The 72,089-nt window shown below is 39.4% G+C and overlaps 2 protein-coding genes across 2 annotated transcripts in view; one reads left to right on the top strand and one right to left on the bottom strand.

The window, feature by feature from the left end:
• Positions 1-5,014, top strand: part of SLC40A1 (solute carrier family 40 member 1) — a 17,026-nt gene extending 12,012 nt beyond the window's left edge. The window contains exons 7-9 of the mRNA XM_068407835.1: positions 1-554; positions 1,708-2,004; positions 3,420-5,014. The exon at positions 1-554 is cut by the window's left edge and continues 112 nt beyond it. Of these exons, the coding sequence (XP_068263936.1) occupies positions 1-554; positions 1,708-2,004; positions 3,420-3,589 (1,021 nt within the window). The 3' untranslated portion in view covers positions 3,590-5,014. The remainder of the gene's footprint in view (positions 555-1,707; positions 2,005-3,419) is intronic.
• A 33,914-nt stretch (positions 5,015-38,928) lies between these two features.
• On the bottom strand, positions 38,929-57,577 carry WDR75 (WD repeat domain 75). The gene is made up of 21 exons (XM_068407634.1): positions 57,478-57,577; positions 57,192-57,321; positions 56,240-56,305; positions 55,458-55,551; positions 54,214-54,338; positions 53,810-53,880; positions 53,113-53,229; positions 52,454-52,542; positions 51,434-51,592; positions 51,030-51,089; positions 50,824-50,939; positions 50,190-50,362; positions 49,225-49,388; positions 46,861-47,044; positions 44,786-44,880; positions 44,265-44,360; positions 43,508-43,677; positions 42,869-42,928; positions 41,607-41,750; positions 41,435-41,526; positions 38,929-39,311 (listed from the first exon to the last, which is right to left on the bottom strand). The coding sequence occupies exons 1-21, from the start codon at positions 57,561-57,563 to the stop codon at positions 39,104-39,106; spliced, it is 2,499 nt and encodes an 832-aa protein (XP_068263735.1). The 5' UTR covers positions 57,564-57,577; the 3' UTR covers positions 38,929-39,103.
• Positions 57,578-72,089: the final 14,512 nt, after the last annotated feature.

Below are 72,089 nucleotides of genomic sequence, written 5' to 3'. Positions count from 1 at the left end.
TTTCATCACGTTTCGTGATGGATGGGTTGCGTACTACAACCAGCCAGTGTTTCTTGCAGGCATGGGTCTTGCATTTCTGTATATGACTGTTCTGGGTTTTGACTGTATTACTACAGGCTATGCATACACTCAGGGTTTGAGTGGCTCTGTGCTAAGCCTCCTGATGGGTGCCTCGGCGGTCACTGGAATCATGGGAACAGTAGCTTTCACCTGGCTTCGTCGCAAATGCGGCCTGGTTCGCACGGGCCTTATTTCTGGGATTGCTCAATTTGCTTGTCTGGTCTTATGTGCCATCTCTGTATTCATGCCTGGAAGTCCTCTGGATTTGACTGTTTCCCCATTTGCTGACATCAGTGCCAGGCTGTTTGAAAGTGAACCATTACCTACTATAGCATCTCCAGAAGATAAGCCTGAAATGGTTTTTGCAACTGGAATGCCCAACTTATTAAACGGGTCTATTACTCCTGCTAACAGCGACCCAGAGATGAGTCCTGAGCCTGTGCCTTTGATCTCTGTTAGTCTCCTGTTTGCAGGAGTCATTGCTGCTAGAGTTGGTAAGTATTACGGCTCTATTAAAATCTGATCTACTGACTGCTTTTAATCCTAAAAATTACAGTGCCTGTCAACTAAATAAAAATTTGAGTTTAGAACTGTAGGCTACAGTTGAAGTGTTATATCACATTTCTAAGGCTAATTCATTACACTTTACATAAAATTGAAATGATCTTGCAATAGTACTGCCAGTGCAGAGGCTGCAGTGCTAATTTCTTGTGATTCCTATATCACTAATAGGAGAAAAGTTACCACATTTGGGGATGAATGTAACTTGTTTGGTTTTTTTTTTTTTGGAACGCTCATCTCTAAATCTTCCTTCAAAACTAAATAAAACCATTTGTTAATAGGAAACAGAACTAAACACATCTGCTATGAAAACCTTCACACTTAGCAGTTTACTGAATTAACCTGTTCGTTAAATAAATTGTCTAATCTTTAAACTTGTGACCAGCAAAAGTTTAGAACAGAAACTTTGATTTGGATGACAGCTTAATTTTTTGAGCAGTTGCTGGTTAGTGTAGTATTAGTATCTGTCAACAGAAGAGGCAGTCAAACACTTAAATGTAATGAACAGTAACTCTCATCTGTAGAATTTTTGTACTCTTAATTTTTGCAGCTTTTGCTGAATTTTGGAGGAATAAAATACTTGATTCACATGTATTAAGCTTGTTTGCAAGATAAACTTTTAAAACTGAATCATTAATGGGCTAAAACAGTATAGAAGCCAGTGTCAACCGAGACACTGGATGGATTCCGCATAGCTTAAAACATGTTTGATACTTTTGCAAACATCTTACACAAAACTTCGTAGTTCTAGCTAGCATGAATACGCTGTAAATAGGCATAAACCAGCTATTTAAATAAGGAACAGATGAGCAAAACATTGTTAACTAGATAGACATGTTGAAGCAAGATGTGACAGGCAAGTTAATATGTCAAGCTGTATGTATTATTTCAGGAAATAGTAGGAAAGGGAGAGTAAATTGCTCTTGACTGTCAGTGTGAAATCCGCTCTAGTCTGACAAGAGGCTAGCTTGTCCCATGCATTTTTGGCAGAAGTGAGTGTTTGGAAGTATGAATTGAATTGTGCCAGTAACGAAAGCTTACCATGAGAAGCCCAGTTGTATGGATAACTGTTTTTTCTCTCCGTAGGCCTTTGGTCCTTTGATTTGACTGTCACACAGTTGCTCCAAGAAAACGTGGTAGAATCTGAAAGAGGCATCATAAACGGTGTCCAAAACTCCATGAATTATCTTCTTGATTTGCTGCACTTCATCATGGTCATCTTGGCCCCAAATCCTGAAGCTTTTGGCTTATTGGTGCTTATTTCTGTGTCTTTTGTTGCAATGGGCCACATAATGTACTTCAGATTTGCCCAAAAAAGCTTGGGAAAACAACTTTTTGTTTGCTGCACTCCTGATCCCAAAGCAGTCTCTGACAGTTCACCTGGTAATACATCTACTGTCTGAAAGGGTCCACTTCTATTACTAACTTGCTACACAAATATCATGGTTAAACACATATACTGGCTTTTGTGACCCTGTTTAAGGTGTTTCTCTAGAGTTGAATGCATAATTTAACTGTTTAGGGAAGCTGTCCCAAGAGAGCTAAAATTCATCTTACAGTGACCCTGTAAAAATGTTTCATGTTTGGCAGAGGACAGCCTTGTTGGATCTTTACAGCTGGTGTTTCAAAGGATCCCTACAAGACATACATCTAGTATTTGATCGCAAAAATAATGTTGAATTTCTGTTGCTGACCCCCACAGTGATACTGTTTAGTGGTTATACGTACTCGGTTTGTTCATGAATTCTGAACAATTCCTGTGCTCATTGAGCAAAACGAGGGGTTTTTTTTAGTTACTTCAGAATACCTTGATATACAGAACTTGGTTTTGTGGGGTTTTTCCTCTTGTTTTTGCCTATGAATGGTTCTGCTCCTCTGTCTTCTCAAATTGGTATAAACATCCTTCTTGGATTCCTGAAGTGGCCTCTTAAGTTCTGATGTTTTCCTGAAATACCTTTTTAGTATTCTATCTGTTTGGATTTAACTTTACAGAAACACCTTTGTAGGGTTTTTTTTGCATGTTTCCTTACAAATTAGATGAGTGCTAGGTACAAGATATTGTATTATGCTTTTGTTGCACTTCATAAAGGAAAACATAGTCTCATTTTAGCAGAAGCTATTGATGTAACATTATAAAGCATGGCTTTTTTAATTGCAAATGACAGGTCTGCTCAGGTTTGTAGCAGAAAGTACTAAGGTCAGGAGTACTGGTACAGAAAGATAAAGTTTAGGGCTAACAGTTTTTGCCTCAGAGTACAAGCAGCTTTAGTTTATTTTCAAATCCTCTTGTTTTCAGAAACCCTATTAAAGCCTGATGTATTGGCAAATTATTAGTATTCCAGGCAAATGAAGTCAAAAAGTGGATTACTTGCATTTATCTGTTTTACATATAGGTGAATTTTGTTCTTTTTTTGTTCTAAGACTGCTAAAACAATGAGATGTTGGACTGTGTGGCCCTCTAAAGCAACTTCAGAGCAATGAAGAATGATGTATCCCTCTGATTTTTCAAGAAGTTCTTGTGTTTTTTGTTTTTGTTTTGGTTTTTTTTACCCTGCACATGTACTAACACACTAGTTCCCTAGTCATTAACCATATCTGCACTTTTGTGGAAACTACGCACTTGGCTTTCTCAGCAGAGTTGAACTCAGTAGTGTTCTGAGTTTTCCAATGGTGTGACAGTATGACTTCTAAACTTAAATCTTTGTAAAAGGTTTGTTTGCAAAATAAGTAGTATGTAAAAACACACATCAGCGACTTGTGAAAAGTATCCTCTAACGTTTAAGGTTTTTTTATTTTAGGTACTGTCCTTCACACAGTCATCTATGTTGCCAGACTTCAACCCTGGAATGTAAGTGTGAACTCTGTTGACATTAAAGGCTTAACATTAATTGACACCAGGGCTGAATCTAGGCCATTCATCTTAGAATTCGTAATTATTACATTATATATCAAGCTAAATAGAATGTAAAAAAACCTCCAGTGGCTTTTGTCTCAGATACAATATTTTATAAGAGGAGTGAAAGTGAATGCATGGGAATCCAATGTACTTGTAGCCCTCGGTATTCAATAACTGGATGTAACGATTTTTCTCCTCTAATGGACCAAAACTAATCATTACTACTATGTTACTGAAAGTTTCTCAGGGATGTTTTCACTAGGTTTATAAGTGTTTATACTTTGACCAAGCTTTTGGGTTTTGTTTTGATACAATAAAGTAAAATATGTAAATTAGAGTAGTTATAAAATTTGTGACTCAATCCTGAGTGTAACTTCTCAAGGAAAAGGGAATTTTGCTATCAGCAGAATTTAGAAGTCAGAAGACAAATAAAACAAGCTTATCTAGATTTGTAGAATAAATATGCCCAAAGGATAGCTTATACAGTATGTGATAAGTACACCGGTAAATAAAATACCTCTGATTTGCCAAATATGTTTTCTCATGTGTATCTAATCTAAATTGGGACCAGATTTTAATGTTGATGAATATAAATAAAGGTAGCACAAATGTCAGTGAATGCCTCTATACTGCACTTTGAATGCCACTGTATATATTGGACTCACTGGCCATCAGGGAAACAAAGCTGAAAATGCAGCTTCGTGTGGGCTGTCTGTAGCCTACAGAACCCAGTGTGCCTAAAGCTTAATTCTGTAGCACTAAACACCAGACATCCCAGAGGGGATGTATTCCTGAAGTCTAGAGAGCTCCAAAAACATAACAGATAGAGCTGGGAGCATACCATGTTCCCATCTGTTCCCAAAGTCTTTCCTACCCTCACCCCCTACCCCCCACTTCCCCCCAAGAGCAAGGTAGTCTTATGTGTTGAGTAGCAATTTGTTCATAAATAGTTCCACTAGGTAGTGCAGTCTGGATCTCAAGACAAAAAAAGTAGTATTTGGAGGGGATTGGACCTTTGTATTTTGTACACATGATGTTGTTAGGATTCATATGTGCAGATACACAGCTGGAAGGCAAGATAATCCTAAAAGAGAAAGAAGGGTGAATGCTGACTTTAAGAGGAATAAAGAGGTCTAAATTGGAAATCTATGTATTGGTCTGAGTCAGATGTCTAAAAATGTATGCTGCTTGAGCACAACCCATTTGTGTATAAGTCTAAGATGTATGCAGACACCTGTACTGATTAGTGCTTTGAAGCAATGTGGAGCCTGAAGTCTTACTTAGCAGGACTTTCATTAAGTAAGCATTTTTGGCCTTGTATTTATTTATTTTTTGTTAAATGTGTCCAATTTGGATGAAAACTGCCCTTAAAATGTACGCACTAGAAATCAATCTTACCAGAATAGCATATTTTATTATACAACCTTATGCTGGACATAGTATTGATTTATGTATTACTATTGTTAAAGCTAATGAATAAATTTGCATAAAAATGTATTTGTCGTGTATTATTCAGTTTGTGGGTATCTCAGTGTGCTGTATTTAGCATGGATACTGTAGATGAAGGTTTTTCGTACTGATGGGATGGAAACAGCCATGAAGCACAAACAAACAGCATTGAGGAGGAAGCCAACAAGAAGTGTAGTAAAAGCCTTTCAGTGATCCTATAGCTCTGTCTTCAGTGAACTGATTTTTATTAACCATCCACAGTGGTAACTTAAGACACAATAGCTGAAGGTGAAGTTGTGGTCTTACAACCTCAGCCCAGGCCCAGCACTGGTGATATAGCACTTTTGTGTATTTGCTTGCTGAGCAACAGAAAGCAAATGATTTTACTTTCCCAGTCGTCTTTTTACCATACTGAATTTGAGATGATGGCCTTCTGTAGTAGCAACCTGCAGGTGAGAACACCTGGCATAAGAGTGGTCACAAAGAAATGCTGTAACTTTTAATATTCTGATTTTAGTCTTGAAGAGTACTTCAATTGAGTATTTTATAGAGGTCTGCTGCTTGTTAAATGTATTTAGGATATGCTTGCATGTTGAATTGATCTTTGGAGGGATGCTGTGCTCATTCACTAGGGTTTACCTGAACTGATTCCTCTTTGAACTAGAAGTTTTCCTAGAAAGATAGCTGGGGACAACCCACAAAGGTATGTTATTACCGTGTTATTCCCCTATGGGGATCAGAATTATTAGTAGTACTAATTAGTTATTCCTATGTAGGAATTAGAATGTGGTGAGTTAAAACTACAGGCTTTGTTGCATGTATCAGACTTGGTAGCATTAGGGTAAGGGATGTGCATCTTTAGTAGGAGCTACCAAAACGTCAGTGTAAAAGTCAGATTAGCAAATTTCATTTTTAGGAATGTTCATTCACCTCCTTCACTGCCACTTACAAACTAAGGGAAGTGTTACAATACTGGCTGGAAAATGTAATTACACTGATCCACCCCTGGGGTACAAAGAAAAAGAACTGTGAATGGTATTGTTAGTATACTTTACACAATGGATGAAGAACACTTCTGACTGAAGAAGGCTCTTTGCAGTTTACCGTTTGGTTTCACTGTTTTCCTTTACTTGGGTGTTCACATTTTGGAAAGTTTTGAGTTTTCTAAGACCTTGTGGAATTCAGTGCTCAGCAACCAAAGGTAGAATGATTGAAGATAGATACCTACCCCTCTGTTTACTTGCTTGTTGCACTACTTTGCTTACCAGGTAGTTGAGATATCAGCCCTGCCTGCAGAGGGCAACCTATATTGCGTATTACATATTTTATTATTTTGCTCTGGAATATTTAATGGCTTTTATTTTCAAAAGGGTTTTCTTAAACTGAGCACTGATGATAGGGGATTGAAAATTGAACCTTGTTAAAGGAAAAAGTGATAGAGTGAACTCAGTCCCTTCAATTTAAACTAGTTTCTGTTTGTTTAATGAGAACTGTCTCGTAGAAATTCCAAAAGAGTAAGCAGGTTCATATCTAGTAGTTTTAAAATACTACAGTTACATCTGTCTTTGCTTCTACAAAGTATATGGTGTATATGTCCCAGATTAGCAGAACAAGCTCATTTCCTTCCTAAGTTGGCTCAGTGTTCCCTCAGTGATCTCTGTCAAAGTTCCCATCTTTTCATGTCAGTGTTAACACGCCTTTCCCGCTGGATAGAGGCTTCTTTCACAGCCTCCTACGCAACTAATTTTGCAAAGCATATATTTAAACTCTTAATCTACACATTTGCAGGTAAAGCTTCATAAAGAAACCAAACATTTCGTAATAGAAATGAGCAGGCAATTCCAGACTTACTTAAAATAATAATTTCTACTGCTTTTTACTATTAAAAACTAGCAGATGTTACCGAGTCAATGCCAAGTCATAGGCTCTTGCTAACTTTGAAACAATACAAGATTACAAGCAAACCTGAAGTAATCCAGAGTAAACATTATTTCTGCTAGAGAAGAGTACGACTGATTGATCTGTCTTTTCTAAATCTAGCACTGTGGAGATGATAATGCTTTTTTATCTGCCTTACCCAGGACTATATTGTGCTGTACTCTGCATTCATATCTTTTTCAATTACTTAGTGCTACAGAAGCTAGTAATAAGTATTAGAGCAATAGTCCTTATTACCTGCCCTCTGTACTCGCATTCTTTTTCCTGCTTGTGGGTGCTGCTAACTGCATCACTGTAGGATTAGAAGTATTTTATTCCTGGAGTAAGACTATGCCTCTAGCTTCTGCTAAATAAGACAGACTATATTTTGCAACTCTGAAGGGCAAAAAAAAAATGAACAAGGATGTTTGCTTAAAGGCTTGCAGAGTGCATGGACAAAGTGCATGCTGTTCAATAATGCTTTTTCAAATACTTAAGCTTGTCCTTGTGCAGGTCAATATTTCTTTCTAGTTAAACTTTATTGCATTTGGTCACAAGAGAAGCACGCAACCACATGCTTTCCACTATTATTCTAGGTATAGAGTGATGGAGCAATCTGTTTTGACACATGCAGAGTTAAGAGTTGTTAATCCTTTGTAAATGCACAGGAAGTTACTTACGTTTAGAAAACCTGATTCTCCTCCTTTAGCAGATAAGGGAAAGAGAATGTATAGTAGACGCTGCTGTTAGAACTTCAGCAGGTATCTAAGCAGAACTCATTAAGACCAAAAAAAAACCCCAAATCAGCAAAATGCTTGTTAAAGCTGTACACATTGTCTCAGAAAACACACCCACTTTGTTCATGGTAAGCCATTGTCCAGTCAGGGGGAAGTCAATATACAGGATATCCGCATCCCAATGACACCAGTCTGAAAATAAGCTCTTCCTCGAGCAGCAGAACTAACAAAGCATGGTTTTCTCTAGTTACGTGTCCTCGGTCCCTACACACCCAGCTGCAGTAAGTGCAGCTCCTACCCCTGTCTTGTGTCATGCCAGCTCTTCCACGAGGTCTCCTCGCAGTGCTCCCCTCTCCTCTGTTTTATCAGCAGAGCAAAGCAGAGCACGTGCTCTGCCTGATCCTCAGGAGCGATGCGTGTGGAACAGGCCCCTGCGTGCTCAGGGACTGATTAGCCAGCGGACAGGACAAACGGCACACACGAGACGTGTGCTCATGCCAAAGGCTTTTCCCTCGGAGGAGGGAAACAGTTTCAGACTTTTCTACCCAGCTGCTGCTTCTCACAAAACTGTTAATATCTGAGAACTTTCATGACACTTAGATGGAATTAACCAAGTGGTTCAAAAACTGTTTGTTGGGAAGTGATGGAGGTGACAGAGAACAGCGTGACTGTGTAAGTCCTGTGTCCTTGGAGAACGTGGGTAAAAATGTGATGTGCGATACGGCTGTATGTCTATTGCCAATAGCACATCTTAACAAATTGATAAAGTGGTCCAGAAAAAAATAAGATTAAATCCAATGTAGACAAGTGCAAGGCACTACGTTTAGGCAGGGCCAGCTGACTGCTCACATACTGGATAGGGAACACCTATCTGTTTTTGTAGAAAAGAATTGCAAGGTTATAGCACAACAAAGGCCAAACATAAGTCAACCACATAACATAAAAAAAATAAATGGAAACAGGTCTGTAGCATGTATGATCCATGAATTGAATTGTACAGGCTGCATGTCTCTTTGGAATTGGGAAAAATGGAGTACTGCATCCCACTTTCCCTTCATGTCTGTCTTGAACAGCAATGCTAACTGGAGAGAAACCAGAGCGCAACAGTTGTAATCAGAGCTCTAGGAAACAAGAGTGAAAGAATTAGGGTCATTTAGAGACTGAAAAGTGATGTGCTAACAATACCTGAGTATGTAAAAGGGGATGGGAAAAATGTGTAATCCTTTTTGAGAAGAGAAGCATTAACAAAGTCAGATTACAGCATGCTTGAAACCCTGGCAGTTGTGGAGTTTCTAATCCTGAATATCTTCAAGGGCAGGTACCATTTTTCCACCTCTGTTTTTCTCCAGTTGCATGGAATGTATTTCTGCAGTTCTTCCAGTTCAGTATTTCCTCCAGAACCACTGCTGAGAGAGCAGACTAGTTCACACTGACTTTTCACACCAGCTAACCACCAGTTAATTGCCCTCCAGAGAGCTGTCCAATGGATAGCTTGTCCATCAATAAATATATCTTTTCTCTTCATTTAATGTCTTCATGTTTGCTTTCAGTTTATAAGCAATCTCTGAATTCGCTATTACAAGTGGTTCTGAAGGATTATTAAAGTGTTCAGGCATCTTTTGTAACAATGAAAGCTTTTTTCCTGAGTACTGTCGAAACACCACAATTACCACAGTCAAGGTTTCACAGAGCAATGATACAGCAGATCTTCAAAGGGGCACTGCTGAAGACAGAATGCTGAAATACATGGTTGAAAGAACAAAATGGTTAGTGTGAAAATCCTCTTTATGCTTAGAAAGTACAAGTAAAGCAGCTTCAGCACCTTTTCATCTATGTATCCTTTATAAGCAGGGCACCTGAAATGAAGAAAACACATGTTCCTCACATTAACAGTTTGAACCATTTCAGATTATTTTATCTTGAACTAAAGGACTCGATGTCTCTTGATTAATGTTCATATAATTTCAGCAGATAATCTTCTTTAATGAAACAAGGTCTCCTGAATTATTTAGCATGACAGTTAGGAATATTAGATTTTCCCTCAAGTTATTGTAGTACAAATATTCCTATTTTCATTAAGCAGACTTGCCAAAACTGTTTTCCAAAACACTCATGTGTAATATTCCTGTGCAGACCCTGCCTGCGTTGTATGTATACATATCCTATAGAGCCTGCTTCTTTGAGCTCTTTTAGCTGTCTGTGGCCTGCTGATTTAACTAAGAGCTGCAGACCTTAACTTGGAGAATTTGGACTGGGTGTTTTCTGGGGCTGCTCCTAGAAAGGCACATTTTGGTTCTAAGACTGCTGAAAAGGTAAATGCAATGTTTGAATTCCTTTATTTCTGGGAGCTTCCTTCCCCTGGCTGACCACATTAGACATAAGAACTGACAGGGAGTTATAAAAATATGTGGTCTGTCCAGCTGAGAAAGAGGGAGGAGGAGTTGTCCATGTTAGAAATATTTGTTCAGCTGCTACTGGAGTAAAGCCAGTCAAAGTTACTGTTTGCAGTATGAAGTGTGCTGCAGTACATTTATCTCGTAAAGATAAAAAAACAAGATAAAGAATCCATTCTTTGGGACAGTTTTTGCAAAAGTTTCAGAGGAACAAAAATTACTTACTTGAAACTTTAGGAGCTTTTTTTTTTTATTTGCTTGGCTGCAATATATTGTTCTGTGTCATCCTATACTGACCTTGGCATTGTTCAGCCGTGCCCGAAAGGAGCAAACTGTGACACAGCCAGGAACCAGAAAAAACCTAAACAGCCCGTCTGAGCTGCAGAGCTTCCTTGGTGGATGTCAGCACAGGCAATTTCATCCATGAACATTTTCTTTCAAGGCGTTTTGAATGAGCAGGCAGAGCTGCTTTGCAGAAATCCACTGGCAATTTCAGTAGCGTAATCTTAAGGTATTAGTGGACTGAGTGGATGGCATCAGGAGAAAACTCCCCTGCAACCCCTGCACACTGTGGGGCAGTTGGAATACAACCAGTTCCTGGAGAGAAACACACAAAATAGCACTAGAAAGAGTATATACCTATGGCAGGAATGTAAAACAAAATTAAATGTTTCTCCTGGGAGAAAAGTTTTTACAAGAAAGTCTCCTGAATGTCTTTCGAAAAGTTTCTTCCCCATCCGAAATACCAAGAAACTGTATATGTGTCGGGAAGCCTTTGTTTACTTATTTTTAAGACAGAATGTTTCTCTTATTAGATGTCATCTAAAAAAGCAACAGCCATTTTTGTCATGGACTTCAAGGACCTTTAACTTTACAGCCATTTTACTGCCTTTACTGTCCCAGGATAGCCTTTCCAGGGATTTTCAGTTGTCAGAGAAGTAGAGTTGTGCTTTGGCTCTTTTGTTTTCTACTGTCTTGCTTGCTCTAATCAGTGCCTGAAGCTGGCAGATAACCACTAGCCTCACTGCAAAATCCGCAATATCTAGAAAAGAATAAAATATGTCTCATCACGTTTAATTCCTTCCCCTGAATCTGTGACATTAGGCTCATACTTAGCCAAAAGAGGGAAAAGAAACTGTTCTCCCACTGTTTGTTTCCTCTATTTCTTTAATTTTGTGTGACTATGTGGGCACAAAGAGGAACAGATTTTCTGAACAGAGGAATTCAGTGAATAGAGGAATCAGACCTGAGGATGTTGAATCTTTGGATTCACAGCAAAAGCAGCCTGATTAGACCATAAAAGAATTTTTTTTTCCTCAAGATGAATGCTTAGATATGTCCTGCCTCCACAAATAATGAATTCTTATCCACTTCTGCTTTGCTAACTGAGACTAGATTTTCAGTAACAAAATGGTAACTTGACTTATTTACTTGAGTTATTAACATAGGTTACCAGTTCAAGTTCAGGGCTATAGAGGAATGTACGGTTTCATTTTATCTGCTTAGCTGTGGTAAAATCTAAATGTTGTCTTATCTAAATGGAACAGAGCAAACAGAAGAGCCCAAGGCTGATAGCTGGATGTTCAGCAGAAAGCTGAAAATCAACTTCAGGCTGATTTTGTACTTCTTTGCCCTGTTGCATCTGGTGTGTAGTTGGCATTCCCCACTCGGCCACAGAGGACATAGGTTAGATGAGTATCACAGCATGGAAACAGAAGCGCTAGATCTTATTAAGAACCTCAGTGCTTTTTGGCAATTGTAAGTCCTCTTAAATGTGATAAAGGAATTAAAGTACAGATCAGCGTTCTCCTTAACCCCAGCCACGTACCTCCACATCCACAGAGCTCTGAACCATGCAAGTTGCACCTGTGTGTTCAGGATAGGTGCTGATTTCTGGGTCGGTACATTTCCCATGCATCACCTATTTGCTGAAGATAATTTTGCATTCATTGACAAATTTGACACCAGAAAAAAAGGATCTAGAGAAGCTACCCAATCAGTGGCACTTCAGCAGGGTTATCAGTGGCTTTCATGGACTAAGCTTCAGGGCGTGGGCCTTACTTGTAGCCTAGTGCTGCACAAGCTGACCAAGGCAGCAGCAACTTTCATTTTTGTAGTTTATTGAATGTGTACAGCATTACTTGGGATCATACTTAAGCATTACTTGAGGTCATTCTGTGCAGACCTTCGTGCTCTGCTGTTACAAATTCCAAGAACCTTCACCTTTGGAAAGGACAACAAGCAAATATTGTACTGAATTAATGAAGATATATATTCAGAGAATGATTTCTTTATGGTCATTTTGGTCTTCTAATTCTATTAATTAAAAGACAGAATCATTAACAAAAAAATTGCAGTTCTAATCCTCCTTGTTAACACTTCAAAATAAAAGGCTATCAGTATGTTATCCTGCTTCTTATTAGGTAAATTAAAACCCAATTTAATCATTATATATCATTGCCTGCCAAACTGTTACTGAGTAAAAGCTTAAGCAATAAAGTAGGTAGGAATAGCTCACCTTGGTAGTATTAGCTGCAATTCTTACAATGCATTTTTATTCAGCTAACCTTGCTTACATCTACGAATAACACTGTTCAAAAAAAAAGGGAAAGACCAGTTTCGCAAGCCCATCCTGAGGAAGTGATACAAGGCATTATTAGATGTACTTGAGGATGAGTCAGCAATTCTTTTCTTACATCATGCTAAATAAATTATACCAGGAGTTTGGCTACGATCACAAAACAATAGGATGGGCAAAGTAAACCAATTCTGGGAGCCTTAAGTCAAACGTTGGTTAGAAATGGAAGAGCAGTTGGGACTGGGTTTCACAGAGCAGCAAAATATGGCTGACAGCAAGAGAGGCATGGGAGAAAGCCGTGTCTTGTAAAGGAGTATTTGTCCAGCGCCTGTAGAAGAGCGTATTGGAGAGCTCAGACTGGGATGATAAAAGTGTATAAAACGTTAAGGCAGCGGGAAGTATGGCAGCCCAGAAGGAGCGTGTGACAGAGGACACCCAGACACTTCAGGGTGAGATTCATTGCTTTCACATGATTACCTCGCTTCTAGTAATTATTTAAATCCCTGCACCCTTCAGACCTTTTATTTATTCAGTGGATGTTCTCATCTTTCCCTGCTCCCTTACGCTGAAGTGTCACTTGTCACACTACAGTAACCTGCCTCTTGATCTTACTCCTGCCTCTGCAGTCATCTGGAGTGAGACGGTTCTGTGCCATCCTGATGATACTGACTGAAGGTTAATTAATACAGGTAGTTTGTGTCTTGGGCTTGATGAATGCAGAGGACTGCCATTTCTGGACTCTGATAGTTTCAGTCATTTGCTGTTGAAACCTAAAAAAGAAGGGCCAAGAAGCAAAACGTGTTTATGGATTTCAGGAAAAAAGAGTAACCTATCGGGCAGAGACCAAGAGGAATTACCTAATTACAGCTGTGCTGAAGAGTTCAGTGCATTACTCATGAACTTGTGAGGAATACATAGCACAAAGGTAACTGTAATAATCATGTGTTGAAGGTTCATTCTGTACAGCAGAAATACATAGCACAAAGTACCCATAGCCCCCTGTGCAGTGTGGATACGGCAGATGGCCTGTGCCAGGCAGTTTTGCTAAAGCAGCAAATTAACTCAGCATGTCTCTTCAACAGACCTCAAGTGTCCAACCTACCACAATTTAAAGTTCCGTAAAGGAAACTCGGGAAATACCATCCTCTGCTTTCTGAGTAAACTGCCCTCTGCAGAGACCGGAGAGACAGGCTGCCCACGCTTCCTGCCTGGAGATTATTTTGCTTGTCAAAGATGGATTTTATTTGCAAGAAAAAATTACACGATTATATAAGTTACAGACAAAATGCAAGAGCTGCAACTCAAGTGGCTGTGTCACCGCAGACATTTGTCTTACCCTTCCTGTAATAAAAAGTGCATGAGAATGTTTCATGATGTGATACCCAAACTCTGTATGAAGGTTACAGGGTAGATGGTTAAAAGGCAATATACTTTCTGTCCTTTTAAAAACCACCAATGTGTTTTAAAGGGTCGGATATTACATGGATGGCAGTCAGCCACCCTTTCTGCTGATAAACCCAGGACTTCAGTCTAGGGCTCCATCACACCAGGGCAGAAGGAATAAGGGAGGAGGTAACGAGGCACCCAGAGAAACTCAGAGGGCAACTCTTGTCTCTCCTTTCGCCTATGGGATGCCAAAGGCTGGGAAACACAGTCATTACAAAGCCTATTAGAGAACATAATTAACTCCAGCTGGAGCTTTTGAACTGAACTTTTTAAAACCTCTCCCCTCCCTCGTTGTTAAGGGCATTAACAGTCACATTTTCCAAGACCTTTTCCTCTTATTAATTCGGTCATCTTTAAATTATCAAGAAAGGCTCTTCTCTCCCCTTGGGTCTAAGAAATAACTTACAGACCATGTACTAAGAACATCACAGTCTCACCAGAGAGGACTACAACTGAGAGATGAGTGACATCTACTACCCATCAATGCTATGTGTGTAAAAAGGCAAGTGAAGTTTCTTCTAAGGGGTCTCAAACTCCGAAAGCTCACAGAATGCTTTGAAAATATATTGGGGACTTTCTTCTTCTGTTAAAAGTTAATGTTGTGAAAGGGAGAGCTACTGTAGGAGAAAACATACTTGCTATTCTCTTTCTCTCAATGAGGTGCAAAAGTTAGGAGAAGGCTACTTCATCCTTTGTGATCAGCAGCTACTCAGCAGGCTTTCAACAACAGGGAACATTAATAGCTTGTATGTGCTTTGCCAAACGAAACACTATTTTCGGTATGAGCCTAAGGGCATGATTCAGCAGTTTCCTAGCCAGCAAGTAGTTCAAACCTATCCCAGAGTATTTTAAGACTTGCTATCATGTGTTCCTTAGTAACAGTTTTCCTCTCTTACTTTATCTGTGATTATATGGTAAAGCTATTAATGTATCACTCATTAATAAGTGTGGGAGCACAGTAGGTTATACAATATAGTGAGAGGACTCAGTCAAGTTGATACAGTGATCACTAAAGGTGTTCCCATTGAATGTAACTAGCTATGGCACTCTTTAAGATACTTTAATTTCTTGTGAGAAAATTGAGTTTGAACTGAAGAGACATGAAATCCATGAAATATAACCACACCAGGGTGGTTTGCATTGTACTGTACTACTTTTATGTCATTTTGCACACAGGCAGGTGGATTAGATCTTAAGGCTACTGATACAGAGGAAGGTATGTGTCTCCTGGGTTGGGGTTCTGGTTGCAGTTACTCATTTGACATTGACAACAAAAAACAACGGTCAGAGGTCAGTTGTATGGCTGGAAAAGTGAACTGACAGTGTACGTGTGAACATAAGCATAATGAAAAAGGTAGGATTCACCTCTCTTAAATGAGGGGGGGGTGTGCGATGCTGTCGTTTAATCTGCAGTCAGGCGTGTGCATTACTGTAACTGGTGTGTGTTGAGGGTTCATTCTGTGTAGCAGAGACACAGCAGCATGAGGAGCAAGCAATGTTCTTGCTGCCTTTGCCATAAAAATCTTGATTAGAACTAAAAAGGAAACAAAACTCACGTGACAGACACTTCAGCAGTTCACAAATCCCCTTTCTTTATTCTCACAGGAATGCTTTGCACAGATCCCCTCTCCCCACGGCCCTGCTGCCTTGCTGGGTAGCTGGCTAATAGCGTGTGCGGGGCACCTCCTTCAGCTTCCCGGGAAGAATCCTACTATGGTGCTTTACTGTGAGAAAGTATTTTTGCCTCCTTACTACACGAGCCCACTTGTCCCATAAACTCAGCTTTCACAGCCCCCTCTCAATTTTCAGGCAGAAAATAGGATGCAGCACACCTGATGCCCCTTGACCTTTTGTCTTCTGTGGGGCATGAAGATCAGTGGGATTGTAAAGGGCAACTTCCAGTATCCGTGAAATCAAACTTGGTCCTCCGGAGAAAAATTTCATGGCATTTACTTTGCAGGGAGAGGCAGGGAATGAGAGGTGGAAGGAATCCAACCTGATAGCACAGTGCTCACTGAGAAAGCAAAGAATAATCAGCACAGGTCTCAGTGGAATTTAGCAATTCCTGTTGTTCATATGGGAGTTAGGCACCTAAATGCCTTGCAGATTCAGTCCATGATCTAGAACTGAAGTTAAGTTTCCATCTAGGCAATAAAACTAGGTATTGGTTCAGTGACTGAACTGGGGAAAAATAGTTTTCTTGAGAAGGAAAAAAAAAAAAAAAGGGGTCTTGCTCAGCCTCAAACACTTGAATGTTCTTGGCAAAACCAACAAAAATTTGAAAACAAAAGAACACACACTCCAAAATATATTTTGGGAAAGCCAAAATATTGAGCCTTATCCAAAGCATGACTTAAAAAGCAACATTCTCTAAAGTAGAACATTAAAATGTTTTGAAATGTCAAACCCCAAGCAATTTATTTGTTTTTTTTACTTAAGTGAAGAGGAGAATGTATTTATTTTGGTTGAAGCTGTTCTGTGATTTAAACCAAATTCACAAGAACTTCCTTAACACTATAGTCCCAACCTGCTGATTTGTATTTTGGAGGGTACCAGATGTATGAAAATGAAATGGTAAGAATGAATGTTATGTCACATCAAGGCACCAAAATAGCAACAAACCAAAGAATTAAGAAAATAAAACCCCTCCAAGAATAAATCAGTCATCCTTTGGCAAAGGTAACTTAAGAAAATGGCTGTTGGAAGGTTTCGGGACTCCTGTGTTCACTCAGCTGTTCATGGGCGAGATTAAACACCTTGGCAGTGAAATGCAGATGTGAGGGATGTCACATGAGTTTTTCTCTTTGCTATTTCTGGCAAAGCATGGCCCTTTAGGTCAAGAGATGAATAAAGCCACCCTATCAGTAAATACAGGGAGGGAAAAAGTGTTTAAAAGAGATCTGTAGTAGCTGGATACCATAGCAAAAGCTGACCTGTAACTACTGGCTTAACACAGTATGAATTAGTAACTTACAATGAAAGCTTTTTTCTTCCCTGGATTCCCACAGAGCTTACATTTTTGTAAGCAAGTCAAGCCAAATGAAAATAAGAAAGCCTTGCAGTCCTCTGGGCTTGTCAGCCACTATGTAAGGCAAAGTTCAGCTCTCTGCTCTCCGTCGCCGAGCTTCTTGGCAGGCGCGACAAAGCTTTCCTCCTACCGCTGCTGGCGCCTCGCCACGGCTGGTTTGAATGTCTCCCTATTTTAGTCTCTGAGAAGCTGACAGAGGACATTTGACGTTATACTTGTACCTTTTTTTGTGGGGAAAAAAACGAAATTGACTCTTGACACTGCTGCGTTCGTTCCTTGAGAAATTCTTAAAGTGTTGAAATTTGATTGGGAGTTCCAAACATTTCAAACAGATGCTTCGATTAAACAGAAATCTGTGGCAAACCAGAGCACTGGTAAAGGTAACGGTTTTACAATATCTTGCACTTATTTTAGATTCTTTTAGCAAAGGTGCTGGTGAAATTCCTAAGTGCTGACAGCCTTTTCTTTCTGTTTGGTTTTTTTTTTTTTTCCCTCCATATAAGAAGGTCCCTTACCAACACACACTATGCTTCTGGATGGAGATGTGACTTGCTTTTACCTGCTTTACGTTTATTCTTCTATGTAAAATATACTCAAACTGTACGTGCAGGTGGTTCTCTATGCCTGGAAAACCAAACACCCTTTGAAAGTATGCTCTGAAATCACTTCACCTGGATAACACTGTTTAATGAAAACAGAGAGAAATCTGTACAGGACCTTCCATCATATAAAAGATAAAACAATATTGCCTTTACCACTCATCTTTCATTTCAGATTCTGAAAATGTTTATTATTAGAATGAGAAGGATATAAACATAAAGGTTGGATGCCACAAATCTGGTAAGGCTATTGATTTGAGGCCTAAACCTTTATTTTTCAAGTAAACTTTCATTTTAAACTAATGCAGCAAGCACTTTACACAAATAGATTGCCTGCATGGACTGTTGCCTTGAGGAAAGAGAAAGAACTTCTTACGAGTTGTCTTTAAAGTAAAGTATTATCAGAATGACGTTCCGACTGCAGACTTTGATTCTTTACTGACATGAGTAGAAGTTCTACTCACAGGGTCAGGAAATGTGTGTTGTCTACTAATACAGGTTTATTACTACTAATATATATTTTGAATTGCATTAAATCACAGACCTGAATTCTGATTATCAAGTCACAAAACAGCTGTTGCAGAACACAGTGACATATCTCCTTAAGTAGTAAACCATTTGTTGATTTGAGGTAAAATAGTAATAATATGGTGGTTAGGATTTTAAAATTTCTTCCAAGTTCAAGTTTCTCTTTTAAGTTAGGCTTCACATACAAGGAATGATAGGGAGCAATCGCTAGAATGATTTAAGCTTTATGAACCTAATGGCACTCCAACTCAAATAATTCTTTCTCTCTTTGCCTGTAATAGTCCTCATTTTCAGTTCTGTTTCCTGAGTTAAACAGAAGTCAGGAAAACTATGCAGTTTAAGTTGAGAGACTACAAGTGAAAAATATGCATAGAAGTTTTTCCAAACAGCCTAGGTTCTGTCAGCTGGCTGAGATGTAGGAGTGGACACAAGAAGAAAATTATCTGCACTAACCAACACTCTAAAAGAAGCTCTCTTGTTTTGAGAACAGATTGTTGTTCATCACTCATTGCAGAAAAGCAACAAAAAATTGACAGATTCTGGAAACTGCTTAACAACTACTGACAAGTTGGAAATTTCAGCTGTCCTGCTCTCTAACAGAGTAAATACAAAGGTTCTCTATGAACTGGTAGTCAACCAGCTTTTAAAGGTTACTCTAACATTGAGACCTGCTGATCATCTTTGACTTGATATCCTAGCTTGAGCTTCTTCCTCCCCTGAGCTTCCACCTGAGTGGCAGCACTTTAAAAGGATTCGTTAAGAAATGGCTCAGAGCTACTGTCCACACCTTCACCATTTTCCCCTCCATCCTCCCTGGAGCACTGTGTCTCAAAACATAGTGTCACTGACACAGGGCTCAGTTCTTATGCCACAGTCCTGTCATAGTATATCTGTTCCTGGAAACTTTTAAGCTCCTTTTGATGGAAAATCAGTAGTCTTCGTTCTATTTTGTCAGGCTTCAAATACTAATTTATTGACAAAAGAATGGAAACTTCCTTAAAGAGAGATGCAGAGTACAGTAAAACATTTCTATACACATTAAAAAGATGTGGATATGAGGTCAGCGATGTATAAAATACCATCTGTGGTGTACCAAGTCTGTGCTTAACTTAATACAATGAACTTCACCTCAGCCATGAAATACATGTCTTCCACAAGACAAGGATGCATTAGCCGTTGAAGAGCCAGCTCCAGTGCCTATTCAACGTCAGGAGGGCTCACCATGACCTTTAATACAAGGACCTGTCAGCTCCAAAGCATTACGTCTATGTGAACCAGCAAATTCATGTGGTACCTCTTACCTCAGGATCACGTTAGAGAATTTGCTATTATTTCTGTACTTAGAAAGAAAAAGTCATGTTTCTCAGCACAGATATAGCAAATGTAATCATGCTGATTCTTGTAATTGGGGAGTTTCATTTCCTTGAAGCTCTTCTCTTTCCCCTGCCTTTGGAAAAACAGAAATGCAATTAGGAAGTCAAATCGCTGTCTATTGGTTATCTATGGAAAGTTGGCACATTCCTCACATGATCTTTATTTTTGCCTTGGAAAGAGCTAATGTGCTCTTTCACCTTGCATATGGTCTGGAATGAACCCCTAGCTCCTCTTTACACTTTCAGAGAAGTTACTTTTTTTCCTAACGCAGGCTAGAAATTTAAAACATAAAAAAAAACCCCAAGCTTAAAACTGAATGTAAATATTTTATGAGTTATAAATATATGTATAATATTAGTATCAGGTAATTTCAGATGCTAGGATAAGAAGGGATTATCAAATGAGATTTTAATTAAAAAGTGTTTTTGTAGAGTTGGTATTATGGGCTGGAAGTTATTTGCCACATCACACAGGCACTTGCCAGAAATGAAGGGATGACAGGCAGCAGCTGCGAAATAGCTGTGTATGGCTAAGATGCACCGAGCAGGAAGAGGTTGCAAAGATACTCGGACACTTTGAGACGTGCACGATGAAAACTTCACTAGAACAGGATAAAATCCAGTAAGGTGTGTAAAAGCATATAGTCTGTCTGCCTATAAAGCTGCAAGAATACCTTTTCTTGTGTGTCACCTGCTAAAGTTAGTCAGTTGGGTGTTGCTTCTGCCTTTTGGTGAATGAAAGTTATTTTTCATTCAATTTATTTACTACAGCATCAGAAATGCAATTTTTTAATAAGTCCTGAAAATACTCGGGCCGCTACAAACAGGGGAAGTGGGTTTCTCAGCTAAGTTTTGGTGGTTCTCTCTGGTGGAGAAGCACATATTCAAGGGAAAACAGGCTATGCTGTATCAGCTTTTGCTATTTAGTACCAAAACCATGTATAATGGTGCATCCTTATGTCAGCATACATGTACCAGCAAACTCCAAATGTGCAAAAACCCCATAGATTTCAGAAGGGGAAGTTTCTTCAAAAAGGAAACCTTAGCTGTAAATAGTCTGGTTTAATAGATCAAAACCTGAGTTTAGTGCATTCTGATTCTAGCAACAAGCATGCTCTGTGATTTGCCCCTGGGAGCAATCCCATTCATTGTGCTCATGACATGTAAAAATATACAAGAAATAATACTTCTGGGGTTTCACATCCTTTCACAACATAATCAGAAGACCCAGCAGCAGACGTCTGAGCAATGATAGGAGTACTGGAGTCATATGTTTCCCATGGAAATAATTTGTGACTTCCCGCTCTTTACTGCTACGCATCTTCAAAGCACAAAACCAGCTTGTGTTTTGAGCAGAACAATTATTTGCTTTACATCAAAGTTTTATGTAGTCCTTAATTCAAACTAGGTTTCAAAGGAGTAAAACTAATGCAGGTCTGTATAACACATGGGTGGTGATGTGTTTTCCGTTCCTGGTACACTTGCTATTGATAGATCTCATTATACTTTACAAATATTAATAATGCAGCTGCTTGCCAGAAAGAAAATATGGTTTGCTGTTTCAGAATAAGGACCACTGCTAATTATTGCTAATTTCTTCTACTTTTGCAAAGAATTATAAAAGCAGCCATCTCCACACCTTACCTGCTATGTGATTGTAGTCTGAGTATAGTCTGATATATCTCCAAGTATTTCTTTTGAGTATCTGGGTGGTCTAGTTCTATATAATATAGTTTTGTCCCTCAGGATCATACTCTTGTTGCTCCTTGCATTGCTCCTATGTTAAAAAAAAAAAAACAACAGGCCTGTTGTCTTATGCTTAATGGATTAAACTGCTGTCTGAACAATTGATTGTTTAACATCACACTTGTGACACACAACTAAAATATTTGGAAAAAATGAATTAAAACCAGAAACGGGATTACTCATAGGATAAAAATCTACATGTTCTGCATATTGTACTGTATAGACAACTGTTGAACATAGACAACGTTCCATGATAATCCTGATTTTTTGATCCAAGTATTTATTTAATCCTCAAAATAAGAGTTCAGTGTTAACTAGTAAAAAATGTGGATAGTAATATTACTACCTTTGTGCTGATTGAACTGTAGAATAGCTCAAAGCCTTGTCTGTGATCACTTGGTGTGACTGTGCAGAGTGTTTGCCACCGTGGTGATGTGGCGGTCCTGTAGTGCAGGGCTCTTAATTCTGTCGGTGAAAATTGCTGGTTCTGCAGGCTGTTTGCAGAAAGCCAGTTGTGAATATTTTGCTTTTGAAATTCACACTCGGTCCAAAACTTGTGTGAACTGAATGTTGTTTCTCTGTCCTGCAAAGGTGAAAATGGCTTTGATTTTGTAATGCATTCACACTAAACTACCCATTCCAGCCATTATGTTTGTAGTTCTCTCAAGAAGCTATATGGCTCCATAGGGATGGAGATGAGTGTACTTGTTTTTCAGTATTATATTTACCTCTATTGTAACCCTTTATTAAAACACTCTTTAGACTTGACATTTTTTAAATGGGGGTAGGTCCGGGTTAGGTTCAAGAACAAAACAAACACAAAAATTGCTTTCTTTCATACTCTAGTTCCTTGTCGTCAGGAGCTGAGGCGGTAAAAGTATTTTGCTTTCCAGGCCGCTGTTACACTGGTATCAGCAACAGCAGAGCTGTATGCTATTGTGGATAAATAACTTTGTCTTCCTGACTGTGTGACTTAGATGGGCAAAGGCTTCTCTCAGAACAGGGAAACCTCAGCCCCAAAGCTCCATCTCGGGCAGAATCCCAGCCAGGAGTAACTACTAAATATCTCTTCTTAGTGTCTAACTACTTGTTACACGGGGCTGTTAACATTTCTGTTTTCTATTTTTACTTTAAAACTCCATGTTTTCTTCTTCTACTTACAGACCCTCAATTCTTCAGCAAGATGCATTTCTTTCCAGGCCAGCCCAGGAGAGGAGTCTTAGAAACAGAAATAAAAATGAAGTGTCTAAGGAGTCCAATTTAGACATTGTGCTTTCTCCTTATCTCTTCAGTTGCCCTTAGATATCTCTGCCTGCCTTCAGACTGACCTATTTGTTCAGACTGCCAGACTTGCTGGAGTCAAATCCAAGGGGAAAAACATGAACTCCATTAACCCCGATGCGTAGTCCAATTATCCCACGTGTCAAACTCCTTAGTGGCTCTGTCTGAGGGCTGATTTCCATAGGAAGGGTCAGAAACACTTGAAAATTAAAATTGTCTCAGGCCACCAGAGCCTAATAGAAGTCATCGCTCCCTTGTTCTCCTTCAGCAGCGGACAGGGTGAATTTGCATGTTCTGCATTTTTTTTTTTCCCTTTTCTCCTCCGCAATGTATTTTCTGTCAGGACGGCTGTGCAGTGTGGCTGAGGGCAGGAGAGCTGCTTCCATGCCCAGCCGTATGAAATATATTTAATCTCATGAAGGAAGTCAGCTCTCGGGAACTAGAGGAAGGAAATACTTTTCCTGTTTCATATTAGCCCCAAAGACTCTAAAGCGACTTTTGTGATTAATCTAACCAAGTTGCAGTTTGTCACTATGAAAAGATGTGTATGTTGCTAATCTCCAAATGTCTTTCCTCTTTGGAATTCAAACGTGGTATAAAATTCTTGATATAGGCATATTTTTTTGACAGGAAAAATGGTATAATTTTCCTTCAGTCATATAGTTGGCCATAGATCACAAATGGAAAATAAAAGCACTCAGTGAGAGGCATTCATGCTTTCTCCATCTCAGATATTTATAGTTCTTTTCTAAAAATAAATTTTATCTAGAACAAAGGTTGCACTTTGAGACGGTCTAAAAGATGCTTCAGCGGAATGAGGCCACACAGCGCAAGGTATGCTTTGTAGGAAGTAAATGATTAAAGATTGGTTTTGTTTCTTGGTTTGGTCCTTTCTGTGGCCCTGGAGGTCCTTGTGGGAATATCTTCCAGTGAAACTACAAAACCAGTTCCCTTACTTTATCTACTGTGTGGTTCATTCTTTGGCAGAATACTTAAATAAACGGTGTATGAAAACTTAAAGGAAAAGCTGAAAAATGTGTTAAAAATTGGACATGAGAACGCTAAAATGAAGTCAGTGCATTACTCAATAGTTGTTTTGGTTTTTTTGTGGTTAGTCAAACTGTCCTTTCTCTGCACACTGTGAAGATTGCTAAGCATGAAAGATCCCCTTTTGTAAACGATCCAAGCCACAGCATATTTCCTGTGTCAGCTTTCTCATCGGTTTAGGTACTAGTAGGAGGAGAGAAGTGCCGTGACTTGTGACTGGTTCAATGACCAGATATTTCTGAAGTCACGGTTAAGGAATAAAAATGACCCTTAGATCATATGATTTTGATCTGGAGAATATATTCTTGGGATTAAGGCAAAGTTTGTGGCATGGTTTTCAGCTTTGATTTACTAAAAGACAAAATATTTCACATGGCAAAATATGAATTTAAAAACCATGCGTGAGAAATTAAAAACTACAAAATACTGAAGTAGACTCTACACTGCTTTGGTGGACAGTCAAACTGACATGGGAGATGAGCATTCTAGTAGCGTAAATAGCTGTGGATCCTGCTTTTAGCTTTAATCTTTGGGATCTATCAGGCCTCAAAACTGTCTGATTTCACGTGATTATTTGATTCTGGCACTATTTTTATTTTTCTGAGTTTGTGATCATAAACTGGGATTGCTTTAGTTTCTCCAGAAGTGAAAGTGAAAAATGTCTGTATTGAGACATCACCAGTGTACTTGGAGGCACTACTGCTTTTCTGAATACAGGTACCTCCAACTGGATATGCAGTAAGAGGCCTTTGTCACCCAGTGCAAGATGCCTCTTTCATTACACATATCCCTAATCCTTTCCATAAATATGGAATAATTTTTTTTCACCATCTTTCTTAAAAGGCTGTAGGTTTAAAAGCGTTTCAACAGTATGATACATGAAACAAGTTTCTCAGCATGATTCTGATAGTTTCCCAAATGATCACAAGAAACAAGCCTTTAGAAAGTCCCTGGCACAAACTGAGACTTTTCAGAGAGGGGTGGCTTTTTTTTTTTTTTTAATCATTCATAACTGCTGATGTTTCACAAATTCCATGACTGCTGAAATACTGTCTAGTGACATCTTGTGCTAGCTTCCCTAAGGATGCAGAGAGTTAATACCAAATTACACTTTATTTCAGTGCCATGGAGTGAGAGTCCTCATCCTTTTGGTGGCAACCTCACTTTTGGGTTTGTGGATGCATGATATCACTTCTGGGTATGAGCCTTCTCTTAGAATTAAATGGTTTTGGTTTCCCACTGCATTTACAGGTCTTAGCTCCTTGTTTAGGACCTACTGCGGTAGATAACAGCTAATGCTGAGAGAGTGTTAGGTAATACGTGTGTTATTTGGAGGCAGTGCAGCCCAGGGATGTGTCTTTCATGACTCTGAGAGCTGGCTCTGGATGTTACCACACCAGGATTCATTCCATATGCATACAGATAGGTATATTTGTAATGGAAAAGGTGAAACAGCATCTACAGATATGCACTGTTATTTCAAAGCTGTAAATTCTTTCAAGCCATGCAACTTAGGAAATACAAAGACAAAGTACAAATGTAATTACATGCCTGATTACCTTGAATTGTTATTATACACTACAAGCATGAACCAAGAAAGATCATGTGTATGTTTGTTCAGTTGAGACTTTTGCTTAGCAAAATGGTACTTTCTGCCCAGCTTTTCCATCTGATTGGCCTCATGGGCTTCAGTGGGGTTTGTTTGTAATCTTAAACATGGATGTGTGCACAAGTAGCTGAATTGCTGTCCAAGTAAGCTTTTTTTTTTTGGTAGATCTAGGAACTCAGGTCTTTGGGGAGATAACATTAAACTTAATAGACCGGTTGCACATTCGTAATCTTTTGGAACCTCTTCAATTTATGTGGTGTTGAAAAACCAGAAGCTCATTAAGAACACATGGTGCCTACCTCTGTGACATGAAATTTCTGCCTCCTCTCCTACCTCCATTTCTCACTCTCTGAAGGGCTCTAGAAGTCTTTGATTTTTTGCGAATGTGTGTGTAAGTAATTTCTAACACATCTGAGTTGTCCCAATAAATCACATCAGCCTAACTTTATGTACTGTAACTCGTGTGTAAGGACTGAGTCTTTTAGTTTGTAACTTTAATGATATTAAAGTTCTGAAGAGAGAAAGACTGAGAAAGATTTAGATCAACACACTAGAACTGCATCTAGTATTGTAGGAACAAATTTGAATGTCTGGCAAAGTGAATAGTTTCTCTGACTAGATTTAGTTAATTAGCAGCGTCCCTTGGTCTGCTGCTGCGCGTTCCCTGCACGTACAGCTTTATGTGTCTACAGTCAGGCTTGGTTTGGGGGGAATTAGTTATTTAGTGCGCTAAACTACCATCATTGCAAGCTAAATATTATTAGAATTGCTTTCTTTTTATCCTTTTAAGTAATAATATCTGCTCCAGAGTTTCAGAAAAATTAAACCAAACAAATCATAAATGTTCTGTGTATATCATCTGGTTCTGATTACCTGCTTTATTTTCTAAATAGCAGGGGAACTTATTCAGCAAATAAATGAACAGTCCAGAAACGTGGTATTCATTAATGAGATACATGTTTTTGACTTGCCTGCCACATAGCTCAGTGGTTTCTGGGCATATTGATGCATTGCAGAGAGTTCCCTTATTTCTCTTGTTAGCACACAGGCAGGAGCTTAAACTACAGTCAAGTAGTTAAGTATTGCTAAAACTACAAGTATAGTATTACTATAAGTATTACTATATTATTAACTACAAGTTAAGTATTGCTTAAACTACAGCCAAGGCACAATGCTGAAAGGAAATAGACTCTTTGGTATGGAACCGTGCCTTGTATTGTATTTATGGAGTGCTTAAAGGATCTTTTTACATTAGTTATTATTTCCATAGAAGAAAGTCAGAAATAAGTGGCTCAAGTATTATAGGAATATAAATTAATTATAGGCATAACATTTAAGGTAAATAAATAGAAGACAGTTTCCTAGTGACTTCTTTTGGCTAAGATGCTCAGAAAAGTAGACGAATTAAAAACCAAATAGTCCTACAAGTTGCATTTCCTCTTCTAAAAAGACCAATTGTTTTCAGAGTGCAAAAATGTACGCTCTTGAAAGAGTTTAATGGAACAAGTGAATAGTAAAATCTGTCTAAGTGGTGATATCTGACATCCCAGGAATGACACTCAATAGAGGACACGGTGAGAAGTTCTTGTCCTGTTCTATGGAGCATACCATTGATATGTCAAATTCCTTTAAAGATGTACTATGCATGTCTAAAATGTGTTCTTCCTTTCTTTTCATCTTCTCATTTCCTCCAGTTGAGGACAGCCATGGGATAGTATTATATTAGTAATGGGTGCTGCATTTCCTTCCCAGCCATTCTTTGGCCTCTGGACGGTGTCTGCATTCCTTCTCTAAGCTATCGGTTAGGACTTGTTGTGTTGCTCTAAAGAGAACATGCTGGAAATACTAACATCTGCTCGTATACCTGTTGGATGTATCAGGAGATTTGCAGGAGGTGGAGAATGGAGTAAGCCAGAGACAGCTGTCAGGTTACTCCTACAGTATTTTTCCTCTCTTTTCTCTTGAAAGAGTGGAAGTGTCACTGAACTGTGTCCTCTGGAAACTTGAGGCTGAAGCTAGATTTACTGTCAAGAAAACTTTTCAAAGTATTTAACTCACATTTCGTCTTTTATTTCTGTCCATTATACTTAGATGCACAAATGTCGTGTGCCTTCTCCTCCTTGTTTCCAGAAACTGTTGTAATAAAAGATTACATACATAATTAAATTAGTTAAATTCTAATAGTCTACAAATATTTGAAGGATGCTATGAACTTTCTAAACTATTGTTGAGGTTACTCATTACTTCAATCAATTAATGTTTGTTTAAATGCAAACACAGCTGTTTCATATGTTTGTTTGGTTTTTGCTCCTCTCATGAGGGACTCGCGAAGTGAGCAAACGGAACACATTGGGTTGACAAACCTTATTTCTTCAAAGCCCATAATCTCAGATGACAAATATTCTCGTTGTCCAAATTGGGAAGCAGGGGGACAGGGGGGAGGCGGATGGGGAATTGGCTTGGGTTTTGGTTGGGTTTTTTCTGATGTTGTTGCCTTCTGGTTTGTAACTTACCCTTGAAGCCATAAAATGAATAAAACTGAGCTTCCAGTAATTGCTTTTAAGACAGATCTTGTCTCCATCAGCGTGACAGCAAAATGCACAGACAAAATATGTTCACAGAGTCCCCTCTGTGCTGTGTCTGGAATATGTATTTGGCCTTACAGGCCCTGAGTATAAAAACCCAACAAATTTCAGTGCTTTTGCCTCTCATCTCTGCCTGTGTCAGCGACCATGCACAAACCCCCCTTTGTCCTGGGCGACGTTTAGGCTGTATTTAAGCAGCAGCCACCCCTCATAGCACGAGGCAGGCTTCACATTGTCAGAAGAAGCAATGGCAACAATTTTTCCTGGAAAAACTTAGACCAACATAGTATCTGCCTGTGCTTTTCAACTCTTCTGATCTGAAATATGCACAATGTAGCCATATTTCACTATTGCTTTACAGGAAATAGCACCAGAAATACCCATTTGTTTCAAATCTCTCTCAATAACACCTTCCTACAAGGGACTTCAGCATCTCCCAATTGATAAAGTTTTTCCAAAGACTTCTAATATTCTAGTTTTTCTTTCTTTAAATATATGTTTCCTTCATTTTATGATAATTTATCTTTGTGAACATGAAATGCCTAACCTTTTTGATAGTTTGAGCAAGTAGTAAATACAGGATTAGCAAACTTGCACAGTGGGTTGGTTCACATTTCTTTCTTTGCAGTGTGATCTCATTAATGAATAGTCAAATTGAATTTGGAAAATGAACCCAGGATAAAAAAAAGGTGCTCTGTACCTCTCAGACTCTACTTAAGAAATAATTAATGTTGACTGGATCTAATAAAAAGGTAGACTTTTCTATTTATCACTCTAAATGGACTGTTTACTATGAAATTCCTTATTCTTTTAATTTCTTGAGAAATAACAATACCTGAGATCATTTCTATGGAACCCTGCTGATTTCATTCTTACTAAATTCTATAGATCTGAGCCTAGAGCTATTATGAAACTTAAAGGAAAATGACAATTAAAGTGATTATTTCAGTAAAACGTTAAGAAAATTAACCTAATCCTTATTGTTAAGTAGACAGATTTTTTTTTTTCCTATGGAGTAAAAAAGTTATAACAAATGACTCATAAAAAGATTTAGTTTTCTGAGATCTGTCAAGCTGTTCATATTTTAAACTTTATTTAGATCAGAGCCATGGCTGCATTAGTCTAGATGTGATTTCTTAGTAACTGTTGAATCTTTTTTAAAAATATGTCTAAACCAACCATATGTGGATGGGAAAAGTGTGCGTGCTTTGCAAACAACCGAAGTTCACTGCTCCTGCCAGGGCTTTGCTTGTGCAAAAGCAAACTGCTTACAGTTAGGAGTACCACAGACGTGATGGCCAGAGCTTGGTTATATGTGGAAATTAAAACAGAAACAAAACCCAAAAGTTCCCAGAGGTGATCTATATGTTCCTTTAGAGGCCCTTTATTTCTCTGTAAAGCTCTTCCTTTTTTCTGAAGATCCCTGTTTGTTTTAATTTTCATTCCTGTGATTATCAATTGGAGGATTATAGACCTGATAGTTATTTCCTGCAGATTTACTGAAGTCTCATAAATGTCTTCTACTGTAAGAGTGCTCTTTAGCATCTGCTGTCCGGTTACTTTCATCTGTTTTGCTCTCTGTTGCTGTTGTTTTAATGATCTTCTTAATAGCTTGCTCCAAATTCACGGAACCTAGAGCCTTACACCAATAGACATTTTCCTTTTAAAAAAAAAGGCAATTGTTGCCCACAGTCAAACCTCATCTGTTATATGGTGATGTTTTCTGTTGTGTGATCTGCTGTGTTGCACTTGTGAAGTGTTTGAGTTGTCTTTGGCTGAACATCTTTATACTAATCTGAATTACTGTAATAAAAGATGACAACATTTTAGTAACTTTTCAAGTCCATTTGATGTGGCTGCAGAAAACCTCCTTTCTGCTTTTCCTAATGATTCTTACTTAGAAACTATGATCTAGGCTGAATTTGTTAGATTTCTTTTTGTTGAATATATTTTAAAAGCCCACAGGTCAGCGGGGTCTTGATGCGGGGTCCTGGTCCCTGTGCGCTAGTGCATGGTCACCCGGATCCCTTTCCATCGCCTGGTACCGCAGGTGGCCAAGTGCGTGAGTACAGGGGAAAGGCACAGCAGCCGCCTCTCCCACTTGGCATGGGTGACTAGTAGGGAGTTACACAAAAGGAGGGAATTGATTTCTAGGTTGGTTCCATTAGAAAAATGAAACTTCCTGCAATTTCTCGGTGTGCGTCTCCCTCACCTCCCCTCTCCTCCCCTTCCAAATAACTTTTGAACCCTTTGGTCAGTTTTAATCCTGTTGGGTGAGAGGCTACACGACAGAAAGGTAGTTGAGATGAGCGGTTGGTAAGAGGAGAGAGTCGCCATGAGCGTCCTGCTGGAGAGGAGTCCGTGGCTTGGCACCAGAGAATTCATATGGGAGAGAGACGTGAATGCTCCAGGTAGATGAAAAGTAGCCATTGGAAATGAAGCGAAACCCAAAGCCACAAAATTATGGGAAAACTAGCAACACTGTGCTGTGCATGGAACCTTCTGGTTTTCTTTTTCCTAATGCTTTAAGACATGTTTCTCTTTTTTTTTGCCAGTTAACCTTTGCCGTTCCTTCTCTTGCTGACACTACTCTTGCAATCTGAGCAGGTACCTGTGGGACTTTGCAGATTCATTCGTTCTTGAGTAACAAATTGCTAAGCATGCTTAGAATGTATTTCTCTGAGTGTAGGATTTCTGTATTACACATCAAACAGTTGTATTTAGTCTGAAAAACTGCTTGAGAACTTCTGAATGTTTTTTAATTGTAAATAGGCAGCTCTCTTCTTTTGAAATGTTCGTATTTGAACTGGTACCCATCTTTAAGTTGAGGTCTCAAGCATGGTTGTGTTCTATATACAGAGAGAAATATGTAGTATATATCTTTGCAGCATTGCTGCGGGGTCTACTGTATTGTTTTGCCTCAACTATAAGTGGCTTGATTTATTACTGAGCTGAGAAGGGCAGGAGGAAACCTCCACTATTTGTATATCCCAGCCCATCTTTAATTGTTTTGTAAGTAGTTCTACTTACAATGCATTATTCAAGGTTGAAATGTTTTTGGAACATTCTTCGCTGGTTAACAGGAAAGCTGTTATTTATTGCTTCCAGGTGATTTGCACCCATGTGTGTGTTCAGGGTGGTTTTCTGGCTTCATCTAAACCAGCTGATTTAGAAGTGGTTTTTTATTTTGCAAGTGGTGCGAGTTTTTCTTTCCATTTAATCCTTGAGATCAGCTAGTGGATTTCACAGAGAAAAGGAAAGATAAACTATCGCCGTATCCTGAGTCTACTTGCAGAGTGCAGTCCAGAAACAACATACTGTACTGACTAACGGAGCAAGCGCTATGAAAATTTTCCTTTCCTAGCATATGTGATAGTTCTCAGAAATCCAGCTTTCATTTGCACTCTGCCAAGTGAAAAAGGGCTCTTTTCAGTATGGGGTATTTCAGGGTTTAAATAGTCCCTTTGTACTAAGAGTACCTGCACTCCTTTCTACTTGTGTTTATATTTTTAGTACTCTTCCTTCTACAATTTTGAAGTGCCATGGGAAACAGAGCAGTCTGCAGCCTCTGTCGGTTTACGTGAAAAATAAGGAGACTGAAGCGATGCGCTTTGGGACTTGCACTTCATTGTCTTTGCAGTTGTGATCGCAACAGAGCGTGTGCTCCTGCTCGGGCGCGGTGCGTACAGCAGACGGTGACAAAGCCACCCCGATTCTTCTTCCAAGTCAGGTCTTTGATCTTTTAGTTGTCTTTCATACTGGGGAGTCATATTTAACATAATTATAACGAATCCCCTGAACTTCTTGCTACATTAAGCATAATTTTCGAAGGGGGAAAGTAAGAGGTCTGTGAAAGATCTCTCCCCTTTCCCCTGTATTTCTACCTCGGAAGAACTAGAACCAAATGCAAGAGACAAGCAGGGCCCCGGGGAAGCTCAAAGCACAGGCAAAACTTAACCTGAACAAAACCTGTCGCTACAGAAGCATTCGACTTTCTGGTGAAAATTGCATATCGCCTTTGAGTAACAAACTTTACAAGAGTGCCAAGGTACTTTTTCTTTATTATTTGTAAAGTAGGTGGCTAAAAATGAAAGAGATGACATCTCAGATAATGTTGGGGAGTTTGTTTGTTGGCTTGTTTTACCGGTTTGGGGAAGAAATGAAAACTCCTTTGGTCACTAAAGGAAATAAAATAGCCAAGATATCTGAAGCTTTGATCATAGTCTCAAATCTAAAAATATAATAAACTAAGTAGCACAGCAAACAAACATAAATTGAGGCATCAGTAGCAGAAACTGATAACCAGCTTTATGGCTGAGATAATTTAGATTCTGCGCTATTTTAAAATAATGGAGTTAGCCATATAAGAAAACCATCTGGAAGAACAGGTGAAAAAAATCTTGCTTTTCTGGGTAGTACCTTCCATCCTGAAACGTATTCTTTTGTTCCTGCCCTCATGAAGACATTAGACGAGTTTGTGGCTGCAGTGTCTGTTCTTGAAAGATAAGCCTAATTCTTAGCAACACAGCTGTATCTGCGAAGGTCAACAGAGGACGAAGGTCATGGCTCCAATAGTGATACTTCATTACATGTTAAAAAACATAATTCTTTAACCGATTTCATTTTCAAAGTTAAGAAAAGATTCCCCCTCAGCCGTTCAATGCCGTGCTAGTATCAATCTAAAAGTATTTTCTTTGAACTGCAGGCCATTTGAAGTTTGTTTATTTAGCCCGTTAGTTTGGGAGAGGAGGAAGAGGGTGTAAGGGGAAACCAGGAGTTGCTGCCTCAGAGCTGAGGTGTTTCATGTATCCCATCAAACAAACGCCTCTCAGGAATGCTTTAGGTGTGGTTGCGGCTGTCCTAGCACAGAGGACAGGCTCTGTGAGAAAAGAGTGGGATTTGGGTGTATAATATTAAAAACTCATCTCCTGAGCATACAACCACCTCTTGAGGGAAGGTCCTTCCCTGTTCTTGGTGGAACTCGGCTGTAGTTCTGTGAACATCTTAAACTATTTATTTGTGTATTATCTGGTTTCGTTGTAAGCCGTATTTTTTTTCCCCAGCCCACTTCCCCACAAAGGCAATGACAGCTTGTGTTGGCATGGGTGATGCAGAAGCGAGCAGCAGATGTTAGCTGGAAGGTGGGAAAGCTTCTTTCCATGGTGGCTGCTTACACGTTCAAAGCATTTGAGAAACCGGCCACCTCAGAAACTGCTGACACGCACATTCCCAGAGCTGGGTGGTAACCCTTCCTTGCAGCCACATTGTGTTACTTACCTAAAGGGCTTCATTTGGTGTATTATGAACAATATTAAGAAGAAATTCTTTACAAGTAGCTTAGACTACATTCACTTTCTAACCAAACATACCACTCAGAACACTGTTTATAGCAGCTTTGTAAGATTTAGCACTTTATCTTGTTGTTGGTTATGTGTCTTTGTGACCCTGGATGATAAAGGCAGAGTGCTTTGTCAATGATTTTTGAAGAGGCAGGATTTGATGCTGAGTTGCTTTACAGTAACACAAATTTCATTCACAATTTCTGCCATCTGATAATGATTTCTTCTTGTGAAGATACTCTGTTGTGAGAAGTTCTCCCTTTACGTGCTAATTTAGTAAAGTAGTTAAAATCCTGAGCTGTTCAGAGTATTATTTAAATGTCTTTTGCAACCTTAGAGGTGAGTGACCCTGCTGCCCTGGCTAAATTCCAGTTTACGTAATTATAATCTAATACTTAACTGCCCAAAGAAATGCTTTGCAGAGGCCAAAACTAATGCCCGCACCGTTCGATCCAGACTGGGTATCCACAGAGCACGGTGCCCTGCAGACACTGCGCACCTGCAGTGGTGTTTGCTGTGTAACGCTGCGGTGTTAGCTGAGGGATAAATCACTGCCTTTGCTTCTGCCATCACCAAAAAAGACTGTGGCAGATGCTAAAGGTAATCAACAAGGAATACAAGCCAGAACAGAGAAAGAACAGGTTTTAGGACTATCCAGAAACATTTATTCAGTATTAAATGACCCTGACAAAATTTGCCCTTGAAATAATAAGAAGTTAGTCAGAACAATATTTGACCTGTAAGCAAGCAGCCCAAAGCAGGTCTGGAGGATAATTCTGATGCTTCTGAGAGCCTAGAGAAAAGCAAAAATGAAAGGTTAAAGGAGGTGATTTTTTTGTTTAAAGGAAACAGAGTAGCATGCTTTCATTTTATTCTGAAGATTCTAATCAAAGAAGTTTACAACAAACTTGGAAGAATATAATAGAAATTTTGCAGGAAAGAAGGATTATTTTTATTAGGAAAAACTGTGACTGTCAGAATAGGTAAGCATTGAACAGCTTACATAGGCCATAGCATGACTTTTATCAGAGGTTTAAAATGTCAGACAAATATCTGTCAGGAATAAGTATACCTCAGTTGCTCTGCCTCAGGGCAGGAGGGGGGACTAGAAGGTCTGTTGAAGTCTCCTGAGTTGATATTTCAAGTTGTTGTTCTTTTCCTCTGTCCTGTTCTCTGCTGATTCTAATTCTGGCTGTTACCGCATGCTTTAAAAGGCTCATTGCAGACTGGGATTTGGCAGATTGAGGTATGTGAAAGAGACTCCCCCAAGGTCAGACAGCCAAATGACTGTTAGGCAGAAATACACGTGAAATACAAAGATCCAGGTGATGCTAAAACATGCTGCACAATTTGCAGTTCTTATTTTTTCCCTATTCTTAAACAACTGAAAAAATACAGCCCCCACTGTTTCGTAATACCAGCCCTTAACGTAGCTTTCCTGCCAAGTCTGCCCATCAAGGACCAAGGCGTGTTTTGGAGCTGCTGTTTACAGTAACCAGTCTGGGACCACAAAATACCAGAGCGCAGCAGTGATCTTCAGTCTCTGGGGACCTAAGCTTGACTGGAACCAGTGGGTTAAAATGACTGGTCACCTCTCCTCGGCATTCAGAGCAGCACCTGAGCAGTGTCACAGGGAAGCAGCACCTCTGTCAAATCCCATTGCCATGATGTACTTCATAAGGCCTTGCCTATCTATTTTTCCATAGCTGCTGAAGTTTCAGGTCCTCGTGTTTGTCTGACCACTTGCCTAAGTGGAAAATTTGGGAAGTAAGTAATTCCCCTTCTAGGCTCCTGCCCCCCTTGCACAGTCTGTCCCTCAGCCTAAATAAAGCTGTGACTGCTGCTGTGAAAATCAGTCCTGTGGTGATGCACGAGGCATGCCCAGTTATCGAACACTGGCCTCCACATGTTGCAGAGGTATCTTATTACCTGTTGTATTTATCATGTAACCGAAATAATGACATTAAGTCCAATCTCTTTCTCTATGTTATTTAATGTCAAATCTTTCTGATAAAGAGTAATAAAATTCTTATAAAGAAGCCTTTAGAAGGAAGAAGCGGGAGCCAAAAAGTGAAATTAAGATTTGACTGAGGGCATCGCAGTAAATATGGACAACTTTCACGGCCACTGAGATACACAAAGTTAAACAGAGAGAGAGGAACAGCAGAAAACAACTGTTTTAAAAATAAAGCATTCCAAAGCAGGCACAGATGAGTTGCAGTCCTCCCTCTGAATTCTTCATTGTTGGAATTGCAGTATCTTTCAGAAGACGTTTTCAAAAAGGTTGTTCAGAAAGCGCCTTCTAACTGTAGTAAAACCCTAACCAGAAATGTATTTCCTGCTTGAGCAGAAAAAACATACACACAAAACTACAAAGTGAGGACGAGCTTTGTTATCCAAGTACATTCAATCCAGTGTGCAAAGCAAAACAAATTTAGTAAAGACAAAGGTTAGGAAACATAACTCTAACAACTCTGTCTTTTCTTGATGAAGATTCCTAACACGCTGCTCTACTGCCTGAACACAAACCTAAATTGCATCTTTAGATGCTGAATTGCGTCTAAACTGTCTCTTGTTCACACCTGGTTATTTTCCAGTAAAGCACTTTACTTTCACAAGAACATATGAAGTTTAGAAAACCTCACACTAACAAATATTGAGATTTCCTTCTTTAAAGTCACACTTAAGTGTTGTTGATACAATAACACATTATCAGGCTTTGCTGCAGCCAGTGTTTTTGAAACAACATGCATATACATCTCCCTACTCAGCTGGCACTTGTTTTTCCACAGAGCTGAAGTCTTGACGTTTTTTTAGAAAAAAGACAAAAACCTTTCAGTGTGTCTTTCCTAGTATAGTGCATGTTTGGGCGAGGAGGGGGGACACGACACACACCACACGAAACGACAAAAAATCTCTCTACTAATCTTTTTTTTCCTGTACTTCCTATTTTTAAAAAGCTCTGAGTTTTCAAAACCTGTCATTTGTCAGTTACAGTCTTAATGCATTTTCCCTCTTTGTTCTGTTGAAACTTTTCATTTAGGGAAAAATCCATCGGGTCCAAGGTTCTGAAAAGGCTGTATCAGTCCTAGATCTGTAGATAAGAGGAATGGAAATAAAAATTGCATAATATTTGGGGAGCTGTGATTTTTCTTTTCAGCTACGTATATCAGAAGGTTATCTTTTAAAGAGCTGTTATAAAAAAAAAGGAGAAAAAACCAAGAGCAGAAAACTGGCTGTAGTTATGACAGCATTAGCGTGTTTTCCTTCTCTTCTTGTAAGTTTGAGATAGAAATAAAAAGTACATGAACTTTCGGGCAAATCAATTTTGAAAAAAATTACAGGTTTTAAAAAATATGTTATTTTTCTGTCATGCCAAGGCCTAGAAACTAAAATGCCTAAAATATTAAAAACTTTCCTTAATATTAGATTAAAATTCATAGTAATATTAGTCTTATGTAAGTGATCTATGATAGAAGAAAATGTCACAGTCGTAAGTAATAAATAGTCTGAAGAGCCACGGAACCGAACTTCATTGTATGAGAAGCTGCAGAAGCCCTTTGCTGCTGAGTAACGAAGTTAATCCTAGCCTGGTTAGTCTGAAACTAACAATAAATGATGTATTTTTCACATATCTGTCTGATTAGAAGGAAACATAAAAAGCGTAATGCCCTGTCATTGGACTGTTCAGTCTAAGGTGTGTGAAGCTAATTCTAAGGCTCTTTAAGCAAAGCTGTGACAACTGAAGTGTTTGTACTCCCCACGCGTGGTTTGACATCTATATGACTGTAAATTTACAGAACAAAAAGTGCACTAGTTTTCCCTTTTCTACAATAAGGAGTTTTAAACTCATTTTTGACTTTGATTCAGCCAGCACTCAGGGCTAGTGGTGGACTCATTTTTAATAGTTCTTTTCAGTGCAGCAGCTGTTTACAAACGATTGCTGTGTTCTAGAGTACATGCTCTTTGTCTCCATCAGCTTTGACATGAACACCCTGTCCCTATTCAAGTGTATATATGTGGGGTTTTTTTGGTAGGCGTTACTTCATTTACTGCATGTAGATATGTCATAAGGTTTTTATTTCTGGAAGCTTCTTGCCCGTGACAATTATACACAAAGATCACATAGTCTTGCTAACAGCACCATCCTCAGCTTCACAAGGACAAACACGGTGGGTCAAAATCTGCAAGCAAGGCCTGCCAAGGTTCAGGGAACAGCCCTATCTGTACACCACAGTCAACAGCAAGGGGTGACGTCCTTGTTTCTGACCTGGCACTGCAGGAGCCGCGTGGACCATGAGGCACCTGCTTTCTTTTGACCCTTGCAGAACCAGCATCTTTTCGGGGGAAGGAGCCTGCCTGGCTAAAAGGCAGCTCTTCCATTTCTCAGGGATTAAGACCTCTGTGGATGGGGAGGTCAGTTGCCTGTGAGCAGGACAGGCAGCTGCAGCTACAGCTCCACCCTCCCATCCTCTGTGAGGGGCTGCACAGGTAAGAGATGCCTTCTAGCAATACTTGGTTACTAGCATGTTAAAAAGTGGCTTTTAAAGTTTATTTGTCCTCTTACTAAAACTGAGATCAGAGCAGAGTACTCACCCCAGACCCTCACCCTGGCAGCCCCAAAGTACCTCATTGCTAAATATACAGGTGAAGTCAGGGCTGTGTCACATTCCAGGTAATGCTGCAACAGTCAGCTCTGGCTTTCAGTCTGTGAGCTGCTTAATACAGAGGTGAATGATGGCTGACTTGCCAATATGTCAAGGCTCAGCACCGCTTGCTACAAAGGAACATGATGATCTCCAGAGGTCCCTTCCAACCCCTAACATTTGCATTCATGTTAAAATGTTCAAAGTAAAACCTCCAGCAAAATCATTCTGAGTTGCTTTCCTTGATGACTAAGGATGAATTTCAGTGTTTCCCATACATGGATGGAAGGGTGCCTGTTGTAAATAATGTTGCCACTAATGGCCTTCCAATATATGGTGCTAGAAATGGAGAGTGAGGAAAGGGTCCTCCACGTTGTTGTCAATGCAGAAGGGAAGTAGGGAGAGCATGGTTTTCACTGACAAGAGTTGAAGTATCATTCCTGCTTCCAACATTTTAAATCTGAGTATTTGTAGCAAAATATTGTTTCCTTAGAGCTTTTAGCGACCTGTGCCATTTCCATCAGCTTGCCTTCATACTGCAACGCTACGGGAGACTGTATTCACTTTTAGGCCTTCAAATTTACTACTTCAAACTAACTATACACTCCGGTATGTATAGTTAAGTGATATACAGAAACTATAGCTGATGCGTGAGAGGCCACCTAAGCTGGCTGTCAGGAAAACAGACACATCTCCTTCTAGATGGTGCAGTTTTCCTGATAGTTGGAAAGGTTTCATTATGCTCTGATACACGTAAGTACCCTATGCCTAAGAATGTCTGTACTCTACGAACAGCAGCAAACGTGTAGGTATCTATATTCTAGAATCAGGCCTATTAAACCACTTCTCACCTGTCTCAACAGTACTACTAAGAACTATCCTGATTTCCCCTACCAGATCTTGAATTAAGCAGTCTTATTAACTGGAGCTGTTTGCTGCTGTTGCCTCAGTAGCCCAGCCTCAGTGGGGGAGATTTCTAGCAGCTTAGCTGCCACTTTGCTAACGGATCACAAGTCAGATAATGAACTCAGTTTTGCTATTAGCCTTTTAAATACGCTTGCAAGGGGAAAAAAAAAACCCTCAGGTTAAAAGTTTTCTAAGGTCACAGAGAATAAGTAATAAACCGGGAGCAGAACCAGCTTTTTAAAACTGTAATTCCTGCCCCCAGTTCTCCTTTCTTATGGAAATAGAGGCTGCTAAAATTTATGGCCACAGGACTTGAAAGATTTTTTTGAAGAATATTTAATCCACAAATCTTACAGTATGAAAACCACAAGACGTCTGTTTAGAAAGCTGATATCCAACTGTAGTCCATTTTTCTTATTTTTCGTAGCTCTTTTTCCTGGGATTTAGACAGTTTACACGTAATCTCTCCTAATAATTCCATAGGACTTGTATCTTCTTGTTCCATTTCAGTAACATCTCTTTCCTCATCTGAATCATCTTCTGTTTTTTCACTTTCCATTTCTACTTCATCGGCAACTTCTTCAGCACTGTAAGAGGAAGATGATTGGAAACAACTCAATTAATGGGTATATTCACATACTATAGTATCACATACTATAGGAGAGAGGTAAGTTATCATGCAAATAACTAAGTAAACATTGGATTTTATTTATTTTTTTAAACTCAGGCTACTTACAAACTACTATACTTCTCTTGCCATCTCAGTTACAAGCCATTTTTCAAATAGCTGTCCTCTGTTTTAAGTAACAAACAAATAGCTGTCCTCTGTTTCAACAAACAAAATATTTTTCTTTCTCCAAATATAATACAAAATGTCAGAACAGGCAGATCAGCATTATGTAAAAAGTTATAATCTCACACACTTACAGGATTAAAAACACTGACTACGCTGGTAGATGAAACAATATTCAAGAAGGCCATTCTTCTCTTTCAAATCTGAAAAAGGTCACTTGGTCTTAAAAATTGCTACAATACCTCAAGTGTTACTAGAAAACAAACAAAGTTTGTTTGTTTAAACACAGGGAGGTGCTTAAAGTGGCCGCTCCCTTCTGACTTCAAGAGTTAAACTTGTGCTGAAGTAGAAAGCACACTTCCAAAGAATTATATAGAACAGTTACCATTTACAATGTGGTAATTAATAGTATTAATTCAAATGTCTGTTATGTAAATATTTTAGATCTCCTCAGGAAGGACCTGCATGGTAGAACAGTACTGGTCTCCTAAAAATCATCTGTTCTAATACAAACTATTTATCACTTACAAAATGTAAATGGTGAAAGGTGTAACACATTAATATTATACTGCCAAGGAAAACAAAATCGTTTAACATTAATAAGAAAATTAATATATACCGTGATATATTCTTGCCACTCTTCAAGAGCCTAATCCTACAGCCCTTATATGTAACTTTAAACACACAGTCATACTAATTACCGGTGTCAAAGTACAAGCTCTACATGTGCAAATATTTACCCAGGCCGCTGAATTCCCAAATTCTTCAGTACTGAAACTACATGCAAATCTCTATACAGAATCACACAATCAACCAGGTTGGAAGAGACCTCTGGGATCATCGAGTCCAACCATTGCCCTGACACCACCCTGTCAACTAGACTACGGCACTAAGTGCCATGTCCAATTCCTTGTATTAGATTTTTGCCAGTGTTTTGTTGATGTGGCAAAAAGGCTTCTACTTGTGTCACCCAGTAAGAAAGCCAGCAACACTGGCCAACACAACGTAGCAGAACTGATCATACTGCTGTTATGGCAGGATATAATGCACATGCAAGAACTACTCAAACCGGTGTGTTTTTCCGGGTAAACCCCGGCACTGTAAACCATCCTGTCACCGGTCTTTGCAAATGCAGAATGGCAGCTGATACCAATGGCACATTTTCATCTCTGACCTGGCAGAGTTTCATTAAACACTTTAAATAATAGATTGCACAAGAAAATGCAAGAGTTTAACTGGCTTCAGTATAAGTGACAAGATATTAATCCTAATATAAGACTACAGTCATAACCCTGGGCCTGCACTCATTTCCTAGAGGCATGCACCATTCTCAGAGGAGCAAGCTACAATACATTTTAAGTGCCTATCAAACTACTCCATTAAATTGGGATTCATGCACTGTAAGACAAGCTTAGCTAACTGTGTTCACAGTATACACTCCTATTTTGTAGCTTAATTAGGAATGAAATCTGAGTTCTAAACAAACTGTTAAGATTAAACCTAAGGACTTCTTGGTGTATCTAGAAACTGAAACCAAGAATTATGCAGGAAGTCATCGTAATATCAAACAACATTAGGAATATGACATTTATCCAAAAATACCACTAAAAACATTAAATCCCTGGAATAAAGTTAATTTCATAAAGAACACTTGAGTACCAAAGGCAACATTTTGCATAGCACATTATGCCAAACAGCAAAAATAACAGTAATGAAAGAGCCAATAGACTAAGCAGCCAGTCCACATAGCTCCCCAAAACTGAGTTGTTTTAAAAAATCCTGCCCCAATAAAGTGTTCTACTAACATGTCAATAGAAGAATGAAGAGTGTTGGAAAACTGCTTCTACATTTTAAACAAAGATGCAGCTAATTTAAAATATCTTCTATAACTAAGGAGAGTTCTTCAATTTTTCTTACCTTTTGTTCTCTTTGGAGATGAGCAATGAATTAATAAATATAGGACAGAGGAAGGAAGCAGACGGCAAAACATGTGCTGGAGTGTGCAAAAGCTGAAAAGATAAAACAGAAGCTTTATGAAAGCTTTTGTTTGTCATGGCTTTGTTTGTACACTTACTGTAGTTTCTCCTACCTCTTTGACAGCAGGTGAATCTTGCTCATCCTTATTACGAACAACTAGTTTTCCAAGGTCTATATCCTCTTGTGACTGCTGACGTCTGTGCTTTCCCAAGAGCAAGCTAAATGGGGTCACAGGAAGACTTTCTTCTACTGCCAGCTTGAAAAAGGTGAAAGTTTTAAGTAGAATCTTAGTGTCACAAATCTAAGTTCTATCTCATTTTGAGTTACCAAAATTCAGAATCAACCTAGGTGACAAAACTCTACACTCAAATTTAACTCAACTGAGCCATATGGCTCTTTGTACTCATTCTCTGTCAGCCATCCCAAGAGAGTCCTACACAGAGGTAATAAAACTCTCCAGGATCTGGATTCAAGAACACCAGATTTTAATTGGCTGATGTACCAATTAACTTCCAAATCTGGAAGTTGGTGCATGTGCCAGAAAAATTTAAGTATGGCCATCAGATTCCACTTAGACCAAAAGATCATATATACCCCCAGCATCACCTCCTGAGCGATTTAATTATGGAACTGGAAGCAAAAAGTGGCAACTTCCCTTCTGGCATTTTCCTAGATCAATATGCCTTAATCTGAGTACCACATTATTCCCCCAGCCTCCAAAGAAACCGATTGCTTATAACCACATTCCCATCGGATTTTGTATTAGAAAGATATTAACTTCTACTTGGATCTATTTTATCTAACCAAGCAAATCAATCAAGTGCTACTGTTTTATTCTGTTTGGTGGGTATGAAATGCTTCTTCAACGTGAATTTAAAAGATTGAATTTCCCAGACTACTCCTCCACAGAATTACACACTGGAATGTAATTTTGAAATTCCTTCTCACTGATAAGTCACAATTGACTGACAACTGTTCATCCTCACCAGAAAGCACAGTTCAGGCCACACTCAAGGTTCCAAGTATTAAAGAAACCAAGATAAGGAAAAAGCTTATTCAAACATCAAGTGTTCTTGCTTTGTATGTGTAACCTGAGTCTTTTTAGAAAAGTACCAATTTTTTGTTCAGGGCAAATAAGAAAAGGAGGGAGTGTAGCTTACTAATACTTCTTTTTTTAAAGGTTTTTACAAACAGCAATTCTGTCACAGAAGCAGCAAATACAGATTACTGCCATTTCAGCTAAGTGCCTATGACTCCATCTAAGGATCTGGTGTGTACTTTCATGACAGAATGAAATTTGAATCTGACAAACTGAACACCAACAGAATTTTGAACTGCTCTGTAAATCTCTGTCAGAACTTCTAGAAGAGGTACCTGTTTGCTTGACGGTGTAAGCCTTTCTTCTAGAGACTTCGTGCTAAGCGTCATTAGCTCCTAAAATACAGAATGATGTAGCAGAGTTACAGTATGTGAAACTGCTTTCCATATTTCCATATCTTGCCTACAGAAGCTTCCAACTGGCCCCAAAGCTTTTGTCAGACAAGTGGAAGAGGCAAATACATCTCTTCCTCTTTATTTTATAGTGAAACAGAAAGGAAGCAGGAAAGGACCTAAAGGCTCTATATAGACTTTTGGGGAAAACAAACAAAAAAGCCACCCACCCACAAATTACAGGGAAAATTGAGTATCATATGAAACATTTGGATAATCAGCAATAATACAGCGTCTAGGTGGTTGTTTAACAGCATAGGCAACGTTCCCAAATTACCTAGTTTCTTCTATGAATGAAGCAGCAGAAACTATTAGCAGTAGAAAACAAGTAAATAATCGGTTTTGAACTTAAGCTGTTTTGGCAGTTGAAAGCTTTTAGTAAAGAACAAAGCACGTCTTACACTGCCTTGAAATCACAAAAAGAAACTCCTACACTCAGCAGCAGAACTCTGAATTTTCATCAATCCACATTCAGGAAAATACTTTCTCCCCAGGAACCACCTGCCAATCACTATTTCTTACTTGCGTATCCGTAAGAAAAAATAGTTGGGATCTTCTTAGCCAAAGGTATTTTTCTGAGCCAATCATTTCAGGTTCATCTCTGGGAACGAAGGCAGCAAGCTTGATCTTTTCTTTACAAAGGTTTCTCTGGATATAGATTGGCCGTGGCTCATTTGGTTTAAACACAAACACTGCAAAACCAAGAATGTCTTCTCTTTAAATCATGAAACCCTTACCTTCCTGGATAGCTGTCAAAGGCCTCTGTATCACAGCCAGTAAGGGCTGGACAGCATTGCCTTTAAGCACTAGTTTGCAGGAATTATAATTGGCTAACCTTACTGCATAATAGCAGGTAACTTTCATAGTATTCCAATCCAGAGAACACACTTGGAAACTAACTTTTCTGTAGAACAGCAGCTCTAGAGTAATCCTAATTTACAGTCAAAGTGCTAAAATGTAGCTGTACAGTTCAACCACAGTTTTGCATTTACAGGAGAGGGTCAAGAACATTCAAGACCCTCACCCAGAGAACATGGTTAATCCTGTGCTATATCCTGTGCTGGAAACTAACTGCTGGAAGAAGAGATGGGGGGCCAACATGCTTTATTTGACTGCTGCTGTCAGACATGGCTCAGTCTTCCAGAGGTGCAAACACAGACTCAAGTCTGTCTTATGGCTTTCATGGGGCTGAATTCTAAGAAAACCTCTTCTAGAAATTATGCTTTCACAGTTTTAAATTCCACTGACTATTACTTGTTAAAGAAGCCTTTGTACTTACAGCTGGACTCTTTTGAGAGCCATGAGACAGCAGCAATATGTTCTGAAAGGGGATCAGGTTGCAGAACTAAGATGTTGAGGTGGGCACTCCATTCCACTGCAAAGCAAACACAGCAACAGCCAGACATGAAAAGGCGGCATTCAGTTCTGTCCCACTACTCTGCCAAACAAAAGGTCAAATGGGAATGACACGCAGGACCTTAACCTCTAGAAGAGGCAATCAACTTCACTTATTTCCAGATAACTAAAAATACACAAATATTATCAACTCCTACAAATGCAGGAAATACGGGCTGTTACTGTGTTACCAATCGTCTAACTTAGAATTCACTATGCACGTGCACACGACGCACGTGCACACTGGACGGCGTACTATTTTCACTGAAGTATGAAAATCATTACACTTCCACAGGACAGTTTGTAGTGGATCAATCCGGAATCAAACTAGAATTATTTTAAGGTTTCATAGTAAATTCAGGTGTTAAATGTTATCACTCTAGCATACATTTAAGCTGATCTTACATGCACAGCTGAGCAGGTTCCAGCAACACAGAAAGCCATAATCAGTGGCACCAATAAGGTACTTGGAACATGTTAGTCTCCCAAAGCAGATGCTCCTACAGAAGTAAAACGTCAAAACAAGTTAGTGACCTTCAGATTTCATCTTTGTTTCTCTACGTAGTAATGATTCACAACTCACAAACACTCAGTTAAGATTTAGTTCTGATATTTAAATGAGAAGTTTGTTTTTTTGCTTTCACCTCTAGTGGCATGAAACTTCACACACAATGACCAGATAGGTCTGGGTGATTTAAAAGTATGCATAAATCTATCAGGATTACATGTTTCTATAACATTCTGATTTCAAGGAGTGATTTTAAGCTCTTAAGTAAGTTACAAACCCGTAAGTACTAATAAGTGTTCATATTGTGAGTGGAAAATAAATTCTATATTTAAAGAATTCCTACTATTGCTCTAAGCACTAGAAAGAAAGGAGTAGTACAAAAAAAAAAGTTATTCTTACAGGCTGCTTCAATTGAAGAAAGTGTGCGATTTGTTTTCACTTAATTTCTTATTCTCTTGTTTGAGAACAAGAACAGCCTTTTGATTTCTAATGCTATAGAATGTTTTCAAAAAAGCTAATAAGGGACAGAATTTCTATATTAAAACATAGCCCTATGAAGTTACACAAGTAATACGGTCATTTAATATAGTCGTAATCTATTTCCTTTTAATATAGCATATAGTATAATACAGCATATAGGCTAGAAAAGGAGCAGCTGGCCTGGGAAAAGCTTGCCACTGTACCAAGCTGTCAAGAGAAGTTTTCTTTATAGATAAAGAAAAGATGTGGTTTACATGCCCCACACAATTTTCCTGCAGACCAGTTTTAGAATCATGTTTCTCAATTTCTAATCTCAGAGGACCGGTATAAACAAAAAGAACTTGATCACACAAAAGAAAAGCTTACAAACACACACACAAAATCACGGAAGCGAGAAATCTCTGTATCTTCCTATGATTCTTTATGTCAGGGTCTTTAAAACGTGACCACACAATGTTTTGCTTTCCATTTTAGGTGCTCCCTGGAAGCGGGTATATGAAATAACTCTAACATTACTGTAGGAATGACTTTGAGAATTAATTTTAAGCAGCAGTTAGAAAAACCTTAGCACTGAAAGAGAAGAATGGTACGGTGGATTTGTAGCATCTTCCTGTTTCAGCAATTGTTTAGGTACAGAGATCTGGCACAGACATTTAAGTAGATGAACCAGTGAGGTCACCTATTGCCCTATTTTTTCAAGATTATCATAAGAAAAATTGTATTTTACCTGGATCAGAAACTGCTGTATATACGCACAGTGCAGGAAGCTCAATATTAAGGCCGTCCTATTCTTTGAGTCTCTATCTTTTATCTCTACCATCGACCTATGCCATTCCTCATTATCCTCACACAACAGAACGGTACCTAGACCTCCAGGATGTTTTTTATCATGACAGCACACAATATCTGGGATATCTGCCAGGCAAATATGGATTTTCCAGCCATCAGAAAGGATCAAGATATATATTTTATAATACAGATAAAAAGGTCAATATACCTTCATGGTTTATTGATGTGATTTATATTTGTATGCATGCGTACAAGAATAAAGCACAAACTTCTTATATTCATACTTTTTCAGTACTTTGATTCATCCCTAGATTAATGGGGAAAAGGAGAAGGGCTATGTTAAATATGCAAAGCCCTTTGCAGCACCAAAGTTCAAATTCATCTGGACATTTCTGAGGCTGTCACAGCAGCCCATGGAAGGGACTACAGGCACTACTGTGTGCCCTATGATACATATTTGAGTATGGGAGGTACATGAGTCATAAGCAAGTAAGATGATGAAACCGCAAAGCTTGATCTTATTATTTTTAACAGTAAGTTACCAACCACCTAAAAGCCATTTTAGAGTCTCTTCTATATATGAACTTAAGACTGTTAAATCCAATGTTTATATGAACACATACAAGGTCTTGGACTACTATAAATTGATTCTTTCTGTTCCAAGACTTCAAGTAAGACATAAAAAAACAGATTTAAAACATACCTTATTTTTCCAGGTGGATGGCAAAACGTACACTTAAGATCCCACGTAACTGAATCCCATACAGTGACGGTTTCTTCAAAGCTAACAGCAAGCAAAGAGCCGTCTTCTGAGAAACAGCAGTTAGTAGCTTGGTAGTTGTGGTAGCTGCCTACAAAGTCACAGCTCCAGCTCACGCTTTGCTGTGCTGCAGTGAATAAAACAGCTAGTTAATTCAAGTCTATACATGAAGAAAGAACAATTCAAGTATTAGGGCTGCAGAATAGGCTCAAGAGCAAGATGATTTTTTTTTCTGAAGGCTCACATTTCTGTAGGGCATAAAGAATCTGTCCTGTTCTAGTACAAGAAACATCAAGTAAGTTTTCCAGTTGTCCTCAGTTTTGTATTTGAATACCGTGCTCTCAAATAAGCAGATGTTAGATAAAAAAAGATACTGAAGTAGATTCAACCTTTAGTGTTCTGAAACATACTGTTGTTCTAAAACTGTAGCAAGCACATGAGCATTACTAAAAATTTGAACGCAGGTTGCATTTGAGTCCAACAAAGCTCATGGTTCATTTACATGAAGTCTGAGGATCACAAAGTGACCCACGAGCATGCTTCCTTGTGCTGGTTAACCTGCCAGTGCACTCAGTTGGGATACCTTTCCCGTTGTTGGTAATTACCATAAAATAAACAGAAGCAAAGCGATGTACTTACCACAAAACATACATTTCCCAGTATAAATAAATTCATATGGAATGCTTTTGAAACATATGAGCAGGATGAGGAAAGAAACGAAAGTAAGTCCACCTGCTAAGATACCCTTTATATAATGGCTATGGGTTGATGATTAAAAGAACTGCCTGTAAAAAAATCCAGAACCAATTTACTACTTTAAACTGCATGGCACCATCTAGAGGCACAGTGAGAGATCTGCTGCAAATCAAAACATGCCTGAGTGTATTCTACACATGAACAAATTAGCTTATTAATATTTGCTGCACAGAAGCCTGCAGCATGTTGAATCTTTCTACCTGAGCATTCCTACCCTGCCCTCTCTGGGCAAATACAGCACGGAAGTTAGCACTGATTTGTACTTTTACACATGACATGAAACAGAACTCTGTATAGTCACTTAAAAAACAAACAAACAAATACACAGAAAACACCCCTGATGAGGCCAGTCAGCAGATACAAAACCACCTTGTTGAAGGAAACACACCCCATTAGATTTCATCCCCAGCCCACACTGTACTCAAGATCAAAGTACCTGCTCATTAAGTTAAGATATAATCTAGGCTTAGAATCATTTACAATCAAAAAACGAAAAAAACCCCAACAAACTCTTTTGAGGGTTTAACTCTTAATAGCATTGAGGAACTTGCTATTAAGTAAATATATGCATAAATAAATTAATACAAGCTTTGTTTTATTTCTCATGACCAGCCACTGTTGAGGAGCAAACAGCTTGAAAAGAGAAAGTCAATTTGGCAAAGTAAGTTTGCCAAATGGAAACCTTAGTAACTGAAAAGTACTTTTTGAAGATGTTCTCACCTGCCCATGAAAACACAAATACGTTACTAAACTGCAAGCAGTTCAGCAAGACCACCACCACATCTATTTGGGAACATTAAAAGGTAAGACACCCAAGTGGCAGGAAAGTTCCAGCTCACTTAAGTGTGCCTGGCACGTAATAACGTTTAAGTAGAAGGAAATTAAGAAGCCAGAAATCTTTTCTATTTCACATCCAAAGGCATACAGGGTAATACACATCCCTCAGAGGTTCTGTTTGAAACAAGTGAACATCAGCACGCATTTTGAGAGGTGAAATTTGGTTACTTAATCAACTTGGAAGCGGATGCTAAATATCCATTCTATGACATTCAGGTATCTAACGGGAAGGAAGGATGTTCAGAGAATGAACTCTGAAGTGGTGGAGCTACAGAATGGCAAAGTGCTATTATTTTACACCAAGCCACCTAAAAACAGAGTAACCCATTTCTGCATCCTGCTCCCTTGATCAGAAGTCTCAAATAAAAAGACTACCCAGAGGAATGACAAAAATCCATTTTCCCAGCATGGAAGTCAGTACCACAAATAGTCCTTTGAACAAATCAACACAGGCTGCCATTCCCTTCTGCAGGAGGCTCGGCAAGGTCTTTGCTATTTCAGGAACCTCCATATCAGTCCGTAATACTGCAGAACTATGAGAGATCTCTATCACAGAGGATGCTCAGGAGAACACAATACTCCATGCAATGGCAGAAATAGATAAACGCATGGGACTCCAAGGCCTAGTTCCGAAAGGATGAAGTTGGAGTCAGAATTTCTATAGCATGTTACAAGGTAGCAAGTAAGAATAAGTTACGTTTTGACCATACTTACCCTCCGGATCAGTGTCTTCTACCATCACCCAGACTTTAAACACACGATCTCTGCCAGCTGTTACCAATATCAGAGAGTCATCTTCCAATTCATCCATGTCACGAAAGCACATGTCTGTTATGTGGTCCTCATGGGGCATATTTATTCTAGTATTCAGCTTAAAGCTATAGGAAAAGAAAACAGAAGCTTGCCATTTTATTTCATTTTGAACTGTAGAAGATTAAGCTGATTCTGGAAGGGGCAGGGAGAAGAGGAATCAAAGAAACTTCTAATTACATAGCTAAATGGTGTTGCATTTACAGATTGGATTTTCCTAATCACTTCCATACAGCAAGAGAGATTGTAGCCCAGCACTGAGGAAGGATTATCATTAAGCAAGCATCACTCAAATATTCAGTCTGAACTCTGGGCAGTCCTTCCAGTATTTAGACAACCAGTCACACAGCTACCACACAGATCAGCTTTATTTTGCTTTGTTTCTTCTTTAAAAAAATAACAATTTATAGTCAAAATATAATTTTTTTTTGGTAAATAAGAAAATCAGGGAAAAGCAAAAAAAAAAAATCAACAATAAAGTCATAATTTTCGGTACCCTGGAAGGCCTAATCAATTAATGATGGATTAGACAGAGGTGAGAAAACTGAACAAGCTATAGAACCATTCCATCAAGTCCATCATTTTTAATATCAAGTAAATATGTGAATTTATGTCCCATGGTTAAAATAGCCTGTCTGATTAATGCAAGTAAATTAGATTCAGAGCAATTATTTCCAATCTTTATTTACTTCGACTCTGTGTGTTGTTTCAGATGCGTGGAGCATGCATGGTACACTCTCCCTAGAGTCTTCCCTAGAATTTTATTAGTTGATCTGGAAAAGCTCTGCCTTTGCAAGGCAAAGCCTGTGTAGGTATTTGTGCGATACTTTAGATTTTGACACCTAGAAGGTCAGCTCTATTATCGTTACCTTTGTGTTTCTTCATCATAGAACCACAGCTTCAACTGTAACTCAGGGTCAGTTACTTCTTCTCTCTCTTCTACTGTTGCTAACCAGTTGCCTTGTGCACTAAACGCAACTTTTACCAAGTCAGCTTGGTTTAAACCTGCCTGATGAATGTATTGTCGTTGCACAATATCCAACTGCAAAACAAGAAGACCAAAACTAAATTCCAAAATTCAAGCGTAGATTTAGAGATATCATTCATAAAATCATGGAGAAAGGATATTCTGAAAGCACCGATTAGAATTGACTGGGCTATGGCATAAAAAAAATGTGGGGAAAGCATAATTAAGGCATGTACATTCCAAAATAATGCTAAGTGTAGGGGGAAAAAAAAGATATTTTAGAGGGGTTTTATGTAGAAATTTTTGACATTTAACAGGAACAGCACACTGTTTTGAAGTATTTATTCAACTGTCAACATTTAGCTATGCTTAACAAGAAGTTTGTGACAAAGCTCAAAACCTCTCAGCTTAGAATCCAGTCTTGTGGTACAGCTGCTTTTTTCCTGCTTGCCATATTAAGTCTTCAAATAAATTCTGATGCATAACTTACTTGACTGAGTAAGTTAAAAGTTTTAGTACAAGCCCATCCAACTTACACTGAACAGCTGTTGGTCACTTTGGAGACAATAGAACTGCAAGTGGCCAGGCTCGCCATTCAGGACCAAAGCTTTGGTTCTAGGATCAACCACCAGACCAGTCTTGACATCCTTACCTGGGAACAAAAATAAGGTGACAAAGTGACCCAAGGTGGGAAGTGACACATTCTGCCCTCTAAGTGGAAGATAAATTTTATTGCACTTACTTTTAATTAGCCCTTGAATACTTTTGGAAAATCTTAGGTTGCTGTTGATTATTGTAATTCCTGAAAGAAAAAGCAGATAAAGTCTTGCAAAAGGCTTCTGCAACATAACCACATCTCATGGTGGGGAAGGGACCTTAACCAACTGTACTGAATCCTATAAATGTATCTTTTCTCAATTTATGACACCCTTACATCAAGGTGGAAAGCCAAGTTACAGCAGTCATCAGGCAAATTTACAGAACTGATGAAAGAGCAAAAGATCACTTCAAGCATCTGTTCTTTCAGATCAATATTGGACTGTTACATAGTAGCTAGTTAATTCACCTGAAACTAACAAAATAAAGCTCATACAGACTGGCCTTCCATTTTGCATTAAGTGATACTTAAAATATGCTTTGGCTTACTGTTGTCTGTATGCAAGGTGCAACAGAGTGTGCCATCAGATGACACGGAGATGTACTCAATAGGAGATCCCAAACGAGGAAGGAAATCCTTCTGACGGTCTGATTCATTGTGCCACAGAACTAGAACAGATTCAACTCCACCACTCAGCAAGTTGGTTCCTTTTCCAGTAACAAAAAGGCAGTTACAAGTTTTGGTTAAAAAAAAAAAAAAAATCATCAGCATACATGTTTACAATGACAGACAAACACACGTTTCTCAAAAACCTTTCTTAAACTGTCATATACAAAGCAATTATTCCTCATACCTAGCCTGGGCAATACACATAGATATATGTGATACATCATCATCCCATGTGAAACTGCTAGAGAAACTTGGATTAAGTAACAAGAATTTGTGCCTACAGTAAAATTTAAACAATGCTTTGGGAGTAGTACATCCCATTACTTTCTGTATCAGCTGAGTATTTGTGTTAGAATATAGCTGAATTATTCTCCTTCTATCAGTACTTTGCAGTAAGAAATATCCTAAGAAGAATAGTTCAGATCACACAATTCAGATAAAAGTTAACCGTATTTTTGCCACTAGGTTTGAGCTCAGACAAGACTGGCTTGTTTTATTTGAATGCAAATAAGACTGGCAAGAACTCATCACTATTACTGATGAAAAGCAGGGTGGGGGAGTGAAGATGGGAGAAGAGGCAAGAGGAGGGGTTAGATTTTACATTCTACCGCAGAAGGTACCTATTTGACATTATGAATGCCAATCAAAATGTATCAAAAAATAACAACTGCTTCCATTTTTATTTCAGATCCTTCCTGGACATATTTAAAATTCTAGAAGTTAATTTCTAGGAAGTGGACAAATTCAAACTTCTATTGATTTTTCCCTCCCCGCTGCAACTCTTTGACTTTGAAAGGTTCTGTTTGTTTTGTTTTTTTTGGGTTGTGAGGGTTTTTTTGTTTTGTTTGGGTTGGTTTTTTGTGTGGTTTGTTTTTTTTGTTTGGTTTTGTTTTACTCACCCTCCATTGAAAAAGCTAGATCCATGACAGTATCATGATGCCAGTGCAGCGTGGAAAATGTGTACTCTTTCTTGTGGCAGAAATTCCTCCTGTGTGGGGAGAAATAGAACAGTCCTTTAAGCACAACATCAACAACAGAGCAGACAAAAGGATATACTGAATTCAGTCAAGTATACCATCCTCTCCTCTAACTCTTAGAGTTTCTTGTATGCTCACGTGATACAAAGGGAGGGAAGGAACGATGCTAGCCAGTTTTCGGCGCCTTCCTGGTGCACACCGCACGTCTTAGACATACTGAGCAACTCAGCACCGCAGAGCAACTTGGCAGGCATATTGTTCTTAACGCAATTCCACTAGCGTGCTCTCCCTAGGACTCTACTTGCCCATAAGGAGTTATTTCAGCTACTCCTGCATTACCTTCTTCAAACACAGTTCAGATTCATGGAGCGCAGCCTAACACGAATATTTTCCCATCTGACGTTAAACTGACGCTGCACCCTGCAGTCAGTGTCAGTACTGCAGGTTCACAGGGCTTGCCACTCTTTGCTCGTTATGACTTCTAACACTACGGATGGATTAGACTGCTTTGCTCAGGTTTCACTTAATTCCTACGGTCACCTCAGTTTATGGGGTACACAGCTGAATCAAAATGCGCATACCAGAGGCGAATCTTTCCATCAGCATGGCCCGTTGCAATACAATCCTCCGTTGGGTGGCATGCTATGCAAGTGAAGTGATTGTTTCCACTTTTTGTCTTTGCTGAGCTTACAGAAAACCTTCAAGAGTTAAGAAAGTAACTTTAATTATATGAATTGGGTTTTAGGGTTTTTTTTAAACAAAGCTTCAAAAGGATCAGCTAATGCACATAAAAATAATTCTGACTAGCAGAATTAAACATCTCCAAGTTGTTACACTTACATGCACCCTCCAAAAAATAGTGACAGACTTATTTTTCTCTTTTATTTCATCAGTTCTTTGCCTTCAATCAAGCTGAAAGATTTTTTCTTTCTGTCTGTCTGTCTCTCTCTCTTTTCTTCCACCCCTCCATCCTCTCCCTGCCCCTGTTTTGACCCTGACCAAACTATGTCACTTATTTCAGTCCAGCATCAGCCTAAGCATTTACCTGAAAAAAACACATGCCTGAGTGGAAAAGATGCCACTGCAGCACCTCACTGTCTGCCTCTATGGGAAGCTTCTTATATACTGATTACATCCCCTCCGGCATAAAACCAAATGGTTGCTGACAAATATAAAATAACATGTGCATATATCACCAGTTAACAAACATTTATGCACCAGTTAACAAACATTTATGATATATTGGACTGAATCAATACCTGATGTTTTCATTCTTACCTGTTCAACTGTTTCTGTTTAAAAAAATAAACTTGGAGATGAACCTCCTTGACTGATGCCACATATTCACCCTGTTATAGTAAAACAACAACTTAGAACATACAGATTATGTTCTTACACATGAAAGAAAACAAAACCGTTTCACTACAAAGTCCTTAAAACTGGAGATAACATATAAGCTGATGTTAAGTAAATATTTTGCTGTTTTAAGTGTTGTGTTTGTTTTTTTTTATAAAAGAAAGCATAGGTCTTTTACAAACACACAGATTCATTTAACTTCAGTTTAGTTTCAGTGCTGTTGTGCTTGTATAAAAGCATAAATAGCATGTAGTTCATTTGAGAGGAAAAACAACCCCAACCAACCAAGACCCAACAGAAGAAAAAACCCCAAAAGGTGAATATACTTCTCTTCCAAATGCAATACGCTTCGGTGACGCATCCACACCATCCAAAATCACTGACAATTCCCTGGCTTCCAAATCTTGGCCTGCTGCTTTCGTCAGCTTAACTGACACCAGTTGGAATGTATCTGACCAAAGAAAACTGTTATCAAAAGGCTTTTATGAACAAGTTTATGTGCACCCCATAAAAAGGAGATTTACACCTCTTCTATCTTAAAACTAACATGTTAGCACCTCTTAACATTTTTTATAAGTTTGAAAAAGATAGTAATACCTTTCAAAAAATAATTGTTTCAGATATTTTGATTCAAGTTGCAATTGAAGATTGAGGACTAGATAGTGGATACCAGTGCAACTGTAAGCAGAAACCAAGGAAAGCTGCGTAATATTTGCTCTTGCTCTGAAGTGACATTTGTAGCAATATAGTAAGGGTAAGGTCAAGCTATATTTTTATTTATTTGCGACAAAATTCTAGGAAAAAAATATCTGGACATGCTGTTAAATAGGACAAGTCTATTTATGTTAATACTGCTTAAGGTGGAAGAGTAGTCTCAAGTGCTGTAGCATACCCTGTAGCACAGTAACCACCACTTAAGGATTAATTTTATAATTTTTTATAATTTTATAATTTATTTTAATGTTTATAAATATGTAAAGGGCAAGTGTCATGAGGATGGAGCCAGGCTCTTCTCAGTGACATCCCTTGACAGGACAAGGGGCAATGGGTGCAAGCTGGAACACAGGAGGTTCCACATAAATATGAGGAAAAACTTCTTTACGGTGAGGGTGACCGAACACTGGAACAGGCTGCCCAGAGAGGTTGTGGAGTCTCCTTCTCTGGAGACATTCAAAACCCGCCTGGACGCGTTCCTGTGTGATATGGTCTAGGCAATCCTGCTCCGGCAGGGGGATTGGACTAGATGATCTTTCGAGGTCCCTTCCGATCCCTAATGTTCTGTGATTCTGTGATTCTGTGATTGCATCTACAATATCAGATACATGCGGTATATGGTCCAAAAGTGAAGACAGGTACTCTTCTAGACAAATACTAAAAAAATAGATGTCATAGAATGAAAGTAGAAAAAAGGTATAAAATGCAGGACTGCAGACACCTGTCACAGGATTCAAGAAATATTTTCAAAATTAATATATTAAAGCACCTTCTTGCAGCATACCGTTCACTGACATGACAGTAGCTTAGACACAGCATGACCCAGAGGACAAGGCTGATGCTAAGCACACCGTACCTCTTTCACCACGCTTTGGAATTACAACAAACACCGAGTCCTCAGAACTAGCAAGTGCGTACAGTGCCAGAAGTTTGGGTCCTACAGTGAAAGTCTGAAGAAAAAAAGAGAGAAGGAGGTCAACAATTATTACACTTGTGTGTATGATTTTCAACAGTGAATAATGCTAAGTTTTTACAATAAGGAAAACACGTGCTTTAAAGAAAGCTTGACGTATTAACCAAAATTCTCAATTTTAAGACAAACAAAGAGACCTTTATTCTATCAAAGACTAATACAACTATTAAAACAGTACTAATAAAATATGAGACATCAGATCTACTGAAAAATCTGAAAGTACCTTACCCCTAATACAAAGCAGAAGGCCCAGCTATAGGAAAGTGCCTCTATTTAGCAAAAAACAGGAGCAAGATGACAGTTAGCAGCCCACATGTTCAAGCCATCGTATCAATTCCTATTGGCACATCACAAACTGCAGCACGCTCCCTAAGAGCTACACTGGACTCTGAACTGCAGCAAGTAGCAAAGTTAAGATGTCAGTACACGTCCCATCTTTTTCCCCAAAGCATTCTGCATCACCATGAATTTCTGCAGTGACGCATGCATCAGTCGCCACATTCTATTACTGTCATAACCAGATGGTTTTCAGGCTGTGTTAATGGCAGAACAACACGTCTCTGACTGATTTGTGCCCATTTGTGATAGCTGCAGAAATCCTTGTTCTGCTGTCAATGGGTCAAGAATAATTCTGACATGTGCTCAACAGGAATAACTCGACATACTTTAATGGGAATCCCATCCATGAAGTCCCACAGCTTAATGCTGCCATCAAGAGAGGAAGAATAGAGCTAAGGAAAAAAAAAAATACAGACGTTAGAGTAATACATCAAAGCCAACTTTTACATAAAATCACAGCTTAAAAGATGAAGGATTGATCAACAGAACTGCAATTCTGAGCAGCTGAATCATCAAAAATACAGGACACAGACCAGCTCTGTGCCGCCTTCAAAGACAGTGCCATGGAAATACAACACTCTTATTCTGGTTTGAAATATACATTTTCATGAAGTGTGAAAGAAACAACAGGTATTTGTGTTTAATCACTTGAGACTAACAGAGTATGTACAGATATCCATTATGGGAACATCTACTAACATTTGCATCAGATTTTGCATAGATAATATGCAGATGCAGCCCACCTTACCAAATAATTCTTGTTTATATACAGACACCAAAAAACTCCAAGCAAACCAAGAGCCAGAGCAGGAGAAGCAGCGAACAGGCAAGGCAGGGTGCCGGTAGACAGCCAGCCACTAGGCAACTGCAGGGATTTAGTCAAATCTGTATCAGCGGATGGAGAGGGGCAAACACCAGCCACAGTAAATGTCGCTGCTTTTCTCACATGCTTCTCTCCCGCTTTAATAATTAAAAAAAATAAGAAATTTTGCTGATAGTTCCATTTTGCTGTTGTTCTAGTCAATGAGTGTAATCCACACATTGTTTCACAATCTTCTTTTTTTTTTTTTGTAGAAAACAGACACGACGTTTACTCTTCCAGGCAGATTTTGGAGAAGCATTAGCTTGACAAGGCTACAATCGCTTCCAGTTGGTTCTCAAATGCCACCCAGGCCCCCAACACCCGGGACAGCCCCCGCAGAAGCACATAAGCTCGGCCGAGGGGGCAGAAGCACCCCCAGCACCCCCCACAGCCAGACCTCCCCCCCTCCCGCAGACCTGCATGTGGTTGTGGGGGTTGAGCTGGATGCCCGTCACCAGGTCGGCGTGGCCCCCCATCAGCCGCAGCGTCTCCTCGGTGGCCAAGCTGTACATCTTCACGAAGTCGCCGGAGGCGCATAGCAGGTACCTGGGGGGGGGGAGGAGAGCCGTCACCCGCCGCCCGCGGGAGAGGGGCCCGAGCACCCCCGGGCAGCGGCAGGCCGCGGTGACGGCAGCCGCCCGCGCTGCGGAGCTCAGGAGCACCCCCTCAAAGGTGGAGGGCCCGGGCCCCAGCCCCACTTGCTTGGAGTCGGCGGAGAAGACTGCCTTGGCACCGCAGAGGGTGCTGCCGCCGCACCGCACCACGCGGAGCGGCCCCGGCGCCACCATCTTCCCTCGGCGGAACCCCCGACCTTTCACCCCGGCCCCGGCGAGCGCGGCCGCTCTCTCCCCGCGCTCCGCCACGACTCTATGGTGCGGGGCCGCCTCGGTGAGTTCCGCCCGCCGCCGACAGGGGCGGGCGGCTGGGCCAGGCTCCCGCCGGCGCTGGTTGGCTGCCCGCCCGTGGCGCGCGGAGGGCGGGCTGCTCGTGCGCCCTCAGGGCGCCCCGCCGGCGGGCTGGTCGTGCGCCCTGAGGGCGCCTGCTCCTCCGTGAGGCGGTGAGTGCGGGGAGCCCTGGGGGGGCCGGGCCGCTGCTGCCGCCGCTGCCCCTGGGGACAGCCCGGCCGTCTGCCGAGCCCAGCCCAACCCTCCCGCTGAAACTTCCCCTCGCCCTCCCCTGGCCCCGGCCGCTCTTCTGCATTCCCGCGCTGGAGGGACGGAGGGAGCCCGGGAGGAGCGGTACCGCGGCACCTCTTGTTCGCTCTCAGTCACTCAAGCACGCAGGTCTCTTCAGGTCCCCAGCTGAGCTGATGCTACAGAGGGTTGTACAGGCTGCCAGGTGACTGCAAGGGAAAGCCCTCTGGCTGGATCTGGAATTGTGCGGGTATAATAATCTGAGGGGAAAAAATGCATAACTCCCCTGCTTAAGTGGTCAGAAAAGGCTGAGCAGAAGAAATAGACAGGTATGCTTTGTTAAAACCCCAATTTTTCACTGACTTGGATGAATTGTGAGTTTGCTGAGTTACTGAGGACATAATGTTCTCATGTCTGAAGGAAAAATCCTGTCCGAAGTGATGTGAATGTCTGGGATAAGGCATGGTTTATGGTGTCTGGACCCTTTACTTCTGCTTTAGAATAGTAGTTACAATTCCTGCACAGCTGTGTATTTTTGTGTGCTGTTTACACTATTGAAACAATCTCTGGTATGCTCGTAATTGATTTTTAAACAGTCCCACTTAAAATCACAGTAACGGGTGCATTCCTGAGGGCTAGTTGTGATTATCCTGCTGTAGGCCAAGTTATGGCCTTTTCTTCATTTCTGACTTAATTCTCGTTTGGAGGTTAAGTGAGGATCATGTGGGACGAGTAGCACATGCATTGGAGTATTGTGGTTATAGGGAACTGTGTAAGGGTGTGAGAGAGCGTAATGCATCCAGAAACTTGTCCGCTAATCTCAAGCGCTTTAACAATTAAATGGTATGCACTTTCTGGAGCTGAGAGCAGAATTTACAAGTTCTGCTTAATTACAGTTGTTGGGCTTAACAGCTGTGTCCGTTGCATTCATTCTGGTGAATATTTTAGGAAGTGAAGTCAGATGCACTGTAATGCTCTTACAACATGACCGAGTTCTGAGCCACAGAAGCTGAGTAATGCCAGAGTTCTATCATGGGGGGAAAAAGCCAGGTCTCTAGGAAAAGATATTCCCTTTAATTTAATCCACATTAATTGTGTGAATAGGAAAAGTCTTACTATCTCTTTGGTCTGAGTCTACAGTAAATCTAGTGAAGCCTAGTTAAAACCCAGAAACTTGGCTTGTTTAACTTTCTCCTTAATGAAGAGGAAAGAAATACCTTGTGCATCTTAATGCATGTGTTTTTATTATACTGTTGTAATGCATATTTAATTTTATCATTTTAAGAAGTCTGTCATAAGCTTTGAAGATAATAAGCCATTTAGAACTCAAGACTACCCCCAGCCTAGTAGGGTAAATATCAGGCCATTTTATAATGACACAATCCAATTCACTGTAGTGTTCCATATTTAGAATAGCACTACTAATGTCTTTGGACAGCATTACTTAGAACAATTAGACAGTGCATCTGCAGATTAAAAAACCTTGTATATCATAACTACCAAAGGGTCTTTAGCTACTGAAATCCCGTTAATTGTAGCTGCATTACTGGGTTCTAAATGCTTAAGCGTGGGAAGGAAAATATGAATTGACTTGTGCTGCTGGAAGCAGAGAAATCCAGTGCTGCAAGCAGTGACTGTGCTGTGGGGGAAGTGTGTTCTTCATTGGTACTGGAAGCATATGGTTTATTTTATCTGTCTTTGCTCCTACCCTATGCAATATGTTCCTTTTCTACTCCTTTCTCTTTTTTTTTTTCATTAAAACTTTTTACTGACATATTTTTCATCCATTTGAGTGTCTTTCTACTATGATGTTATGAATAAAGAAATTTGATTCTGAAAACTTTGTCTCATATTTAATGAACGTAAGATGGCGTATACAACTGACTTATGGTCAGGTCTCACTCCATGAAATAACTGATAGTATTTTCCCAGAGTTTCATTTAAAAAAATTTTTGTGTTCAAAGTTAAAATGGTTGCCATAAATTTACTACAAGTCCTGTGTGTGTTTTTTTAAAAAAAAAAAGTTTTTGTTTTTTAAAATGCACTAGCCTTTTAGTGTTGCAGCTTGTATTTTTAAGTGGGGAAAATGTGACTTGGGGCACAGGTGTATAAAGAACCAAACTTACCTGTAGCAGTTTGGGGGGTTGAGGTAGTAGGAGACGCTGAAAGTGTCTGGTTTGTGGTATTCAAGTGTGTAAGGAACAAAACTAACCTGTTGTTTGTTTTTGTTTAGTTCACAGAATCACAGAATCAACCAGGTTGGAAGAGACCTCAGGGATCATCGAGTCCAACCGTTGCCCTGACACCACCCTGTCAACTAGACCATGGCACTAAGTGCCATGTCCAGGCTTTTCTTAAACACCTCCAGAGATGGTGACTCCACCACCTCCCTGGGCAGCCCATTCCAATGTCTAATGACCCTTTCTGAGAAGAAATTCTTCCTAATGTCCAACCTGAACCTCCCTTGGCGAAGCTTGAGACTGTGTCCTCTTGTCCTATCGCTAGTTGCCCGGGAGAAGAGGCCAACTCCCACTTCACTACAACCGCCCTTCAGGTAGTTGTAGACTGCAATAAGGTCACCTCTGAGCCTCCTCTTCTTCAGGCTAAACAACCCCAGCTCCCTCAGCCGTTCCTCATAGGACAGACCCTCCAGACCCTTCACCAGCTTGGTCGCCCTCCTCTGGACTCGCTCCAACACCTCAACATCTTTCTTGAAGTGCGGGGCCATCTTTCTTAAAGTTCAAGTGGTGGTGGCTTTGTATGGTTTTCTGATTTATTTATTTAAATGTATTTTTCCAGTACATAAAATTAATATGTTTGTGCAAGTCTGAAGAAATTTGCCTTTGTCTCTCCAGAAGTAATGTTTTGATTCAGTACGAATTCAGCCTGATGGTTATTTAGGAGGAATTAATTTGTGACTCTTTCAGAAGTGATTGTAAGTACTACAAGGTGTAGTTTTTACAACTGTTTTTTAATGCATTGCAATGAATTGAGCAAATAATCCATGTGTTGGCCAAAGATTTGTTTGCACTGAGAATTCACTATGTGACTGTGTAAATAATTCTAGGTAAACTAGTTGGAGAGAATGCATTTGTAGTTCTGAAATATTTTTTTTTATGTTGTAGGTTAAAATAGAATTACTTTTGAATATGTTATCAGCTTAGAAGGAAATCTTTCCAGGCAAAGAGGCACATTCTTTCCAAACAAGTGCTACTAGTTAGGTTTATGTATGTACTGTGTCTAGACTGTAAATTTCTGAACTGTTCGAATAGTTGTGAAAGCCCATATAAATAATACTGTGTAAGAGTGATCAGGAAAAAAACACAGCTCTTTGATCTGCTTGTAAACTCCACTGTTGGTCTTGAATCTCTTTTTGTCATCATAAATCAAAATAATAGAAAAAATCACTGACACAGGTCTTCCATTTTGTGGTTTGTTTTTTTTTTTCTTTTCAACTAGCTTGTGGATTGCAGAGTAGAAGAGGATTCTGAAATTTATGCCTTGCAGTCTTCTGTAATGAAATAAGAGATAAGAAAGGCTGCTTGTTTTTATAACTCCATCATTTAGGAGGTGATGTGACTGACTCAAATAATTGATTACTGCTTTGCCTGTGTAAACTTGCTAAAAGCAAATGCAGTGAATTTATATGTTAATTTCCAGTTTGGGGAATGTATTTATTTGATGGGAAACCACATTGTTTTCCTTTCTGCGGTAGAGGAAAACTAGCATCTCATTTATTTACTGAAAGAAAATGTAACATGACAGATTAGAATTGGTTATGCAACAGGGGGACATGCTGTTAGGGGAAGCTCCTACAGCAGAGCACATCAGTAGTTTTCAAGTTGGGAAAGCAGCTCTTCCTAGAGAGGGAGATTGGTTTATAATGAGATCATGTCCCTGTTACAGTGATGATTCATAGCTGCCGTGAACACTAGAGGGTGATAGAAGAATGACTGCAACATTAAGAACTCAGTATTTAAAGCCCAGTATACCAGAAAAGTGGAACTTGCTTGAGCTGTGATGTCCCTTAGAGATCTCTGTCCCAACTCAGTCTTGCCACAAACACCACGCTTGTGTTCTGCTCCTTCATCTGCTACAGTCAGAGGGAAGGCGGTGACCTATAGTGACTCTGTTGTATAACATACTCTGTTTCCTTCGCAGTGTTCAACAGATGGTAGCATCTTGTTTGAGACCATGAAAACATCAATTTGCCAACATGGATTTCACTGAGATTTCTTCCCATTTCATGGATTTCTGTTTGTTTCTTTTTAATGGGGAAAAAGGGAATAGGCTTTGTTTTCTGGTCATTTTTAGTAGTTATTCTCTTCCTTTTATGGAAATAGAAAAAACTGTCATGTAAAAGGCCAGCAGAAGCTCACCTTATGGTGCTGTGGATGTGCTTGACCTTTTCTTCACTCACTGGATCGTGCCTTTTCCTTTGGAAAGGACATTCTGTGGAGATGTGGTACCAACTGAACTCAGCACAAGTACAGCTGTGCTTTTGTATGTGGGTTGTGAATAGTCTTCTAGCCTATGTATGGGACATGTCTGTTGGCCTATATATGTATTGTCCCATATGGCAGTTTTTAAAAGCTGTGCATCATCTCCATGTGCCTTATACCAATGCAGTCATAGAAGAGTCGGGGCTTCATCTGGGCAAGCAAGTACCTCATAAAGTGCCAAGAGTGTTTTCTAGATTGGCCCATTAGAGAGTGTGGAGCCAGAGTGTTAATCCACATGCATTTTACAGATCGTTTTTGCTCACTGAAAAATAGATACTATGTATTGTACACTTCTGTGATGGCAATGCCAGTCAAATCCCATTGTTATTAACTGCTTGTTACTACCAGCCAGATGCAGAGGTGCAATGCTGGGTTTATATTCTGGCATCTCTCTGCTGTTCTGGTAATGAAAAGAAGCTCTGTAATAAGTAAGTCCTTCATAATCAGCCGTGACACTAAATGACTGTAAGTTACTGTATCGATAAGGCATTGGCTACTGCTGGACACTTTTTCCTTTCCACAAAAATGAAAACAGAGCAACTCTAGCTCCTGAAACAGATGTCGAGTATTCCAAAGATACCCTGGTAAGCAAAACAGAGCCTACATCTTTAACTTCTTTCTGAACTGAAACTGTTCTGTGCAGAGAATCTGCTATAAAAAGACAGATGTACTTTAATAATATTTTATTTTGTGTGAAGATCTTGCTTCTAGGTTTTGTTCTCTTTAAGTAGTCGCTGTTAGTAAGCAACGATACAGTTTGAGAGGATTTGGGATCAAATGAGCCTCGTAGGCTTGTTTACCTCAAGCAGCTGCTGAATCTCTAGTGTTTCCTGTTCTGTAATGTCTTTGGAGAGTTTTTATTTCTTTACAACTAGCAAAGGAGGCAGATAGGGAAGGTGAGTACTGCAATATTTACAAAAAGATTCTGGATTAAAAGGAGAGACTCTCAGTCTTTTAGAAACCCTGTGCTTGTAGTCTAACAACTGTTCACAACCTTTCCTCTGATACAAACCATCTGTAACTATGCATTACTGTGTGCAAACAGTGTTCTCCTGCTCTCAGCGTTTCCAACCACAAAGCAACAGCTTGTAAGCTTTACTGTTCTTTTTTCATCTGACTTGTGTTACTTCCCTACTACTGATAATCCTCAGTTTTTTTAAATCCCATCCCATTCCTGTTGAAACCAGCAAGAACAGGGCCCAGCACTAGACTACATGCCCAGTGACTGAGAGGAAGCAGACCAGAGAGACTGGGGTCTTGGTGCAGCTTTTAGTGTCTTTGTGAAAAGTCTCATTGTAAAAACTTGGAACTCGCAGAGAAAATACCTTTTTGCATTAGTTCATTAGGATTAACTTTCTGTGCTACTTTTTGAGAAGCAATTCAGAAAGCAAGCATAGACTCTTATTTTTTCAGTATTTTCATTAATTCCTTTAAAAATATTCCTAAAGAGAGGTGGTTATCTTTAATAGGAGAGGACTCTGAGAATGGCCTTAAAGGTTCATAGATAAGATCAAGGGGAGTGATGCTTCAGAACTGGTGGGTGTCCTGTCCCGAGTAATGTAGTATAATGGGTCAGGTCATGACCCACTTCCCCTCTTCTGATCTTGCAACTAGGAGGGTTTACCCTCACACAATAAGCGTGTTTTTTCCTCTCACACACTTATTTCTCATGAGAAATGTATCCTCTACTTTCTTCCTGCATTTTACACCGATGTTTCTTTCATGCCTTGGTGTTTGTCTGATACACATGGGCTGACGCTTGCTGAAGGGTATGTACCCTTTATTATTTACAGGTCTCCTCTGAGATAAACAATGCCAACAGAGCTCTAGTTTATAAGTGTATTCAAATTGAAGTAAAACTCATTTCCCAAATTATTTCCAAGGGCCAAGTCCAGATGCCTATTGGTAAGGTTTGGGTTTTTCTCTTCAGCAGCTGCAGAGTGGATTTTTGAACAGTTGTATTGAGTTTCATAGCAGGGAAAACTGTTTTGTTGCCAAATGGTTGTTACCATGATCTCTTCTGAGAGAAGAATGTTGGAGGGGAGAGTGATTCCAAATTTACTGTTTATTTCAGAGTTATGTGGTGTCTTTTAATGCACAATGTGTTTATTATTCTGAGTAAATGCTGCTGCTTTAAGCAGCAGGAGAAAAACAACATAAACACCTCGAACTATGCTGTATTCTGAACTGGGGTGCTTTAGCTATTAGATGCAACAGTCAGTCATCATGGAATAACTTTGTATTTTAAAGTCTATTGGACTGACAAGTGTAAGTTAACAGGAGAACATCTCCTGGCTTAAACGCAGGTTACAGGTTATGTGAATGTGTGAAGTGTGGTATAGGCATGTGCCTTGGTTTTGCAGGGATAAAATTTCTAGAATCACTTTTCTGTTACATTTTGTTTTGGTTTGTGGCCAACCGTGGGATGGTGATCAAGGCCATTAGCAGTTAAATCCAGGGCAGCTGCCCCAGGCTGGCCCTCAGGTGTGTTCTATAGCATTAACGTCAGGTCCACTATAAATGGGAAAGCTGCTGGGGAGAGGTGGGGCTCTTTGCTCTGTTCTCCATCTTTCTTCTTCTCATCAATGCTGTGATCCCTGGAGGGGCTTGCCACCACTCTATGGGCTGAGTATAACTTTGTGTCTTTCTGTATTAGTATTGATATTGGTTTTCTTATTTTATTAGATCTGTTTAAATTTCAACCTATGAGTCTCCCTCCTTTTCCCAATTCCCTTTCTCAGCTGGGGAGGGGAGATTGGGTGATAGAACAACTGGTTATTGTTTAGCCCTGGGTGTGGGCTAAATGGAGACAGCATGACATCCTCCAAATTCTCTCCTGCTTAACCCAGACATGGTTGCTTAGTTGTATTGCTGCATGCCTGGTCTTTTCACAATCTTAATTCATAGGCACTAATTCCAACTAAAGGATCTTATAAAATGGTATGCACATATTAATCCATTACATGCTTTATATACCCTTCCCAAAGTTCACTAGAACTTGGTAGCTGGTGGAGCAAAGATTGTCTTTGGGTTTAAGTTCATGTTGCATTTAGCAACTGTTGCTATCATTCATGTTGCTAATGTTTTGTAGCTTTTATTGGCATATATTTTCTGGAGCCTGTGTGTTATATTGGCACTGTCTGCTCCTGATCCACACAGTGTAGTTGCAGGGCACTGGCAGAGTAAAAAGTTCGTAGTAATGAACTCCAGTTGATTTCATGACTTAGCAGGAAGGTATTGTTACAATGAACTAATAAGGATAGTGCTGTATTTTTGCAGGGAGAAGTAGCAACATCTCTGCTGTCTTCAGATGATGGCAGGTCTTACTGAAGGATCCCAGCATGAGTACTTGCATGAACTTCTGGGCTTATTTCACGACAGCCTTGAAATATGTTCCTGCAGAAAGAACCTGGGATTGCTACAAACTGAGCTGCTGGTCCATTTGGACCAGAACACTGTAAAAGAAACCTACTTTTAGCAGTTACAGAACTGGTGGAGTTTACCAGGTGTTTGATACAATTTATAAATGGAGGTGAAAGAAAACCCACTGTGGAATGAAAGCATTTATTTGGGGTACCTTGGTGTTCATGAACACTAAGTTAGCCTCCTGTTCCAAATTGTACTTAATCTAAGTTTGCTCTCTTTCTGTTGGACTAAAATGTCTTGTTTGTAATGAATAAACACCTCAGGCTCTACTGTTTTAGGACATCTGGGTCAGTTTATGCCAATTAAAATTCTTTGGATGTTGTGGTAAAATTAATGTTAATCTGATTTACCTGGTTTTTGCAAATGTTATTCTTGTGAGAGAGAATCTTCCTGAGACACCTGTTCCTCTAAATCCTTTCCCTCCAAAATTTTTAATTGGAATTATTTGCTTGTTTCTGCTGGTTCCACTTCTTTTTTTTCTTTCGTTTCAATGCATTCTCCTATCTTGACTATGTATTTAATTCATGGCTTGCTCTGCCATGGTGAATTAATGCAACCTCAAGCTATTAGGGTTTCTGCGGCAGACTTCAGTTTGACCTCACTACTGCAACTTTTATTCCACCCTCTTTGAAGGTAATTAATATAACTTCTTGTGATATGTTCTGTGTAGTTTCACTTGAAGAGCCATAGTAGGCTTTGCATTGTCTTCAGTGCTATTCTGCTTGTAAACAGCAGTAAAACTGTGTTAAATGTGTTTGTGTTTTTATTTGAAGCCCATTGTCTTTCCTGTGCTATTGCTACACCTTTCCTGCTTAGAATATGAAACTTTTTCATTTCCAAATTTCAATTTTTTGAATAGTTTCTTGATCAATATCAGAGATAAAGAAACTGATACTCCCTAGCAATTTCCCCTGTCTCTGAAGAAAAATGTCCCCAACACATTGCATAAACTCATGGATAGTGTGTCCTCGTGTTCTGGTGCCTTAATAGGCTGTCCAGGTAGCTGAAGTCCTTCAATTACAGTAAGATTTGGCCATGGGCCTACTTTTATCAGTTACATTGACATATTATGCTGGTATTTCCTATTTTGAAGATGATTAAATAAGATTATATTTGACATTCGTGGATAAATATTTTGCCTCCACTCTTCCCTAAGACTTGCAGCTGTCATCATTGAGGAGAGCTCATGGTATTGGCTGTGAAAGGCCAGACAGAGCTCCTGCCAGAGCCATTAAAATCTTCTCTTTGGTCAGCCAGCAGACTAGCTGTTGAGCAATTTGAGGCTCTCCCTTCCTCCAGAGACTAGATACATTGTTACTGCCGTGCTTCCAGTTGCTTCTGCGTGGAGCAGAAAAAGGAATAGGAAATGTTTAGTCTCTTACTTGGCTGGCAAGGCAGAGAGTTTGATCAGTACTCAGTTTCTGTACAAAATGTACTGTTTGTTAGCCACACAATGACTTCTGTTAAATCTGTGCTCTTAAGTGCCTATCAGGTCTGAGGAGCAGGACCGAAGGTTAGTTTGTAGTGTTAAGTAATCTTGTCCTAGAGGATGTGTAGCTTTTGAAATATCCAAAATAATCTAGGATGCCAGTAAAATAGCAAAGGTATCTGCAACTGAATTTTTTGGCTAAATTTTCTTCCTCTATTGAGCAATTATGTCTGTGGACGAAAAAAATCCTGAACGCTTCACAAAAGAGTGGCTGCCAAATACAACAAAGGTTTCCTCTACAAAGCTAGAAAGCCAGGCTGCTGTCAGCCTTATGGCAAATGCTGAAATTTGCTTACACCTGCATCTTGTTTGGATGGGTGCGCTTCAGGCCCACGGAACTAGCCATCTGTTGCGAGTTTTCAACTTAGATTTTAAAAAAGGCAAATGGTGTAAGAGAAATACCATATGAAATGGTTTGAGTGAAATTTCATACAGTTTACTTGGATGATGCTAATTATTACTGAGAGTCCACAAGCAAAAGAACTGTAGTACTACTGTATTTCTAAACTATTTCTATGTGCAATGCAACAGGTTCTTCCTATTTTCTGTTACTTGAAGCTGATTGAATGTTAACTGATGAAAGGTAACTTCTGAGCGTCACTCATAATGTCGTAACAAGAAGCATTTTTGGTTCCATCACACTAGCAGACCTTGCCCGTTGTGTCTGGTAGGCAGGTATCTGGCACAAACTGGTGAGTTGGATAATTTTCCTTCTTGTTCTATTTTTTGGGTATATGTATTGATGCCATAAGAAAGATTTCTCACCTTGTCCCTTGGGGTGGTAAGTGCAGGAGGAGCAGTGTTTGATTTATAGGTGTGTGACAAACTGAAACGTAAGCCAAAATAAAATGGGATAAATATGAAAGTGCTGTAATGCCCCCCTCTGATATGGACTGAAATCAGCAAAAATATTTCTCTCTGAAACATACTATCTACTCTTCAATTGCAAGCTAGGCTGTTTGCTGCCTTGGAAGTCCAAAGGAAATAAGTAAGGTTTATGCTTACTTTGTCACAGTTTGGATTACACAGGCTTCCAGTAGAGAGCCTGCTTTGACCCAGGATGTCCAGATGTCAAAAACACAGTCACCTGAAACTAAAATGGAATAATCTTGGAAAAAAAAATCACTAAAGCTTTAATTTCCTTTCCTTTTTGTGGATGCATATGTAATAATAATTTTGCTTCAAAACTTCAAGCTGAAAAATAGCTTTTGGTATCTATGAAGTGTTTCCTTCAAATATATTTAACATTTTATGCTAGATTCCTAAGAGACATGTGAATGTTAGGTGCAGAAGGATGAAAAAGAACCTTCTTTTCTCAAGGAAAAATGAGTAAAAATTTTTGATGAATAGATTAGTTTTTTGTCTCACTGTGATTTTGAAAGCTAGAGGACAGCTGAGTTTTCCAGCAGCAAAAGAAGCAATGTATAAAAAGTAGGGGGGGAGTCAGGCAGAGAAGCAAGATAGTGTGAAGACAGAAGTATCAACAGTCTTTTCTTTTGACACTATTGAAAAGGCAATAGGTGAACAGAGCATGCAAGTGAGAGGACCCTTCCCAATGGGATGTTACACCTTTCTGATTCATTAAGCACACCAGGATTTCTTAGAAGATCCTGAACAGAACATCTCGGGGGGAAAAAGGTGCGGCTTTTGGAAAAGACCGAAAGAAATTGAAACTTTTGAGACTTAAAAAGGAGGAATATCTTGATCTGAGGAGACTAAGGTTAAGATACAGAAAAGATATTTATGGAATGTCATCAGCACACCAAGAAGCAGTTTGTACTTGGAGTGGAGGATCAGCAAAAGTACAAAGGACCAGAAGGGCATGAAGTGGAATTACTTTCATTTGACTTTGTTCTAAGGATGGTAGCGGGCCCAGAGTTTTGAGAATCTCTGGAGACAGTCAAAGAGATACTATACTGTCAGTGCTGTGCAGGTGAAATTGGAGTTCCTAGTTTTCACCGTTGTCTCCTCCTTCATTAGCCGTAAAGTTACATATAGTTTGAAGAAAGAGAACTTTTACATTAAACAGTGGAAACTGCCAGCCTAATCTTTCAGAGAGAACAAAACGAACCTGTTCTTGGCAGCAAAGGCAGGCCTCTTTCTATCAGGGTCTTTGTATCCCTTCCAAAGGTTTTTTGCTGCAACATAAAGTATGAACATCTAACTTTTCAGTTTGCACGGAATAATCACAGAATCACATGCAACCATGCTGCAATTCCATCAAAAGGGACACATTCCTTATGATGTAGGTACTGTTTACTCTGAATGGGAGAACAGAAGGAGGTTTACAAAGGTTTATTTCTGTATTGCCTGTGGATGATGCAATTTACATAGAGTAAAGTGAAATTACCTGAGAGCGAGCTTGGTGATAATCCTTTTTAGGAAAGGACCTTGCTACTGGCAGTGTCATACAGACTGGAGGATACCAGCCCTTTTTTTCTGAGGATCATATGGAAAGCATCTGTTTTCAGATACTTTCATTAGGTCATTCCATTAGAAATGGAAGTGCTGGAAATGTTTTGACTGGGAATTACACAGTGAAAAAGAATGCAGTTGTATTTTATCTATAAAATGGCTTTGTAATTCAAACAGAGGTTTACATAAAAAAGTGGGCTACTAAGCGTGTGAAACTTTTGAAGTGTGAGATCAAACTGTAACTGAACTTGGTAGCTGCATCTTCAATTCTAATGTACAAGTGGCATGTGATGAGCATTTGTAGTTGTTACAGCAATAGGATACATGTTTAAATATACACTGTGTAGATACTGATAGCTGCTCAGTCGTCACCACAGCAGGTGCTAGGGTGTTTGAGCTTTAGGAATAGAGTACACCTGTGATATATATTAGGGAACCTGCATCAGGTCATACTGTTACCCATTGTTTATTCGTTCACCTTTATCTGTTTACATGGTTCAAAATCCACTCCTCTGTTTTCTTTGTGCCAGCTCCTGTTTTTGGATTCAGAGGAGAGCCCTGACTGAATGAGTTTACATGAAGTCAGCTCCTAAGTCAACCTCCCCACGCTCTGGAAGATGCTTTGGCATAGAAAAGAGGAGTGGCTGGAGCCTAATGAGTCATACCCAGCTGTCAAGTAAGATTTATGTTGATCAGTTAATTGAAAACAAAATAGTGGCATTTTTGTTTTGAATGAACTACTTATTCTTCTACCTCCCTTTCATGAGAATAACAGTGACCAACTTATTTCCAGCCGTGCTCTTTAGTTCCAGGAGACCTTACCATAAGTAAGGAGAATGTTGGGAATAACTTGCCCTTTGCCTGAAAGCTTAACTTTTCTTTTAAGCCTGTCCCCTGGCAAACACAGGATCCACTTTCCAGAATATGACATCATATTTTTTAAAGGAAATAAAATACTAATTACTAACTGGTCAAGCAAGAGGTCTTCAAGACAGTCTTCCATAAAACCTGAATGAATTCCTTTTAGTCCTCTCCACACAACACTGTTCTCAATTTTGGCAAATTTGAGGGGAGTCTACAGACATTGTGTAGTCAAGAGTCTTGAGACTATGGATTTAATTTTAAGAAAAGTAAAAATCCCCTAAAATCTGAAGCACCATCCAAAATCTATGGAGAAGCCCAAATTGTGTGTGTTTCCACTCAGCCTTTAGGAGTACAGCTGAGACTTGGAAAGATTACTTCTCCAAGACAAATCATTTTGCTTGGAGAAGTATATCACTTCTTGTTCTATACTGAGACATAAGTGCCAAAATATTCGATCTTTAAAGTGTATGGTGTTTAGTCAGGAGAAGGGTAAAGCCTGTATTTCATCCTAAATAAACTAGCTCCTTCTAGGTGTGCATTACTCTGTGTTTTCTACATTAAGTTCTTCTGAGGTGAAAGAGAGACAGTAGCTGTTAACAAGAATGGCATTCAGTGCTTAGTACTTCTCTAGCAGTGCATCTGTTGTGTTCCTTTTGTTATTTTGTGAATGATAATGAGCTATTTGTGGATTGAAAAAAGAAACATCAGACTGCTATGTTTAACTGCAGGTAAAATTTTGACATGAGCATACATTGGGAGCCTAGAGCTACACTGGTTAATGTATATACTTTAACAACATCTATTCTGTAAAGGTATTTCTTACCTACATCAGTCATTACATATCCCACTTTCTCTGAGTGGTGAAACTTGTAGTTTACCAGTATTCTACATATAGATTACTTGGGCATATAAACTATTCTTTAATATTTTAGCCTTAGTTATTTTGAGCATCTTAAAGCCTAATTCTATTTCCAGTGTTTACTCAGAGTGATGTCTAGTAGAACTGACCCTCCCAGAGAGTAAAAGAAGTATCCAGCCCTCATTATTTTTAAGGTGTTGCCTAAACCCATTTCAAAGCCAATTCTTTAGAGGAAAGCAAAGTAGTAATTCATCTGCTGAACAGGAATAACTTTTTTCTACTTATAGCGGAAAAAGCATTCCATCATGTTGTTAGACCAGCCAAGCAAATCAGTGACACATTATTAATCAAAATAATAGATGCGCTTTTAGTAGGAAAAAGAGAAGACTTGTATTCCTACTGAAGGACGTGTCCTGATATTCTAGCTATACCACAAAATAGGTATTTGTATTAGTGACTGGAACAGTGGGGGGGAATTTGAAAGTTGTTTTTTTCTGAGGTCTTATTTGAAAAACAGTGTAAACATTAGAATATTCTTAGGAAACAAAGATTTCTGTTTATTTTGCATAATCCAGACACATACAGAATACCTTCCTGTGTTGAACAGGGCAAAGGTAGCATCTTCC

The sequence above is a fragment of the Nyctibius grandis genome, chromosome 9 (genome assembly GCF_013368605.1).
Source record: "Nyctibius grandis isolate bNycGra1 chromosome 9, bNycGra1.pri, whole genome shotgun sequence".
NCBI lineage: Eukaryota > Metazoa > Chordata > Aves > Nyctibiiformes > Nyctibiidae > Nyctibius > Nyctibius grandis.
Note: the sequence above shows the minus strand (reverse complement) of the source record. Positions and strands in the feature narration are given on the sequence as shown.

What these genes read in the sequence shown, in the direction of transcription:
- WDR75 (XM_068407634.1), bottom strand. Translation starts at nt 57,563, where the DNA reads ATGGTGGCGCCGGGGCCGCTCCGCGTGGTGCGGTGCGGCGGCAGCACC. An exon ending in TATGATGAAGAAACACAAAG is followed by an intron (nt 49,389 to 50,189) that starts GTAACGATAATA and finishes CTTTTCCTATAG; the next exon opens with CTTTAAGCTGAATACTAGAA. An exon ending in CATCCACCTGGAAAAATAAG is followed by an intron (nt 44,881 to 46,860) that starts GTATGTTTTAAA and finishes TTACTTCTGTAG; the next exon opens with GAGCATCTGCTTTGGGAGAC.